Genomic DNA, 72,089 nt, shown 5'->3' with positions numbered 1-72,089 from the left:
ATCTCGTCCTTCAACTGCTTTGAAGCTTTCAGAGTCTAACAAGCTTTAACTGCTGAAACTCAACTTCTCAGAGCAAGAAACCATGAAACTTCATTTATATATGTCTCTAAGAACAAGGATTTATTATAATACAGAACTTTTTTATTTTTGTAATAGCTCTCCACCCATCTTTTGCCACAGAAGAGGGTTGCATTTCTCTAAGTTTTGTTTCTACATTTTCCTTAAAAAGAGGTTTGAATGTTGGGGCACAGGTGGGTGCTGTGGGGGCACAACACTTTCCAGCTGGGACTGGCACTGGCACATAGATCTCAGCAGGGTGGTGGGTTTCGTGGCTTTAAAAATCTAAAACAAGGAGAAATGTAGCTAATGACATGCTAGAAACATTGGCTTAAAATCAGGAACCAGTTACAACTTGTTTGTTAATTCATGTTCTCAGAGGAAAGTCCTTTTATCTGGATAAGCTGTACTTAACTGCTGCACTTCACAGAACTGGGAATCAAGGTCTCCCAGATGGGGAGGCACCAATGTAGGCTCACCTGCTTTCATGTGCTCCTCCTTTGTCTGGTCTGAGCTGTGTGCTCCAGGTGAAGGCCAAGAGTAATGCAAGCATCTGACAATCTACTTCGACATGGAGAGGCTGCATCTCCTTCAGCAGGCTTGCCTCTTCAAAGGTGCAAACTGCTCAGAGCAGTAAAGTCAAAACAAAATAGGCACTATTGAAACTTTGCTTTCCTCTTCCTTTGCTTTCCAATGTGCCTAGATTTTCCAGTTTTGAATAACTTCTTGAAAAAGTGGTCCAGCCCTCAAACCTGAAAGTCAGAAGCACTGATCAGCATCCCTGACAGGCAGAGCAGCAGAAAAACAGTCACTGTGGTGTTATCACAGTCATCTGGACATCATACCCTGTTTGGGTGGAGCATCCCAAGTAGTGAGCTTGGCTTTCTCAACATGTCTCAGTCCTGAGCAAACCATGGTTTGAGAAACTGAATGAGCACCAGAAGAAACAAAACACAAGGAAATGCAAAAGAAGTCCTTAATTTGCTGCAGCGATTTACCAGCCATAAAAGATGTTTCCGTGGTGCTAACATCACACAAAATTAGGAGCAGGAGCTTGATAAGGGTTTAAAATGATGAAGAAGAAATGGTAATTGTTCAAACAGAGCCGCTCTGCCCCGTGGGAGAGCAGGGAGAGCTTTGCTGCTTCTGCTCTTCACTCACTTTTCAGTGTGGTGAAGACCAGAATCACATAAACAGCAAATATTTTTAAGAATGCTTGTCTGAGTCTGCATCCAACCACTTCTCTCTGTCCCAAGGCCTCCTAATTAACATTTTTTTTCCTATGGCTGGAAAGCTGATACTGATGAACTGCTGCTGAGTGGATAATGGCAGATGTATTTGCCTCTGAGCTATTGGCAACCAAATTATGACTTGATCCAAAGTTACTTAAAAGATCACATCAAGATTTTTTCTTACTTGAATATGGATGCAACTACTTGGTTGCAGAAAAATTTAATCAATGAAGGCAGCAGCAGCACAAAATGTGCCATGTGAGATCAGCTTCAATTGTTGTCAGGAAAGAGAGGTTGTGGGAAGCATTGCTTTTACAATATTGTGATTACACCAAATGCAAAATTTCATTTTGGATTTGCCTCAAACCAAACAATTTCTGAATTCTGGACAAATATAAAGGACTTCTTGAATCAAATTAAATATTGTATTAAACTCCCAAATGCTTTTTAATGCTTTCTTTTCATCAGAGCAGGGGGTTGGGCTTACAAGACTAGCATGGAGGGATGGAATGTTGTATTCAGCAGTGTGGCAGAAATAGGAGTAGGATGCAGATAGACTGAGGTCCTGATCTGGGGTAAAAGATAAATTAAAGAAGGAAATTTCAGTCATGTCACATTTCAGAAGCATGTCCTGACTGCTGAGAATGCCTCCCCATCCCATGTAGTTTTGTGACTGGGGTTTGCACAAATTTTCTCAAGCAGCTAGTATTCATCAGAGTTCACAGATAACTAAGTCTTGTTTAAACAGAATTTTTTTTTGCCAAAATCTTATTCCAGGCAAAGACATAATTCAGAATCAATACCAGGTATGTAGCAGAAGTCTGCCTAACTGCACCATACAGAGGTAACAGAACCTGTAAAATGACCCCAGAGGGATGTGATTCATGCTTTCCCTCAGACTTAGGATGTGATTAGCCATTGTCAGTCCTATAGTGTATTCATCTCAGAGCTGCAGAACCTCTTTGTAACAAATGTATTCCTCCAGCTAAAAAGAGACTAAGCTGGCAATTTATTGTGTTGCACTGGAGGTTCAGCCATGTTTGGGGATTTGTAGAGCTTAATCCTCTTAATTTAAAGTTTTATTCAGTGTGGTTGCTTCATTCTGAGCTAATTTTTCAATTGACCCTCAGAAGATGGGGAATCATTTTCAGCCTTTGACAGATTTGATCTCTTATCATTTTTTAACTAGAGATTTGGAGATGTAATTATTTTAATGATTTTTTAATTTGAAAATTATCAATAAGAAGACTAATGAGTTCCTCACAGGGAAAGCTCTGCAATGAAATAACAGAAATGTACAATAAGAACACAGCCTTAGAGCTGGTTTGGGAGGAGCTGTCTATGAGCCAACTCTAAGATCAAGATTGTTGCCATGTTCATTTTTGGAAGCCTCCTCCATTGATTTTTCATTTGTGTATTCATTAGACTGAAAGCCCACAAAGTGCAGTTGATAATTGCCATCAATAGTCTGGGTTTGAATTCTCTTCAGATGAAGCTGATAATTCGGCTAAGTATCTGAATGGTTAAGGCTGCTTAATACCAGCTCACTACATTGCCTTTCATTTCTTCTCTTGAAGGCCTTTGTGAAGTGAAGCAAGGGCACACACACAGATTATCCTCCACTTTTCCTGGTGGTGAGATGCCAGCTTCCCTGTTGATGTCTATCATATTTTTGCTGTGGGGCACTTGGGCACAACAAACTTGTTTTAAAGTAAATTAACAATCTGTTATTTTACAATGATGCAAATTGAAAATAGTTGTATCAGGCAGCAGATTAAAATGGTCTTTCCTGCCCATGATTCAGGCAAGATTTTGACCATTCCTATTCAAGGGCAGGGATGCAGCAGGTATGGCTCTATTGTGAGGGTTCCCATTCTTTTGTTTTGGCTGGAGGTCTCACCACTCCTCCTTTTGTCCTTTCTTCCCCTCTGCTAAATGCTCCAGATGCAACTTCCAGGCTGTAACTAGGCTCTCATCTTCCCCCTGCCATGGTGGTTGAAGAAATAGTTACTGAACACGCAGAGCACCAAAGACTGTTCCTGGTTGAGACTGCTGATAAGCCTGTTGTTAGTGTGTTTTACCATGTAATTATCTGTATTTTCTATTTTTTAAATGACTAGCTGAAAGTTTCACAAAATTAAAATAAAATCGTCTTGCTAATGAAAATCAGAAAGATGTGAGAACTGTGACCTTGATAAACTTCTCCATTTTTAAATGTTTCTGGTACAGCATATTTATGCCCAATTCCAAGGAGTGCCTAGGAAAGGGTGCTACGAAACTGCCAGGCGTCAGCAAACAGATAGCTGAACATTTTGATAGTTTTTCATCCCGAGATCATGAAACACCTCACACTTCAAACTACTCTTGTTTCATGGATTAGAAGAGAAAGGGAACAGCTCTGGGTCCCCCGGTAATGTGCTAAAAATAAGTGAAAACCTTTCCTTTGCATTATTTTGTCATGCTTTGAATCTGTGTGATGGATTTTTTTTCCCCAAACAATGTGATAATTTAGGTAGATTTCTATACTGGAAGCCACAACGCAAAAGGTATGGTGAAATTCACAGACCTTCTTTTGCATAGGAGCTGTCGTGCCTGAACATGTCAATGGTTATTTTTAATGTCTCAGCTCTGAGACAGCACTTGACAAAAGACAACTCCTGCAGCGTGCTCAGCACCCACGCTCCCTGCCCCAGCTGCAGGTGCCAGTGGAGGTGATATTGGTGCAGTGGGGGTGAGGGTGTTGTGACAGCCGGTCTCAGGTCACATGTGGATCCTTGTGGCTCCCCAGTTGTGGCAGCCCCGGTGCTGTGGCCACGGGAGCTGGCTGGAGTAGGGGGATAATTGCAGTTTGGGATGGTTTGCCAGAGGAGATTAAACTGGGGTCTGTCACAGCAGGTTACAAGAACGTGCTTTTGTATTTTCCAGGTTTTCTAATATGTAGAGTTTCAGGCTTGCATCGAGGGGCACATTATAATCAGATTTTTACTTTTTTTTTCCTTCTGAATGGAAATGAAATCTTATAAAGCATTTTATTTTGCTAGCCTGGTTATTCTTCCAGCATGGGTCATTACCAAATCACTGCATCGCTGTCGACATGCCTGAAATATTTAGCTTGCTTTAGTTACATTTCTCTCGAGCCCTGACTGGCTGTGTATGCCAGATAACCGAAGATGCGCCTGGAGCTTTACTTTGAGAGCGGAGGTAAGTCATATTGTGTAGGCTGAGGTGTTCTAGCTTCTGCATACTATTGCTCATGCCTAACAGTCCTTGGAGTCACCTTGCTGCCTTACTCTACAGATTTTTTTAAGTGCTGCAGTGCTGTTTGTTACTAGGTAGAGAGTAAGACTAAAGACTGCTTTGAGGAGGAGATTGTTTCAGCTCTGGAGTGGCAGCATTCAGACACTATTTAGATTGTTCTTCTGGTCTCCTGTCTTCAACTGTAGTCATGCAGAAAGAAGCTGTTTACTTATTTTACATGGCTCCCAAATGTCATTTAAGCATTATTAACAGGAGGGTTACTACCTCCCAAATTTCTAATTAAGGTCTTCCCTTCAGTCTATTAGCAGTGTTTTTGTGGACACATTCTTTAATTAGTTCTGACTTTCTGACTCCAGTGCAGAGCAGTTTTTAACTACTGTCTGCAATGCCCATGAGTGGTGAGTCAACCTATTAAAAATTAAAAATCAATTTTAGTTTCACCAAATGAACCAAGTGCTATTTCATCTTATTTTCATTATCACAGCATCTGAGAGTGCAGGTAGTGGTGAGAGCTTTACAAACAGAGAGCAAAGACAGCCACCTTCACAGGTCCAGGGCAAGGAAGGGATTATACCTCCATGACCCTATCAGACCCTCATCTGAAGGCAAGCAGGGGATGTGTAGTAGAAAGAGATGCAAGACACCGTATACTTGGTAGGACGGGGATGCTGAAGGCCTTAGGTTTTGATGTCTTTCCTGATGTGGGTGCTGACCTGGGCCCACCTGCCAGCAGCTCTAAGGGAAGGAGACTGACCCCACAGATGCTTCCCCTCCTAGTTATGCTGCTCTGCAAAGGCATCTTGTTTTTTCACGGCCCTTTCACGTCTTAGAAACTTTAGGCAGAAAAACCCTCAAGATAATGGCTTATCCTAAACTGAGGCCGTTTAGCTGGGTCCCTATTTACCTTTTGAAATCATACCTATGCTCTCAGAATGTAGACATTCAGCCTGGGCCCAGTGCACACTATGGCTCCTATGCTGGGTGTGACAGGAGTGTGGGGTAACATTACATCAAATCCCAGCTAATGATTACTAGCCACCAAAAACTATTTGCACTCTCCCCTCCACCTCCCACTGATGCCCTTGTACACCTTCAATGAGATAAACTGGCAGAAAACTCCCCTTCTTCTGACTGAGAATTCGAGCAGGGACATGGCTGAGCCTGGGCCAGGGCAAGAAGAGGAACCGGGTCCAGGGGGGGCCACCATCATCCATTCCAGTGGCTGCTAGTATTTCCTCAACTGTAATGAGCAATGTGTGGACACCAGAGTGTCCAGAGGGATTGGAGGGGGAAGGAAACTAATCTGGAACAAGTAAAAAGATGGCTCCCCTAGAATATATGTGAGTATTCACATCTAGATTTGCAGCCCTCAGATAAGGAATATTTTGAGGCACAGAGCTGTGATTGAACCCTTTGTTCACACTGCCATGATTGGATGCACACTGGTACAGAAATCTGCTCAAAGCCACTTGCAAGATCAAGGCTTTTCTTTGTAGCTTGTTTGGACCAAATATGGTCTCTTTTTCTAAAATGCTTCACATCCCTGCAGCCTTTGCAAACAGAGAAAATGATGCTAGCCCACTGAAACATTCCTGTGAAAACTTTGTTGGCTCAGTCTTGGTGCTCACCTTTGTACTCAGGCTTGATTTTCTAAGTGTGTGCATAATTATTAATGTATTCATTAAGAGTATTTCCCATGGTGTCAAACAACCCTAAATAGATATTAGAACAGAGGGTCAATCAAACCACTGTGCATAAAAGGTGACAAAAAAATCTGTGAAGAACAGGTCAAGAGGAGTCTAATTACAGTGTGCATTTTGAAAAAGATTCACTTATCATTTTGGGGATATATTTTTAAATTTAAACACTCGCACTTCTTATTGATTCTGTGTTAACTAGAATTAAGGATAAATTGAGTTTTCACAGTTCCAAATACAAAGATTCTATTGTGCATATAATTTAAAACATACTAGATCATATTAAATGCTCTTTTAAAAATAGGTTAATCCCAAATATTGACATTGTTTGTCAAAATTTCTTATTTGACTAGACAGTTTGCCACAAGTAGAACATAAAAAGTATGCTTCAAACTGTTTTCTGAGCAATGGTAGTATTCCCCAAGTATTTTTGCTTGAAACAAGTATCATCTGAGTGGTAAAAATTACACAGTACCAAATTACGAAGTGCTGGGAAAGAAGGTTCAATTCAAGGACCTTTACTGTAATTTTGGCTGAATGTTTTGTCTAAGATCAGGGCCAGCGAGGAAGGAGGACTTTCAGAGCTCGATTAATAGATTGAAAAAAGGTATAAAGAGAAAGAGTTTAAATGCATTTGACATTGGAGAATATTTTGGATGAAAGAACCTGGAGCTGAGACTGACTGGGTGTAAGAATCAAAAACCTACTGCAAGGATAATTGAATAATGGGACATGTTGCCTTGACAAGTTGTGCAGTCTCCATCCATGGTGGCTTCCAGCATCCAACAGGTCAAAGTAACATGATCTGAAGACAGTGCTAGACTTGTTCTGAACAGTAGGTTGGACTTGAGGCCTCCTGAGGTCCCTTGCTGCCTGAGTGACTTGGTACTTCGGAGTGGATGGGTATATCACAGCCTAAAGTGAAGTGGTCTCCTAGCAAAACCTCCAATCCCAAACACCTGACAAAGTCAGTTTGGAGTTCGTTGAGTTTGACTGCCCGGAACAACCCAGAGCTCATGACCAGGGTAGGGGAGCTTCATCCATAACCAAGCCAGGATCTTTGCATGGCAATGGGAGCATGAGCTGCCCATCTGTAGAACCATGAGCTCTATTGCTACTGTCTCCCTGCCTAAAATAGGCCCAACCCATTTAGGTCAGACCTATAACCTAGGGGGCTGCTCAAGGAAACTATTTCCCTCCCACCAGTGGTGGGGAGAGCCTCTAGAAAAGGTGCAGAAGCAGAAGAGAGGGCTGACAGGGCAGTGTTGGTCTCTGCACGTCCCTGGGAGCAACCTCCCTTGGATGGAGGACCCAGCCCTGGGCTTGGGGTCCCTCGTCCCGGCCATTTTGCCTTGGTTTGCTTTCATGGTCCAGCACCTGCACTGCTGAGGTGCCCTGTAAGATTTATTGGCATGGAAGGACCCACACAGCAGACACAAACTGGGAATCACCCTTGATGGCCGGGTCCTCAAGGACCCTCTGCCTTTCTCAACGCAAAGGGACAATGTCTTCGTGCACTGGCATGTGAACTCAGTGACACATCCATGGTCCAAAGGTGCCTGAAATCACCAATCACCAGGAGGATATTTGGGGACCACTGCCCACTCCCATCCCAAGGTGGTTGCCAGGGATGGGGCTGTTTGGGGCTCTGGTGAGACTCTGTGCAGCTCTTCTGCTTTTTGACACCAGCGAAAAACCATGAGGCTTGCCAGGCATCTGGACCCAGAGGAGCTGTGCTACCTGGTATGTGAGAGGAATGACCCCCAGCATCCCAATGGACACCAGAATCACTGCAGCCAGGACTTGGCTCAGCACACATTAAACAAGCCCTGTGAGGAAGGGGGAAAACCTACTCACTATGTCCTCTGCCACCCACCAGCTGATTGGCTCAGGGTTGCAGCCAGTTACTCAAGCACAGGTTGCAGGAGGCTTTTATTGCATCTCAAAAGAGAAAGCCTAATCTCCTCACATCTCCAGCAGAACATCCCACCTGTTTTGCAAATCCTTTGGTGGTATTAGTCATTTATGACTATTAGCAACGCTTTTCCAGGCCTCCCTTTGCAGCTGGTAACTAGGAGAAAAAAAATTATGCTGTAACAGAAATTCTTTGTGTATCTAAATCACAAACATCAGCATTGTGATATCCTAACAGCTATCATCTTTATTTTTAGGATATTTAATCAGTTTGGATGCTTTTATATATATTTTATTCAGATCACTTTGCCCTAACACACCTCCCAATTCTGGTTGCTATGGCGTAACAATGATTTCTCTTTTAGCTAAAAATAAACCTTCAGCAACAAATGTATAAGCCATTAAAAAACAAAAACAAATTAAACCAAACAAAAAGAAAACAAACTGTGATGAAAACAAAGCACCTCCCTATGCACCAATTCATGTTACCCCCTACAGCTGCTTCTTTGGCATCACTTGTACAAGGATGGACACTCCCTGCCTCCCCTTTCGTATTTACTCGCTTTTATATTCTGCTTGAAAGGCAGTCAAATACCTAAAACATTGCAAACTTTCAAAATGGCATTAAAATCAAGTGCCATAAGAGACACTGCCTGTCCTCAATGAGGTAGAACTGCCTGTCCTCAAAGCCTCTGTAGCTCCTGGGCTCTGTTGGGAGATATCTTTTCTTTCTTTGTAATGAGAGAAAAACCTCCCTCCCCAAAGAGGCTGATGGCAGAGAAAGCTGGGGCATAAGCTGCTTGTTTCCCCAGTGTGGAGGCCAGGCCCAACCCCTTACCTGCCCAGCAACCTGCCACCTTGGCAGGGTGGCAGGGGTTGGAGGAAGTCCTACTGCAGTCTGGTACAAGGCGCTCCATCCCTCCTGGTGAAAAATTCTCTCCTTTGCAGCTATATGTTTTGCTCAAAAATAAAGTGGTATGCCACATATTAAACAACAAAATTGAATTAATAAAACTGAAAGACAAATGAGTCACGTATGAGCATCTCCACATGATTTGCAAGTGCTGATTTAGAGGTGCAGCAGGATACAGCCATGCTACAGCTCACAAAAAATAATGTTGGTAGGTTCAGGGAGGTGTTTTCTTTCACTTTTGATTACAAAACCCTTTGTTTTTCTTATAATCGTACTGTGGGTCCTGTGCAAAAGGAAGAGGGCAAGTCTGGCCAAGTTTGTCCTGCCCTGCCCTCATGCCCATATGACTTGGTAACCTCTGCACAGAGCCTTGGAAAGAAATGCTTCAGCTACGCAGATCCTAACACGCCTGTACAAGGGTGTGGAGGAGAACATACAGCTTGTTCTGCTCCTTCCTACAAAAACAGCTGTTGGCCAGCCCCAGTGAACACAGGGCAAAATGATAACGTGGATGTTTCTGAAGTTCAGTTAGAGAAATGAGATTGAAGCAAAGAAACAAGCACTCTCTCTGAGTTTGTGGAAGATGATTGGGCTCTTTCCCAAACTGTCCATATTTGCCGAGTCCCTACATTTGCTGGTTCTCATGCTCCTATTTTAGACAGCCTGTGAGACTGATGCTTGTCTGTTTTAGTAAACACAGTAGCTAGATAAAGGAGGGAGAGGAGCAACTCCTGCCCCCAGGGACATGCATCCTGCCTGGCTCCTGTCCATGCAGCAAAGCTACTTGTCTTTGATGTCATCAGCACTCTGCTGATAACAATATACATACATATAAAACATACCGATAATGTTGTTGTCCTCTTTTGAAGCTGCTATAATAGCAGAAAGGTTGGTGACTTTGTGAGTGCTTTCTCATCAACCTGGTTCCTCAGCTGCCATGGTGACAGCCAGCAGGTTAATTCTGATGGTTCCACAGTTAAAGCCCGGCAGGTCTGGGGCAAGGAAAGCGCTGTCCTCCAAGGCATGTGTGTCAAAGCTGGGAAGTTCAGCGGGTGTTCCTCAGTCCACAGCAGAGGCATATGCTTTTAACACATTTGAGATGGTTGCCCAGTCCCTGTCCAACAAAACTAGATGGAGCATGGGAGTTTTCTGTAATTGGTAGCTCTTTTAATCCATGAGATGCCCTGGGGCTCACCACTGGTGTGAGATGCTAGCACAGTGGCTAACCAACCCAGCGGGCTCATCAGCTGAACTCCTTGTTTTACCTGTTTCTAATGTCAGCATTTTAATAAACCTGCGAGAAGAGCAAAGCATTGTGAGAATACAGATGGCTTGAAATCCCATCCCAAATTTGTACCTATGTCCACACAACACAGGCCATCACTCTCCTGCTTTTCTTCCCAAAACATGACTCCAGGCTTGGAGCTTGCATTTGGGTAACAGAACAAGGCTATGCTTTGTAGATGGATGGATCAACATCTCAGGCACAACACACCACTGCTGGGCCAGCATCCCAGTTCTGACCTGGGAACCTGCAGGTCTGGAAGGGCTCTCCAGAGGCACATTTGATGCTCCTTCCTCCCCTTACTCTTGAGCTTTGATGAACAGACAGGCTTCATACCATCCCTATCTTCACTACTGACAGCAGCCACAGCAAAGAAAACAACCTCCTTACCACTACGGAGGGGCTTTTAGAACATTTCTTTTCCATAGTTGCACTGTCCAGCCTCCTCTGTCTTATATCTTACCAGCACAGGTTTGAAGGAATGGAAGAGCACCACAGGTGTTTTCCACATGTGCTGTGCTGCTGAGCTCATGGTGGAGGGAGCCATGAGCTGAGCAAGGATGACAGGGAAGATGGAGTGAGCAAGCGCTTGTAGAGCCTTTCTGTGCTTCCTGCGCTGAACCCATGTCAGTGTCCCACCTCTTGGAGGGATGTGGTCTTCCACTCATTCTCTTCCTCCTCTGGAGTGTGGTAAAGAGTGAGAAGATGGTGAGTCTGTCTGCAGTTTCCAGGACATGGCAGGGGGTCTGTGGCTGCTTTTCCCCCAGGACCTGGCTCTTGTGGAGGGTGCACATCAGCCCACCAGCAGGGAAATTTCAGGAAGAGCCGCTTAACCTTAAAATTCCTTTTGGGAAAGACAACGAAGAAAAGCAGATCCCATACTCACCAAAGTTGTCTGTGCTGGGCTTACAGAAACACTCCTCTGCTGCTCCACTCGAGTTTCTGGTTTCCTTTAGAGCTCACATTTTTTTCCATTCTGCTGCAGGAGGTCAGGTCAGTTTTAGAGAGCTTTAAAATCCCCATTGTGGTGTTTAATAATTTTTCCAGAGCATATTCCCTGTGTTCTATTCTACTCCTCTCTTTGTTCATTACATCCATATTTCCTTCTGGACATGTGACTCCTATCAGTTACAGAAGCCCCTTCCCTCATGAAATTGTTTTCCTGCTCCTCGGACATCATCTGGGAATGGAAGAGAACTTCACAAAGACTGTGTTCTGGTCTCTGTTCATATGGGCAGCATGTGCTCCTGCCCCCTCTGCAGAAGAGGCACTTCCAGATGACAGACAAGTATTTTAACATCACCATTAACTGAGAGTCTGGCTTGCTCCTGGGCACATCAAACATCTGCACAGTTGTGCCTTTTGGCACCTGGCTGCATGAATCACCAAACCACATCTGCAAGTCACCTCACTGCATGGCACTGCTGCCAAATACTTGCCTGAGGGGTGCATGGCAGCTGGGGGAGGGAAAGGTGAAGGGTTTTTCATAGGTGTGTTCCATCAGGACTGCATGTTCAAAGGATGACATTTCCCCCTTGGTCAGCATGGGACCAGTTGAGAGCTGAGGACACTGTTTGGAGGGGGCTGGACATCCCCCTAGGACAATCAGTGTCTGCCAAGTGGACACCATACCTATGTGAAATATCAAATTTTGGGCTATTGTCCAGTGGCCTGAAATACTCACTGAGTTTTATCTGATTGCCTATGCTGTTCTTCTTGCTCTGGTTTCACTCAAAGGCCTGTATTTCTGTTGGATGCTGTAAGGGAGATGCTTTCTTTAGCTTAGCACCATCCTTTGTAAAATCATGCCTGGAATAGGGATCTAATGAGGTCAGACAAAATACAAGTATATTCATCGTGAGACTTAGATGTCTATGACTCACCCTGGCCATTCATGACACAGCCCTTGCTAAGGGTGTGACTGTGCTTAAAACTACAGGTGCCCTGTATTGTACCTATATACCTATACCTATGTATAGGTAAATATAAGCATACTCGTGTGTGTGTGTGTGTGTGTGTGTGTGTGTGTATACATACATATAAAAAGTGTGTAAATCTGTATTTATATTAAAAATACGTATGAAACTAAAACAAATATATATGTAGTTAGACTTTGATAGCACTACAATCAAATGGATTATAACTCACCTTCGAAAGTACACATTGCTATTTGCTGGTACTGTGAGTAGTTTGACTATTGGTTAGGTCTTTTTGTGTGTGCACATAGCTGCTGAATTAAGAAAATTAGCTTATTTCTCTGTGTAAAAGTATAAGTAAAAAATATGTAATAGAGGATGTTCTGAACTTGCACTCACTCCTCAGCCAGTTCAGAAATCTAGGTGAGAGCATCCAGCATGTTAGGGAGGGCTCTTAGCCATGGTTCATTAGTGCTTACCTATCCCAAGAAGTATGATGCACCTGGGTCCTGTCATCAGGACATGAGAGTGGGCACAACTCCCCCAGAGCCTGCACTGAGGGCTGTTTTTCCACCTCATATACTGCTGTGGGCCAAAGCAGACCTTCTTTACCCAGCCTGCTCACAGGCAATAGAAGTGTCCCAACTCCTCTGGTGGGATTCCAAATTTCCAGCTTGTGACAGATTCCAAGATTTTTGACATTGTTTGCATTCCAGATCAAAGCCAGATTGAAATTTCCCCATAGACCATGTTCCTGGTGGAAAAAGAATCTCTTCGGAATCAGAAAAAAACCTGATTTCAGTTTAATACTGGGATCTTTTTCATCGGAAAAATATTCTGGAACAATTATTTAGAAAATATATATCAGAAAATGTCTGTTTCTTTACATGTGCCCATATTAAAAGAAAATATGTTAGGAGGTAACACCATAAGCTGCTCCAAATGTTTGTTTCCCTCCATTTAAAACAAACAAACAAATGAAAAACCAACAACCACCCCCCACCCCGGTATGTCCTAAGAGGATATTCTGGATTTATCAAAATGCTCCTGGGCATAAAATACCCAAGCAGAATGACCCTCACTTGGTTTCAGTTCCTTGAAGCCTCTGTAGGGGCTTGCTCCTTGCTCCAGTGGCACATTCTGGTTGTCCCCGTGGTAGCCATGGGAGCTTCAGCAAGGAAAAAGTGACTGCAGCCTCTCAGCCAAGTCCCACCTCAATCCACAGCTGCTCTTGCAGCTGCAAGGGAGGTAAATGATGCCCCTGATGCTCTCTGGGATGCTGGAGCTGGCCAAGCACAGAGGTGGGAGACAATTTTTAGAGGTCAAAAGTTAACAGAATATTTCTTATAACACAGACACCTTGACGATAAGCACACAGTTTTGGCAAGTAGTTCTGGAAAGTGCATGCATACTCCTCTGAGCTCCTTGAGCTTCGGTGTAAAAGGGGCTCTGCTGTTAAATTAAAGTAGCAAAAGCACAAAAAGTCTTGAAGAACTTGCGCAGTGACTCTGAGAAGTGCTTTGTCTGGAGCAAGGGAAGGAAGTGAAGAGATATGGGAAAGCAATTCCTTTGAGAGCCTCCTTCTGAGTAGGGCTGTCCATATCTGCACAAGGAAATGGTGTATGTGTGCTTATGGAGGTGGAGATGTCTGCACGGGGTTGTGTTTTTTTGTTCTAAGTTAATGGGTCTGTCCAGAAAAAAGCGGGTTTGGTAAAACAACCACAGCAATACTTTCAAGCTTTTTCCTACTTCTTTTCCTTGATCTTACTCTAACTTGTCCTTATTGGTATAATTAATGCAGAACTAAATCTTTAATTGTCTACATACATATTGGCCACAGTACTGCTGTCCACGGGGGGCATTATGGCATAGCTAGGACAGAGTCATAGAGCTCAGAGATAATTGACTAATGTAGCAGCAGAATATTGCACAGCTCATTTTGGTCTGCAATTTGTTGAGCAAGGGCCAAAGTATTTTGGCACTAAAATACAATTTGATGTGAGACAGTTGAAAGGATCAGCCCACAAAACTGTTATGACATACTGATAGTCTCCATACATCTATGTCATCTGTAAATACCATTTTCAGCCAAGACTTTCTTGTGAATAGTTATAAGACTTGGTAAATTTTCTGTTCAGACTGGGACTTTCTTGGGCAATGGCAGAAAAAAACCTGAAAATGCCTCCTGGCATTCTGTGTAGCACTGGTGGGATTTGGGATCTGGGGATCCGAGCAATGGACACTTTGCAGGAAGAGTGCAGTTTGTCATTATTTCACTACCTGCCCTTACCCCATCACTCCTGCTTGCCACCTCCCAGCACAGATGTCCGTGTGGCCTCCCAGTGACATGGGTCTCATAGGAGACCAACCAGGGAAAGCGTTTATAAAGCTGCTGTATTGGTTTTGCATGGCCATGTTTTGGTAGCAGGGGGGCTAGAGGAGCGGCTTCTGTGAGAAGTTGCTAGAAGCTTCCTCCATGTCTGTCACAGCCAATGTCAGGCGGCTCCAAGATGGATGTGCTACCAAGGCTGAGCCAATTGGAGGTAGTGCTAATGTCATCAGTAGGACAGGGGTGGGCAAGATCCTGGGAGGGGACAGAACTAGTCCATCTGACCCAAATTAACCAAAGGGATATTCCATACCATAGGATGCCAGCTCAGACATAAAAGCTAAGAACAGGAGGAGCAAGGGGGTCATTCATTATTTACAGTGTTTGCCTTCTGGAGCAACTGCTACATGTGCTGAAGCCCTGATTACTGGGAAATGGCTGAACATCCCTTGCTGATGGGAAGTGAAGAATAAACCTTCTTTTTCTCTCTTTACTTGTGCATGCGCAAACTTTCACTTTTGCTTTTTAAAATTGCTTTATCTCAACCATCAAGGTGTTTTCCATCTTATTCCCTCTCCCCTGTCCAGCCGGGAAGGGGAGTGATAAAATAGCTTGGTGGGCACCTGGCCTTCAGCCAAGGTCAACCCAACACAGCTAAAAAAGTTAAGTTAAGCAAAATTTCCATGTTAAAAGAGTAAGCCTCTTTTAATGCTGTCTGCCAGTGGCCTCTAAAAAAGAAAAAGGAAAAATCACTCTTTCGAGTGGAAGGAAGGAAAGAGTTGCTAAAATTTATGTTAGGCTTGTGTGCAAAATCCATAGATTTTTCATGCTGGCAAATGAAGACTGGATATATCAACAAAGGTGTTAGAAATTGATTTACTGAGACTACAAATAAAGAAAGAATTGTAGAGCAGGGCATGAGCTTGAGATTGTACAGTTGCCTGCTTGCTACAGATGCAGGTCCAGGGTCCAAGTACCTTTGCTCTTCAAAAACAGAAATTATCTTTTAGATGGTTGTTTTCACAGAGTTTGAAGTAATGCCTGTGCATTCACCCACTAGTTCAAGACACTCATGAGGTTTCTGATCAAATTGCATTGTTTTTTTGGATGCTGTTTTTTCTAGGCCCAGAGTTACTGGAGTAAGGGCACTGCTTGTTTTCACAAGGTGACGTACCTGCAACACACTAAAGGTGGTCAAGGTGGCCTCAGTCTCTAGGTGGTCTCAGTTACTAGTCTCGTGCCCCTCAGTTACTGGTCTCCAGCAATGCCAGGCTGCCTCCCTGCAGCAAGGTATGTGCTACCACCACCCTCCTGCCTTGCCACTGAGGCTTAGGAGTCCAAGGACAGCAAGTTCGCTCCTGTATTTACAAGTAACCTGTAGCTATCCCACAGGTCTATCGCTAGTGAGCCAGAAAGCCTGCCTGCCTGACCTTTGGTCGGCTTGTGCTACATTTTAGCCTCATTTTCTGTCATGTCTTCAATTATTCGTTTTCTCAAAATTTGTTTTATAGGGTTGTAAACCAATGAAGTAGGATTAATGAGTGTGTAAACAGCTTGGATCACACTCTCCTTTCTGTTTCTCTTACTAGCTGGGTTCCTGTGTTATGGTATCTGTCTCTGATTTGATAGATCAGAAATCCTTACTATCAGACTGCCAATTTCATGGGCCAGTTCCCTCAGCACTGGGGATGGAGATTATCTGGTCTTTTTAGCTGGAATATATTAAACTGAGTATAGCTTCCATCTGTAGTGGGGTAATTTCCATTTCTCTGAACATTTCCATTAGTCATCCTGGCTCTGACCCTGCAGTCTAGATAATTATTCTTATTGAATTTCAGTGCCATGCTAGTCTCTTATTTTTTGAGACCTAAATAAATTGTTACTCCTTTAATCTGAGCAGGAAGCTGAATGTCAGGATCTCATAGATAATTTCATTTAGGAATGTAAATCAACAGGAGGAACCAAGTGGCTCTGAAGAAGTTTTATTTGTTTGCTTGCAAGGAGTTGTAAAGTCCAGATCAAAACACTCTGAGGGGTTCCCGGCTGCCTGTCCCAAGCCCATATGGATGGTGCTGGAGCTGCCAAGCCCAGGCTGGGCTTCCCACAGAGCTGGGGCTACTGTCACTCTGGCCACCCTATCCCACCAGCAGCCAACTGCAATGCCTCCAGTCAAGCACACAAGCTTCCACACAACATTTTGTTAATCTTTGAGAAAATTTTGTCATTAGCGGCTTCTTTTAAGCCCCTTATTTGAAAGGTTAAGCTGCTGATTTCCACATGGGTTAGGCAATCCAATAACCAGTTTTTGTATGATTCCTTCTTTATGAAAGAGTAGGATATTTCTTCTTGCCTCCGTTGTACACAGTATTTTCACATTGCCAAACACTCCTAGCAGGATGCAATAGCTACAGAGGTCTCTGCTACTTTTTTCTTCTTTGCAAGGTCTAACCAGACCCCAGCTGGGGTTATTTCTCACATGTTATGGGGTTATGGCGTTATGATCTCACAGTTTGATCTCAAATGTGTGATTTCTTTCTTTTCCTTTCCATTTTTTCTTTCTTGGTCTCCGCTCATAAGAGCGTTTATGAGACAGTTAGATGTGCCCTGGAGTCTTTCCATGCCCCTTGCCCTTCCTGTCTGGGGTACCATTTGCTGGTGTCCTTTGGTGGGTTGTCCAGAACAGAGTGCAGAGGGACAGCAGTGGTGTTGGTGATGCCTTCTCCAGCAGCCATGTGCCATTCCTCAACCCCTGCTACCTGCCACAGCCAAGCCAGGCTCACCAGCCTCTCACTTTCTGCTGAGAACTCTTCACTGTGACATCTCCCTGGTCCAGGGCCATGATGCAACCATACAACCCCCTGCATCAGTGTGATGGGAGAGGTGCTACACAGCAGGAGCAAGAGACATGGCAAGATACAACAGCCATGACACAGAAAGTCAAAGACCCTTTTTCCATAATTTTATAGTTTGCATTTGTAATCTTTCCATTAATTTAACCCAAATCCGTCCACTTGATCCAAGGTCATCTTCTAGAGTTTTTCTGTTCTATATGGATAACAAAGTAGGTTGAGATAATATCACCCTTGTTTGGCTTGATGACAAGTAAGCTTCTGCATCCAAGAATACCTGGGGTTGCTATTAGTAGAACTATTTTCCAGCTAGTAACTCTGGGTTCTAGGTCTTTCAAAGATGTGATTCTCAAGAGCACCTATTTCTGATGAAACTGCAAAGTATTCCCCCACTTCTAAAGCTGCTACTAGGAATGTGTGGCAGAGCACACCGAGCCCCTTTCACAGTACCTAGTTCCTCAATCATCTCTTCCAAAATTAGCTGATAATATCCCATGTTTTCTCTTTATGTTGGTTGCTCTGTTTCCTTAACAGGTGACAGATAGGTCATTTGTTCTTTCCTCCTGTCTGTTTGTCTGTCTTTCTATCCATCTATTATCTTTTATCTACATGTCATGGTCGTTGCTCTTGCTCCACCACTATCTGTACATTTTCTTCCCTCTGATCACTCAGTGACCTGCTCCCCGACAAGTTTGCAAACACTGCAGTTGTGTGTTTCTGATCTTATCCATAATGTACCTATATCGAGCCCAGCCCTTCACCCTCTGTGCTTCAGACTGTCTGAAAGCTTTTTTTCAACATCAGGGTTTTCCTTCTGTCCTTCCTTTTCTTATTCCTTGGTCCATAGATATCTCTGCTTTTAAATTACTTTTCTCTGTCTCTGTAGTAAAATCAAGTACTTTCTGAGTACTTTCTGAGTCTCACACAACCTCTCCTCCCCTTAATCTTTTTTTTTAAAACTCTTCTACTTCTAGGCTTGTCAGCATTTATCCCACCAGACTGGTAGCTTAGGCATATGGGAGAAATGAAGCCTTTTTGCCAAGAGAAGTCCTGTTGCTGGAAACGTCTGTTATTACATCAAGAATGTGATGATGTTATGTTCATGCTGTGCTGCAATGGGCTTTCTTTGTCCTGGATCCCTGAGTCCTTCTCAACATTATTATCAAAAACTTAAAAGAATTTGCTGATTATTTGGTGCAAGTTAATCAAGCTGAAAAGTAGATTAACTGCATTAATTCACTTTCATTTAGCTTTTATTGGAGTTTACTTCTTCAGCAGTTATTTGCTGAATTTGGAGTTTGCTTACTTCATCTTGTGAACAAACCTTTGTGTATTATCCACCTCTGTAGGTGCCCATTGCTTTTATCTTTTAAGGTTATCAAGGCAGGAGTAGATGTACAAGACATCATCTTAGCTTCTCTGCCCTGCCCCCTGGCCCCCTGGCTGTGTCTGGAAATGCTGAGATAGAAGTGACTCCTGTTGGAATCACATGGACAGTTGCACCTCTTGGGTTTGCCAGACACAACCTGGCAGGAAAGAAGTGCTCCAAGGAGAGCAGTAGCAAATCCAATTGGTGTGATGATGTCAAAACAAGCCTTCAGGCCAAAAGGCTTTCGCAGACATAGTTTGAGCTCTTTGAGTAGTCATCATACCCCCTACAGCTGACTGTAGTCCCCACTTGCTGGGATTTTCACCATGACAGCAGGACCCTACCACAAGACATGTGAACACTTATCATGCTGCTGTGGTGTCCCTTCATTATGCTAAAATCCCTGGGGATGTTGCACTGAAACGGAGTGGGAGCACTCACACAATCCTTTATAAGGCCGCCTGTGTGGCTGCCCATGAAGGGGACATAATGAACATCTGGGGTGGGATTACCTCTCAAAAGTGGTCACCTAAATATACACATCTAAATATAGGTGACTAAAGATGAACGAGATACAAACATCCCACTGCAGTTAATGGAGCTTGAAGAGTCACTCAGATAATCAGATTTAGGTATCTACTGGAAGGTGAGAGGAATAAATTTAGGAGTCCAATGACTGAAGCTGAATCTCACCTTCGATGACTGATAAAATCTTCATCATCTCCAAAGGTTTCCTAAATCACTATGCCAGTAAACCCAGGCAATTGGTAAACAAGTGAAGGCTTTTCTGCAAGGTCAATCACAGATCCAGCCAAAACTAATGGTTATCCCCTCATCACATGCTTTCTGCATCCATCCTTGGACTGGAGAAGCTACTCCACTCCTCATCTCATGTCTCTTGTGCTAGAGCTGGAAGGAGACCAGTGACAGCTTCTCTCGTGGCCCACATGTTGTGCCACAGCAGGGGCAGGTCAGCAAAACAGTTGGGTGGTAGACAAAGTGGCTGGGAAATATTTCCTTTTTATTAGTTGTGCAGTTCAGTATTTGGAGAGAGCGCATGTGTTGGTCTGAGAATGGTATCCACGTCAACATGTGGCCCCACCCCTTCCTCTCTTAGTCAGGGCAGAATGGCTTACTGCTGCTGCTGCTCCTTTTGTCCAGTTAAACTGCAAGGGAGGTACATTCTCTTTGCCATTACTGCCACCTCTGATCTCTGTTTCAAAACTAACTTTCTGAAAGTCAGGGGGGAAAACATTTCCCTTCCTGCCCAGCACAGGTATGTTTGGCTTGTTGAGGCAAAGGGTTGCAGTGTCTGTCTTTCTGCACCACAGCAGCAGCAAATATGTCTCACAGGAACATTCAGGCATTTATTTGCTCTAAGATATGAACACAGAGACTTTTATTTCCACAGCCTAACCTGTTTAACCTTGTTTGTATACTAACAAATCCCATTTAAGTGCTGTTCTTTTTATTTAAGTTGCTGTTGCACAACAGCAAAAAAAAAGTTCATCAGGAGAAAAGACTCTCTGTTCATGCCAGAACTTACTGAAGAAAAATAGGTTTGGGTCTAGATTTCATTTTTTTCATTTCAAAGAGGCCCAAACCATTCACAGAGCTCCTCAGTTTTTTCACTGATTCTGCAGCTGATGCCCTCTGGGTGATGCTGTCTGGGAACAGAGAGCTTCCCATCCATTTCTTGACCACCTGGCAGTGATGCAGCAGCAGCACTGGGGAAGGATGGCAGTGGGTAGCAGGTCGGTCTTCCCAGGCATGTTGATCCATCTGGCAGGTTGTCCTGAGGCCACATGGGGACAAGGATAACCAGGAGTGGCCTGTGCACCAGCCAGCTCATGCTGCTGCACTGGGTGCCAAGCAGGGCCATGTGCAATGCATCCCTGTGGGAAACAACCATCCTGAGGGGAAGTACATGGCTGGCATGTTACCATTTGCATGTGTATATTAAACAGCACTGATTGCAAATTAACAATCTTTTAGCCTACATTAGAGTATTGTCATTGAATGACTGTGCCTAGCATGAAAATTGCCATTGATGGCAGGGCAATTTAAGAATGAAAATAAGTGCCCTTTAAAGCAGGATAGGCATAGATAGATCTTCTGCAAGCTGATGGCTTTCCTAGGGTAGTCCAACCCGGGCAGACAACTATGCTGAGCAAATACGAATCAAAATGCTTCCAGCAGACCCTGAGGAAAACAAAGAAACACTCAGGATTTCTTAACTGAGCACAGACTCTTGGCAGCATGTTCCAAGCACTGGTATGATCAGTCCCAGAACCATGCAGCACTGAGATGGGGTGTCCCAACAGTAGGAGCCAGGATTTGCCCCTGGGTGATGGAGGTTGTTGTCTAAGTCATGGTGCTTCAGCCAGCTCTGTGCCATGAAACCACTCTGGGCACCTGAGGTTGTGCTTCTGGGGGATTTTGACAGGCTGGGACCAAGACCTGGTCTGCACCCTACATGGGCACCAAGTATTTCAGGGAGACCTGTGGCTCTGTGCAGAGTGCCTTTAGCAAAGGGGTTTGGGAACAGTATGTCCCTCAGAGTGCACATCGTGCTCATGCAAGGCAAAAAAAGGGGGTGGAGGGTGGAAGCAGGGGAGAAAGGAAACAGCTGCCTCATGCATGAAAAGATTTGCCAAATTCCCATGGTTAGATTTAATAGCTGGGTGCTGCAAGCCCAGGAGAACAATGTAATTTATGTCATTACTGCTAAAAGGCTCGTTTGATGGCAAGGGCTTAATTTGAGTTGTCTGAAACGTTTAACAAAGGGGAAAGTGAAAACAAACATGAACACTGTATTAAAAATGTTGAGGATTTGGGGGAAACTGCCAGGCACATTTTTCCAGTGGTACAAAATTCTCTTCTGAAAAGCCGCTCATTTTGCCAATGTTAACTCTAAGACATGAAGCTGGAGTTAGAGGCAGAAGGAAATAGGTTTTGCTTTAACTTCGCAAGTCGCTGGAACAGTAGTTAGGTCACCCTGTTGTGCTTGAATAGCAGAAGAAGTGGTGTGCTTTTTTTCCTTCAGTATTAATTTTCTTTTCTTGAAAAATTACTTCTTAAGCATCTTTTTAAAGTATTTTGGGGATGGGAATGGAAGGAGGCAGAATAGGTCCAAAGGGAGGAGGTCTAGGTGTTTGTGCTAAACCCACCTTTTCTATGAGTACATTGAATACAACACTTCTGTTCTCACAGGAGCAAAAGCAATGAGTGCAGCTAACCCTGCTGCTTTGCCTGTTTCTGTACACAGTGCTATTTTTAATGTATCATCTCACACAGCATTGAGTGGAGAGTGGCGGGAACTCAAGTTAAAAAAATCTGCTGCTTCACGAAGGCACCACCACGCCACCCTCTTAATTCTGTCTGGTATGAGGCCATATGGTGCTGGGTACCGCCGGTCCTCTCCCCACGCCTCGCCAAATGCCACTGTGCACTGCAGGGGAAAGCGCAGTTCACAGGCTGTAAATTCATGGGTTATTTCGGTGATGTGTTGAAGTGGGCCTGGGTGCCTTCCTTGACTGTCTGCTCATCCTCTGTTGCCCAAACACACTGAAGGACTCAGGCAGCCTCGGAGTGAAAACTGAGGCAGCATCAACCTCTGATTTACCGTTTGGGCTAAAGGACTTCTCTGGGGTTCTTTTGCCCTGAGCAGACCCCTGGCATCAGCTGCCATCCTAGGCAACGTCCTCCTGCAGCATTGCTTAGGGTAGTAGTGCTGATACCAGGAATTCACCGCACAACCTGCAGAGAGCTGTGCCTGCCTGTATTTGCCCACTGGTTGGACATTGGCACTGGTTGGACCACTGAGAACAGGCCAGGTGCTGAAAACCCCTTCCCTGAAGAGACAGGTGTTCCTTACACCAGTCCCCACTCCCACCATAAAAGCCTTCTCCCTTGTGCAAACACAGACAACCATCCGAGGGGATATTTGAGGTGATGGTCAGCTCACCTTTGTCCAGCAGGGCTGATCTTTGCTTGCTGTTAATGGCAGCTAACTGGATAGCAACGATTTTGCAACAGAATTGCTGCCAGGCCATTCAGATTATCTGCTTCAGCGCTTTGAGAGACAGCTGGTAAAGCAAATAGTAACAATCCAGAGAAATTATCTTTATTTGCCTGTAAGCACAGCAGTATAACGTGAGGCTCAAATGAGCCTCTTTTGGCACGCAAGGTCAGCGTTGCCTTTTGCATATGGCATACATCAGAATAAGTCCCAGCCCCGCACAGCATCTCTTTACCAAGAAGCTGCATTTCAAGATTAGATGCATTTTGTTGCTCTTGTCAGAGATCAGCTTACAGAAAGGGCTGGCAGTGAAATCTGGTTTCATGTGTGCAAATACTTGAATACTTTTAGATGAGTTTTAAGAATACATCATTATACTTTTTCTTGCTCTAAGAGTTGTTGTACACACAGGAGATGGCCACCAATTTCCCATCAGCTTTAGTGGGACAAGATGCAGGATATGCATCCCAAAAAATCCTGATTTTCATCATGCTGAACATCCCATTGCTCCTCTCTTACCCCTTTATGCAGTTAATGTTACATGGCAGTTTCTTATAGTGTAAAATATGCCTTTTGTTGAGCAAGCTGGACCCACAGACTCTGAAGATCTCTAATTTAAGGGTTTGACATTGTTTTTCTGTGCCTGTCTTTGCACAGGTGTGTGCTTTGTCATCCCATTCTCCTCTGACTCTGAAGCCAGGGAAACAGTGCCAGGCAGCGGTGCAGCTGTTGGGCCGTAAGCATCTCAGGCACTTTGCAATGCATGATTACACAGGACTTCCACAGTGGTGAGGCATTTGTGTCAGGACCCCAGGAAACTTCTGCCCTCTGTCTCAGCTGCCACTGCCTGTGGGTCCCCACCTGAGCTTTGCTGAGGATGCCGCAGGGCTGCAAGGGCTGGGTGAGGACGGGCATATTGCACACAGCCAGCACTGAGCCAACCTGCTTGCAAGAAACAGCTCTTTTAGTTGAAGGACCTGCTGTCTCTCCTCTGGCTGGCTCTTCCGTGGAGGTTTCCAACAAGGAGATGGCTTCAGTGCTGCTGCCAGCTTGGAGCGGGTGCTGTGCAGAGATCTGACTCAGACATGCAGGTTGCCAGATACCCACCAGCTGGCAGAGTATTTTAATCATTAATAATAGCAGGATTAAGTGCAGAGCATCAACTATGTTTCCAGAATGAGCCAGGGTTCTCAGCCTTACTGACTCTTGCTTCTTCTTACAGGATCCAGATCCAGCATGGATGGTGCTTCTGGAAGGACCTTCACCCTCCTTCAGGTTCTGTTCATCATGTTCATACCATACCTGCACTGTCAGTGCCACTGGGTGAGGAGGTCACCAGAAAGGGCAGACATTCCTGGCATCAACATATAATGAACATATGACTGACTCCACTGGACCATCCCATCCAAGGCAGACTATTTGATGGACTTTTTCTTTTCCCCTATTTCCAGCAGTGGCTAATGAAATTTCAAGACATTGGTTTGAGCAGCTCTGGAGTACTATGGCTGCTGCTGTGCTTTTATTCTTTCCCATCACTATGCATTTAAGTGTTGTATCAATTTCAGCATTACCAATTCCCCAAATGTGGTTATCATGTGCACTAAGTCCACTGCCTTGTATTTGTGCTATCTTCAGATGTTTTCCCTTCTGGTGTTGTATGAGAAGGTGCATGGACTCTGCTGGATCTACATTCCCTGTACTACTCACTAGTTGCCACATCTTCACTTCTTAGTCTTATTGTATTAGTCTCATCTCTATCTTGAACAATTCTCTTTTTTACACTGCTGACTGCAGAAGTTTTGTGTATTGATAATTCTTCTTGTTCTTGTCTCTGGCTCACTTTGCTGTTTCTAATGTATGCTGTGAAATGGCATGCTAATAACGCTCCGCAATATTTCAAGTGGGGGTACAATAATTTTCTAAAAAAGCTCAATAGTTTGTCAGTTTTCAGATTTGCTATCTATTTCGAGTCCAGGTTACTGAACACAATGAAATGCAATGATACCTGGATCAAGGTAACTTGAGTTAGTCTAGGACATATAGTCCTAATGAAAATTTTCAAATCTTTCCTTTCCACATGCATCTCGAAAAGGATTTCCACTCACTGCTGTGCTATGTATCTAGTTTTCCCAGCTAGCACCAGAGCCTCCCAGTTTTCCCTGGTATTTATGAAGCTAGTTGTATATCTTGCTACCAAACAGTTCTGCCTCTGCACTGATGTTCCAGATCATTAACAACTCTATTAATCACTGTTGCCAGTTTGGAAGGAGAGTAGACCCAATTCCTCACCTCTTGTTGCACTAAAATTAATCATTTTTCCTTTGTCCTTTGTCTCCTGCCTGTTTCAGTTGATAATCAGAAACATCTTTTGCCCACTCTTGCCATTTTGGTACTTGCCTTGAGTACCTTTACTAAGCGAGTAGGCATGACAAGTTTGACAGTACCATCAAGCACTTCTGCCAGATAGTTTTTGCTGACCAAATCCCAGAGAAGCTATTAGGACTGAAGAGGGCCCCAGCAGGGCATGGTGCCCATCTCTGAGCAGAGTGGGGAGTTGTAGGAAGATAAACTTAGTAGATTTCTGTGGTGTAAATAGGATGGCATTTCATGGAAGCACTTGAGTGTAGCCCCCATTCAGTACTAGCAGTACTATTTCCTATGTTTACAGCTGGGCAAACAGTCCAACAGCCAGCCTTGAAGACATGGAATTACTTAAACTGTTTTCATGAATGTTCAGGGTAGCTAAAGGTGAGAAATGCTTGATACTACCCATCCCACAGCCATAGAAGAGGCTCGTGGAGAGGAGGGCAGCCTGCACAGGCATACAGCACATTTGTTACTACCAGCAGGAAAGCTTGCAAAACAGTGAATTTCAAATGCCTGCAGGACAGGCACTGGAAGTGAATTTCAGATTTGTATCAAGCACTGGCAAAAGGAAGTTGCTTCCAAAAGCCACACTCAATCAGGGAATAGATACACCTCAGGACTTTGCATCCCATCAACAGTGCCTCAGTGCCGAGAATCTCAATTAGCATAAAACTTATCACCTGTCTAAAGGAGAAAGTGACAGAGTCTGTGAGGTCCTCAATAAAAACAGCTTTTGGCTCAAAAATATGCAGAGAAAAAGAGTGCAGTGAAGTAAAGAGCCCAGCTACTGTCACCCTCATAAGGCCGTCCTCGATTACTGCATTTGAGGAAGGTCAGGCAGGGAGGCCATGCTTTGCTTCTTCCAGTTTCTAATAATTATTGCCTGCCTGACAGGTGGTGAGCATAGGTTTTGCATGCGGCCTCGGAGGGGCTTGAACTCGCTCTCTCCCTTGAAAAGCGAATGTCTTTCTTCACTGATGAAGAGGAAGAAAGCAAGGACACATGGGCATGCTTTGCAAAATGAGCATATGGCATGGGATGCAGGTACAAGAGCCTCCTTGACTGTAGCCTTCATTTAACAGGTTACAAACAAAATTCCACTTGGCAGCCAAGGAAGAATGCTAGCATGTGTCCCACAAAAGAGACCAAGCGCCGGTGCAGATGGAGGCGCAGAGGGCTGGTTACCAGCCTTTTTCCACTAGCAGGGACAAGTGCCCCTTGGTTGCAGCTCAGCAAACAGACAGTCTCAGGGAGGAGGCCCTGCTCCCAGGCCTCTGCTCCACAATTACTCTGATCAGCAGAGGTGGCCAGCAGCCTCCACAGGGGCACTGGTTCTGCTGTGGTGATGGCCCACCCAAGCCATCTGGGACCCCACAATTCCTTGGGTGTTTCCTCCCCTTTATCACTTGATCTTCTTCGCTCAGGCCAGGGCCAAACTCTTCCTCTGGAGGGTCAGCCAGCTCCCACTAGCCCTCATTTGACAGTGTCCAAACTCCCTGACAGCTTCATCTGGGAAGACGCTTTTGTGTCTGCCTTCCTTCTCCTTGCCCAACTCTAAGGTGTGTAGGTCTGAAAAAATATTGAATTTCCTTTTTTTTTCTCTCCCCTCGGAGGCCATTTCAGAAAACTAATTTTACTAGGAGATGTCAGCTGTCCTCAGACTGAAAATGTAGAGGTTTTTCAAAATTGTTTTTAGCAGCTCTAAGAAAGCATTTCCCTATAGGTACATGTCAGCAGAGACTGCCTCTTCGAATCACCTCAAAAGGATCCTTCAGAGCAGCTTTCAGACACAGGCAATTTTGATAGTGAGAACAGGCATTTCAGCTATCACTTTTGCTTTCCTCTTTAGGAAAGAATGAACATCTAGCTTTTTTTTTCCCCCCATGGATTTTGTTGGATTGCCGTTTACGTGGGGAAATTTCACATACTGATTTCTCTCCTGGAGCTCTTTGCATATTGCTCTCTCTCCAGCTGCAAATCCCTCTATCAGTAAAAGCAGTTGCTATTATTACAAACTTTTCTCCTTGTTTCTCCTGGGTTTTGCATGACAACAGAAGTCTATCTGTGGAATCACTGTTTCTTTGTTCCGGTCAGGGTACCCCATGAACTCACTCATAAACTGGAGTGCACCACACTCTTTGCTTAAATAACTGGTTGTAGGAAGATCTGTCTCTCTTGGTGGGGTCTGAAGAGTCCCCAGGGGGGCTTGTTATTCACTACCACGTTGCCAAACAGACCGGTCAGCTTGCTTTTATATATTTGGCCTCCAAGATTAGGTTCACAAAGCATTGTTCTGTTTTTTCCTTCTCTCCCAACAGTTGAGGATCCGGAAAAGCATTCAGCATCTAGAATCAATATGTGTAGAAGAGAATAGTTCCCTCCTCACTTCCTTGTTTTCCGTCCACCAAGCCAGAATGCACAGATACCCCACAGAAAGCATCTTGTATTCCCTCTGACGATTACAGTTTTGAGCAGAAACATGCTATTGCAAAAAAATGTACCCTTCTCAGTTTGTAACAGCTCTTTTAAATAATTCCTGCCAATTTACTAAGCCTGACCTCATGTTTCCCTCACATCACAAAGGCCAGCTCTATTCAGGCTGTCCCTTTCCAGGAGATTCCCCATTCGAGCTCTTGAAATGCTTTTTGTGTCTTTGGCCAGCACTAAAAGGACTAGAGCAGAGTTTATATCTACCCAGACTATTTCTATAAGCACAAGATCTACAGAGTCACTTCTTACTACATCAGGATTTTTAAACACAGGAAAAGAAAGATTGAAGCTCCAAGTTCCTTTAATAAACAAAAATAATGCAAACTTAATTTCCTCTCTTGTTGCTTTACATTCTGTATATGCTGATGCACTTAGAAGCAGAGTGGTTTCAGAACTAATGGTCTTTCACCTTTTTTTTAGTTTCAGGGTTTAATTTTTATTTTCATTTATTGTTACTACAGAGTAGTAACTTTTAGTGACAGGAGTCTGGGGATCTGTTGTGCTATGGTGCATTCCTTAGAATGAATAACAGTCTCTACGACTTCCTTTCTACAAGTGTGAAATGAGGATATAATGCATATATTTCGCTCATTGCCTGAGAGCATGATATATTTATAGACTATAAATTCAACAAAGAGAAGACAAAAAAATCTGTTATTTCACTGCAAGAGACTGTTAGACCATTAAAACAAAAGGCTGCTGGTAAAGCTTACATGTACATTTGGATAAATTACTAGTAAAGGGTCTGTTAAGCATCAGCAGAGGAAAGGATTTCTTATTCCCAGCATTGAATGTGGCACACATTCAAAGGTGTCTCCCTGCTTCAACCCAGAAAAGCTGTGAACAGGTCATTTGAGATCCTCCAACTCTGCAGTCTCAAGTTTAACTCAACTTCAAGGCACTCAGCTGAGGAAAACCCAAGTGCTAATCTTTTCCAAAGTATTTTTAAATTGTTGTGCAGAAAACAGAAGTCAGTCTTAGCTGGAAACTAATTTTGCTTTACCTGATTATCAACTGTTACCTTCTTCAAAGCATTCAACAGACAGTTTTACTGACTTTTAAGATAGGCCTTCAAAAGCCTTCTTTACCATCAGTTTCGGACTGGTCCTGGCAGAACATTTTAAATGTTAGTGTACTGTAATCGCTATATGACATCGCTTTTGTTTGATTTTAATTTGGCTTTTCTGTAGGAAATCTTTCAGTTTCCATGACTATTCAGAAAACTACAGGAAAAGGTCCTGCACTGTGCTCTCATCTTGTTGCTTCAATCCGTATTAGAAGACATAACATTGAGTGTTTTGCCGGTGACAGCAGTAAGTTGTGCTTCCTGAAAAATGGACAGGGAAGAAAAACCCTATCCTTTGAAGAACCTCAGGTGTGTTGGCAGACAGACATTCAGAGAAAGGGAAAACATCCTATGTGCCCTGATGCAAGGTGTCTCAATCACTTCCTGTACCTTCAGTGACTTGTGGGTGGCCAAGTCCTCTCTTCATGCCCTGAAAATCTCTGAGGAGAGAATTCACTTCTGCATCTTGCTTCATTTGTCACTCTGGAGAGTGTAGCACTAAATCTGATGAGAAACTTGTTTAAACGTCTTAAAATGGCTCTTTGTGGTCTCTTTGCAAACACGTGTTTCTTCTTCCCAACACCCCCCACAGCAACTGTTATCTCCCATGCAGGAATGTCCTGGGAAGGTGTCCTGAGGTGTTTCCCATTGGTCCTTGTTAACCCCTTCCTGTGATTGGGTGTTCCTGTAAGCCCCTTGAGACTTCTAATTGGTTAACCTGTGATTCTCCCTAACCCTATAAAAGTAACATTCCCAACAATAAACTCTCTCTTGCCTCCTCTCCACGCCGGTGTGCTGTCTCTGTACCAGCCATGGGACCACGTGGGTGCTGGGGGGAGGGGAGGGCACCTGTCCCCTCCAGGTTCAGGGCCTGAAACCCCTGAAGAAATCCCTGGAGTTCCCTTTCCCCATCCCTCAAGACATCGGAATGGTTCTTCAGATGGAGATGGAACTAGAACTGGGCTCCCCCACATTGTGGGTGGGGAAAGGGATCCAGAACGGGAAAGGGATCCAGAGGAGAGGGTCCCCTGAGACTGTGACATAAAGTTTCCAGCACCAAGCACTTCAGCTCTGGCTTGGAGGCAGGGCAGGCATTCCAAGGGCCAAGGCCGAGCCACCCAGCGAGGTGGCCTGGTCTGCAGCTCCCCTGCAGATAGCAGAACATGGGTTTTGTTTAAGACTGTTTTTAGGGTGGTGTGCAGAAGGCATATCCTGGAGAAAGCCAGCTAGCAATGTGACCACGGTGTAGTACAGTGGGCATTTCCCAGCACTGAAAACCCACACAAGCAGGACCTTGCAGTCTGGGGCATCAAGCTGCTTTGCTCTTGGTGTCACTCAGAGATATTAACGCATCTGAATATCCTAACAAACCTGACAGCACAGATGCTGAATTGCCCTGCCGATACACCTTTGGCAGTATATTTATCTTAGCAAGTCCACAGTTGCTTCAGGAATCAGGCAATGGCCAGAGCTTTTCTGGAGTCTGTCCACTCAAAGCCAAGGCAATGGGAGGTCTGCTCTAAGGGGATTAGAGGGGATCTCTGCTTAATTAGTCTAAGAGGGCTGATCTCCAAGATTATTTCTTACACAGAGCAAAAAGAGCTACCAAATGGTCTTAGGGTCAGTCAATTACAGCACATATCGGGTGATGTGGCAGAAAACTCCACCAGTTAAGACTTTTGATCCAGAAGAAATCCAGTAGCAGAGATAGCTGGGACCATACTGACACACCACTGGTCGGGGGAAACGCAGGCCATAGCCCTCTCACAGGGTGGCAGAGCAGTGACCTCTGAAATCACAGCGGCCCGATTAGCCCAGCTTATCTGGAAATGTCCTCCGAGGTGGCTCCACAAGGGAGAGCAAGTGTTCAGCATGCCCTGGTTGTGCCGTTCCCAACCAACACGTGGAAGAGAAGGATGGCACTCAACATTTTCTCTGTGATGGACAGAAACGAAGGGTTGTTTTTTAAGGAAAATGCAGATTTAGGAGCAATTATATCCTCAGTTAAAGTAGCTGTGTATTTCTAAATATACTAAGTCCCAGCTGTGGTCTGCAGGGAAGCTTTCCTAAAGAAGGTGAATCTAGCAGCTGCTGCAATGCTAATCCAGCTTTCTTGGTGCTCACAGGACCATTGCAGGAATGTGCTGCTCATCACTAAGCACCCACACTATGTGGCAGACACTGTTCATTCAAGGACTTCCTTACAGGGAGACTTGCATGTGTAGAGAACAGTGAACTTTCTTTTTTCTTGAACTTTTCTTATCATTACTACTACCAAGCCATAGGTGACCACCTACTTCCATCATCATCTTTTTATACTTGATCAGAGAACTTTATGGATTATTTTGATACTGCCAGCCAATCTCACTGAGCAATCAGAATTCTCCCCCTCACCAAATCTTCCCTTTTCCCTTCTTTTAATTTGCATTTATAGGTTTCTGGACAATAAAGGTGACAAATAGTAGCTGAAAATTTTTTTGTTGGAGTTACCAAGACAATGAAATCTGAATAGGGTTTGTATTTTTTTCATCTTGTTTGCTTGGTTTTTACTGTTTGGTATTTTTTGTTAATTTGTTTTTTTTTTAAACTTTTGACAAACATGCCACAATTTGGAAAAAATGAAAAAATTTAATGAGGAAGCAGCATTACAAGCTTTTTGAAAGTGTGGTGCACATAAACTATTGGAAAACTACCACTTACAAATAAGCAACCTAGGTTTATAGTTTCAGTGATACATAGGTTCTGTACCTTTCAGAATGTCTCCCGAGACCAGGGGATAAGCGGCTTCTGCCATGAACTATTGACTGAAGAACACGGAGTGGCTGCTATGTGCAAAATGAATACAAGATTTAAAAAAAAAAAGGTGGGGGGATAAAGGGGGGAAAATCTCTTGTCTTACATGAAACAAGTTGTTTTCCACATAGAAAAAAGTTGAACATGAGAACATGATTCTCACCCAATGGCAGAGGTGACTTGCCTAGGGCGAGGAGCCATGTACCTTGATGAGCAATAAATCTTTCCTGTCACCATTCTTCCTCCATACTGACAAACACAGTTTTTTACCAATGTACATTTCTGGACAAACCACAGAGCTCTGAAACTGGGGATGCCTTCACCTAATGGGGAGAAAGCAATGTTTATTGCTCTTCAGATTACTTGTAACCATGAAAAATGACAAGGAAAATGAGCATTTTGCTTTAGATCTAAAGCAGAGATGAGAGCCCCCTCTCTGCAGTCATGACAAAGAACTTGTCTCCAGGTGGATGTTGCATTCCTGGATTAAGAGCCACCTGATGGGTTAACTGTCACTTTAAATGCAGAGATTAGGAATTATCTCAGTAAACTATCATGCATGTCATGCACAGCATTCCCTGGTTGAAAAGGGGAAGAAGTAGACAACACACTGTAAATTCACACCCACACTTCATGATCTCTGACTGCTTGAATAAGCACATTCCCAGAAATAACCACGAATACCACCTTCATCAAGAAAGACTGACTGAGTTCACCTAATAAAGAGGTGCCAATTCTTATGAAGACTTCTGGAAAGCCTTGAATCTTCACAGCCATGTCTTCTGAAAATGAGGCAGAACTAGAAGAGTTTTCGGTTATCTCCCTTCATCTTAAAACACAAAGCTATGTTAAATCAGTAGTGCATGTGACTTTAAGGGCTGCCATCCCCAAAATGAATTTACAATAGCTGCACGAAGGAGAAATGTAAGCTTTACCTAAGAAATAGTTAGAGAAATAAACAGGCATGGAAGGAATCCTACCTTGTTACAACAGCACCAGGTACAAGTATTGATGTTTCATGAAGAATTTGAGAAGCACATTAATTCACATTGCACTGAGTGTTCTCATCCATTTACTATCAATAGGACACTTATGTGTCATTCATTTTAATTTGCAGAATCCCATCTTCTTTGGGTTAATCAATTATTTCCTGTAATTACAATCTCACACAGTAAATATTATAAAGGTTAACTTATTATTGCCTTACTTAGAGGGAGAAACACTTCAAAGCAAAATCACACTAACACTTTTGGAAACTTTTTCTTGTGTCACTGCGTCGGTCACAAGCCATCAGGCAAGTTATGAGGTTCCTGCATTCTGACCAGTGCTTCACCATTGGTGTTAATTAAGCCTCCTCTGAATTTGCTCCTAGAAGACTGTCAGCAGAGCTGATGTCTTTCTTAAGCAAGAAACATTAAGATGTACAGTTGGAAATCTTCCCTGTTGAACAGTCTCGTTCCTACTCTTGCCCACTCTGTTTCTTAGCTCTTAGCCAGTGTGTACAGACAAGGACTGTACCTTGCACCCAGCAGTTACTACATATGAAATACAAAGAGCAGAAAGCATATCCAGTGGCAGCTGAAGAGTCTGGATGCAGACTTCTATCCCACTTCATACTGGGCAAACCATTTTTTCAGAGGCTTATAATTTTGCCAAGTTTAGACCCATGTCCTGAGATTGTAGGCTTTTTGGGCAATTTCCCAGTAGTTCAAACCAGAATCGTGTCGGGTCTTAACAGAATGTTTTCAAGAATTCAGCACATGCAGAATGGTGCATCCTCCATTGTTTTATCCTTAGACACAGCTGAACCATTAAAAAATAGAGAACAACCAACCACCCCCAAATCTGGGACAGATAGATCATCCTGAGAAAACTGGAGCTCTACTAATTAGTTTGGAAGGCAGCAGAAAAACCTGATCACCTTGTCTCATAGTGGAAAGTGCCAGGCGACCTTGATTATTCCATCTGCAAGAACAAAGAGTGAACAGTAAAATGAAGCCTATGTAATAACCAAAAGACCTGTGATCTAGAGTATATTCTTGGCTGTAGAATGAAAGCATTTTTTGTTTTTCTAAACTGGAAAGCTAAGGTGCCATGTCTCAAGTATGTGGGGATGATGTTTGGGGTTAATGTCTTTTGGTTACTAAATTGTACAAGGATTCTGAAAGAAGAAAAAAATCTAAGTGTTCAGAATCTTTCCTTACAACATCTTGAGAAGCAGCTTAGTATTTAACTAAACAAAATGTCTTGTAGAAGGCTACTCTTCAGATTCAGTTCTCTGATCAACCTAATAAGCACTTTTGTGCAAGAATACTCCTAATCTCGGTCTGTGATAAATACTGTGCTTCTACCATTCAATGTAACACTCAGTCTACCTACATATTTGTCTTCAACAGTCTTTCAGATTCATATTTTCACTTCTTTAACCTAGATCCATCCCCATTCTCCTCCACTTTGGCCAGTTAACCACCTCATTTTCCATTCTTCAGTGAGACTCCTATGTGGCTGTCTGGCCTTGCAAACACTCCTAAGAAGAGGAGGTAGGTCTCTCAGCTGTTATCCAGTTGCCTACATATGTGGTCACTGCACTGTGAAGAGTTTGAAATAAATTCTCAGTGCTCCACAAACTATTTCATATTCCAGTCAGACCATAAACTGTGTGCTTGAAAGTACACAGAAAAACAGTTCTAGCAGAGTGGGATGAAGATTTGCTGTTAGCAGTTCCAGTATTACACAGTGCCTGGTTCACATCAACACGGCTTTTTCTTCCACCCACTTGCCATCCAGCCTGTACATGCAACCCACAGCCTAGAGAAGAGAAAGCTCTGGGGAGCCTTCTGGCAGCCTTCCAGTACCTGAAAGCGGCCTATAAGAGGGTTGGAGAGGGACCTTTTACAAGGGCTTGTAGTGATAGGACAAGGGGAATGGCTTCAAATTGAAAAGGGGCAGGTTTAGATTAGTTTCTAAGGAAATTCTTCACTGTGAGGGTGGTAAGACACTGGAACAGATTGCCCAGAGAAGTTGTGGATGCCCTATCCCTGGCAGTGTTCAAGGCCAGGCTGGATGCGACTTAGAGCAACCTGGTCTAGTGGAAGGTGTACCTGACTAAGGCAGGGGGGCTGCAATTAGATGACCTTTAACGTTCCTTTCTACCTTAGCCATTCTATGAATCTGTGATTCTAACTCAATACTTTTCACCTCCACTGTGAGAAGAAAAACATGTTGTGTTGAACATCAGACAACAAAAGCTCAAATAATTAACAACCGGAGTCAAAATCCAGATGTGTTAACTGACCTCAGTATGAAGAAAAGAAACCTGTAGTTCCAAATGTCTGCAAATTCTGTCAATTAGCACAAAAACACTAGAAAAGTTCTTTCTACAGGTTTTATGGCAAAACAGGAATTAGGTTTAAGGCAACTGACTAGGGCAGTAGTGCAATCAAACAGAGTCATTGGAAGTTGGAAATCTCTTTGTTAAAAGAGAATGACCAAGATGGTGCCTGCAAAAGGAAGACATGACTACATAATGAGTACACTTGTGTGAGCCAGATAGAGCAATAAACAGAGTTTCCAGCAATTTCAGAATCATTCTTCCTCTCTCAGAAAAAAAGATGCTGTTTTAATGGAGAAGAAAGCACGAGGCAGCAGCTAAACAGCAAGAGAGAATACTTCCGAAGGTAACTTGGGATAGAAGATGTACTCCAGTGATTCCCTGGTCAAGCAACAGAGGTAGTGACCAAAGATTGGTTATCCAGTAAGACTGATACTTGTGGAGGATTCATAACAAGATATTTATATCCAACCAAAATATTTTACAAAGCTTTCTCAGAGTTAAAAAGCTTCCTGCAGTAGCTAGAAAGAAAAAAGGAAGGGGGGAGGGTGCAGGACAGAGAAAGCATTTGCTAGGAGTAAAAAATTAAAAGTTTTCTAGCTGTTCAGTTATTTGAAAAGAACATGTCACACACTGGCATTTTTTTCAACTGTTCAGAAAAGCTCAGTGAATTCCTGTTGTCCATCTATGGGTATCACCTTAGACAAAACAAAAGGATATTATTAAATTCATGGGATTGGAAGAATCCATCAGCAAAAGTCCCCCTGGAACTGATTTACAGAATGAATGGGCAAATCAAAACCATAAAATTAGCAGCATGTGTCAGCCTTCTATATGATCCATAGAACTACAACTTTTTAAGGTGTGCCAGCCCCAGGTTTCTTGCTCCTTAAGGCATGCATGACATGAAAACAGTAGACTACCAAGCACCCATCATTACTGAAAACAGAGTATTTGAGCAATACTGGCATGACTAAAATGCAACTGCTGATCAGTGCCAATTAGCTAGAATAATCCTGTTAGCATTAGCTCAACTGTTCATTTATAAATCTCTGCAACTCTAATTGTATTTGGAGTTCTTTCTAACACTAACTCCTTTTGTGTGGTGCTGAAAGCATTCAAAACACTCATCAATTGAACAGCTGATATAACAAACAATCCCTTTTTAACCCTTTGTAGCCTCAATGTTATAAAAGTAATTCTGCATATTAACTATATAATATACTGACCAAGTTTTTAATTCAGTAATTTTATTTTATATATAATAAATATAAAAAAATTGTTATATTTTACAATAACAATTCTATTCTCTTGCCATAACAAGAGCTGTATCTTATCAAATACTGAATGTTGTCAACTTATATCACTCTAAGAAAAGTGAATAAAAACCTGCCTGCATTGCTATTGTTCTTTATCAAGTTCATAAATCACAACATGCATCCATCCATAAAAGCTGAAGTATATTTGATTTTTATTTACTGCCATTTAATTTGTATGAGAAGAGCACTTTAGCAGGAAATACTTAGCTGAACTGAATATAATTGACAGTGTTGTTTCAAATCACTGGGTAGCCCTCATCAGCCCTGGATGAACTTTTTGATCAAATCAAAGTGGACAATAAAAAAATGCAAGGGAGATTTCATTAAATAAATTTATTTGTTAAAATAATTTAACTCCAAATACAACTGCTGAGTTTGCATTGAGTTCTATGTACAATTCTTGTTTTATTTGAAACATCAAGGTTTAAACAACTGACATTATTACAAAACAAACTGTTGCCCCATTTTAAGTTGCCAGTTGTATTAGAGCTCAACAATTAACTGCGAAATACATTAATTCATCCCTAGGAAACTCCAAATCAACAGCATTAAGTCTGACTCCAGAACCCACTTCAGTCTTTCTTCAAACCCTGATCAAGAATTAACAGATGCACAACAATGCAGATAAAAGCCTCCTGCAGTTGTCAAACATTTGCTTTTGTTGCAGAGTTTCACAATTAAAGCCTAACCAGTGCTTTGAGGGCACACTGGTAATAAAAAAAAATAAAAAATCAAAAACAAACATGCACAAAACCCCCCAACCAAATGGCTGACATCTTTAGGCAACATTCTATACAGGAAAGCAAATACCAGTAGTTTTCCCACAGAAAAGTAATGGCAACTGTAGCACTGGGGTTAGGGAGAGGCTAGAACCAGAACAGAAAATGTCATCAAATTTTTTTTTCATACTCTGAAGGGCTGGGCAGAGGGACAGACACAACAGAAAAAACAAACAAAATCCAATGCAAATTATTTTTAATACTCTTGATCTAATTCTGGTTTGTTTGCTTTTACTAGTTTTTATGTGTATTTTTAAGGGAAAGAGGAAACAGTTGCTCTCACTATCGTAGCTTAAAAGAATAAAAGTTGCAACTTTTATTTTTTAAAAAAAAAACAACAACAAAACTGGAGAAATGCTGTTTTTGTAGAAAAACACAAAGTTCTACAAGAACAGCCAAAGGAAAAGTGGGTCTTTGGAACAAATCATAATATTTTAAGGCATGTTATAAGAAACTTTCAAATACTATAATTGATAATCCTATCAGGGTACAAATGAAACAGTGACCCAAGACCAATGAATCCTGCAGAGTGGCCACACAGCCGCCATGTGGCTCACTTTCCTCCCTTTCTGCTCCCCCTATAATTTGAAAAATCTGTTGAGTGCAACTGTCATTGATTCAAGCTCCACTACCTTCACATTAGTGGAAATACAAATAGTGCATAACTACTTCCTCAGAACTATACAATGAAAAACAACACTTACGCTTTCCTCCCCCCCAGCCAAGTTGCATGGTAGCTTACATATAGCCTATGCTTTTGAAAATGTTAGAATGTGATGAAGAAATGAGACTGGGAGATATTTTCTTTAATATTTTCTGTTAAAAATTTACTGTGCAATTTTTCCTATATTTAAAACCTATCAGCTTTAAATTATGAAATTCATATTAGGCTGTTCATACTATACTTCATGCCATTTTCTTGGCTGATGAACAATCTGTGAGGTAAGACTTTTAACATCTCTGTAAATAACATTGCATAACATGCACTTCCAACTCAGTTTCAAGTTTGGCTTTGGTTTGTTTTCTGTGGGTTTTGTTTTTTGAGTGCTTATGCTGTGGATCTCACACTGACAAGCTGTTTTACAGATAGGTTGTGCTGCTCAGTAAACTGTTTCCCAATCTAGATTACTTTAAACATTGAAATATCATTAATCCAACATCTCACATCTTGATTAAGCATGGTGGCTAACACAATTGGCAGACGGGGGGTGGTAAGAGAACATTCATACCATCTAGTTTAGGCATGTAAGTTGTGTGACTCGGAGGACCAAAGTTAAAAGCCTAAGTTTGCTATATAGTGAATGGAAAGAGGTAGGTGCCTCTAGGAGGGCGATTCAGAGCACCCAAAATGGGCATTCAGATGCCAGAAATAAATGGTGTGCCTATCTCCCTAAGAGAATAAAGTACAGTAACAAAAGCTCTGCAAGGTAGATGGGAAACGGGCTACATTTATGTTCTAGTAAGGCTTAATGTTTTGCGACATCTAATGCCCTTTGATACATTGGTTGTGGAAACGTCTTGAAAGATTAAGGGCAGAGTTGGCCAGTTCTCTTCCATTAATATTATTTCCTTTAGTTATCATCCACTGAACTATAATTCAAAATGTTAAGGATATTTATGTATGAAAATCTGCAAAGCTTTGGACTCCAGTGTCCTTTGTAGCAGATGAGAGGGTTTTTAGGAAGTTCTGCAGATGGCGGCAAAACTCTCGAACCTAACTCCAATTACAGCATTTGTAAGGGTCATATACACACACACATACACGCTCAACACACACACACACACACACACCAGCACCCCTGATTTCACTCATTTTAACACAAGGAACTACACTGTTACTGCACAAGATTGAAAACTAATAAACGCATGGTGTTATTTAGACCACAGGCTCAGTGACTGTATTTTTATGGCCAATTTTACCTATAGAAGATCCAGCTCAAGACAATCTCTCCAGCATTTAAAATCTAAACATTGCGATTGAAAACTTTTCTATACTTTGATTGTAAGACTTCGAAATAGGTATTTCTGTGCCATTAGTCATGCAAATGATAAATACTTCACTGCTATGAAACTAGCAAGTCAGAGCTCGAGCATCCTTTCAAAATAAAATATTTGCTCCCACCATTTAACACTCCAATAATTGGGGCAACCTTTGAATAGTGTGTCAGGCAATTAAAGAGCCATTTCCACACTCACCTAAGGAATTACAACTGTAACTATTTCACCTCTGAACCAAATGATTTCACATGGTTATTCAATTTAAGTTTTCAACATTAAAGCTATCAAATAGCAAACTGGATTTCCAAAGGTTAGTTTGGGATCACACCAGAGAACGTAGCCCTTAAAGGCAAGAAAAACTGTTGTCTTTAACAAACTTAAAAATGCAGGATGTTCATACTGTCCCACGAGGTTTCTGCAGAAGGGAACATATGGATGAAACATGGCTTAATTTTCCTTACAAGATGGTACTAGTTAATCTATTAAAGTGTTCCTTGTTAGTAAGGCTCAGCAAATTTTTTTTTCATCACAGTTGCTTCCTCCTGGTTCAGTAAAGTGAAAATAAAGATGCTTCCTGCTTTGTAAACAGAGGGTTTGTTTGGCTTTTTGTAGACCAAAACCTGAAGTGAACCTCCATTTTTGAGCAGCAAAATGAAAGATTTAAAACATTCCAATGCCAGACTGTTTCTTCACCCATCTTTTTTTTCCAGATCTCGCCTCTCATTTCACACACTGATTCAATGTTTTCTATTTCAAGATGTGGGATAAAGTGTAGAAATAATAGCATTGATTTTGAAAAAAATCCAAACTATATGGGTCTCTGGTAGCCTTTTCCTCCAACACTGTCACAAGTTCTGGTAAAATCAACATATTTGACTGAACAAACTTGGCCACATGTGATAGCACACGTCTTGAAGCACGGTAACTAGACACCGAAAGACTTGGCTCTCCTTTTCACGCTTATGCTAGTTGTGAACGGTCTTCAGAGATATCCTCTCAGCTGCTTCCATTTCCCATTTCCAAAAGTTTTCCAGCTTCTTCGGAAATAGTTGCTATTGTTGCTGTCAGATACAACAACACACGTATGTTCGACTGGAATGACCCTGTAGATCAACTGACTGTGCCATAAAATTGCAGGTGCTCAAAGGGAAAAAACGGGTGAGATGTGGTCATTTAACCCAATTATATTCAGAGTCAGTGATTGACTTTCAATGCTCAGCTCTGAGTTAATGTTGCTACTTCACTACAGATGTATTTCAAGTGACCCACAAACCAGGAAGTGAAGTAGACAGTTTTACCACCTTACAAAATTTCTGCAAATTAAGTCCAAGTTAGGTCATTCTTAGTGCTATTGTATATTACATGCAGAACAGCATGGATCATCTTTGTCTGGCTGTGCTGCATAGTTCATTTGTCTAACAATTTCCGCAAAGAGCTCATCCACCATTGTTTTACTTTTAGCAGAGGTCTCCATAAAGGGGCAGCCCCATTCTTCAGCTAAGGCTCTGCCTTCACTTAATGATACTTCTCTTTCACTTTCCAGGTCCACTTTATTACCAACCAGAATTACTGGCACCTTCTCATACCTAAAATTTAAAAACAGAAACAACAGCAATAATTATATTTTAAAAAATGGCAACATTCTTACAGTAAAAATCTATTTGCAAACAGTACAGACCCAACAGGAAAGAGACATTTGGATGATCTTAAAATTTTACATTTGAAAAAAATGCATATTTCGCATTCTAGAGATTCGTTGCGCATCTCTTTCCCCTCAGAGCTTCAAGAGTTCTATGAAATGCTTTCTCCTCTGAATTTTCCTTCTCACCAGGAAATCTGCCAGGAATACTTCCACACTACAAAAATAAGGAATATAATATTATTTTCTGTGTTTGCAATCATAGTGTGTAAGAACAGGATGGAAGTCAAACCCTCCCTTCAATATTACATCATCCTTTTCCATGAACAGGTATGTTGTATCTCCTGTTTGTGATAAGGATGCATCACTCTCCTTTCAAGGGTACATTTTTCTTTGGTCAATACATACGGAACTTTCTGATTAGCAATAAAAAGGGAGAAAACCAAAGGGTCAGTAAATTAATTCCAAATTTCAGGAAATGTAGTCCCCTTCAAGTACTGTATACACACAAAAGTATTGTTATATAAAACCACGTATTAGACAATACAGAATGTATATCTCTCCCTTGCAGCATTCACATCATTATGCCAGTTAAACAATTTGAAAAAAAAAAAAAAGAATTAAGTTCCATGCAATACTGTCACAGTTCTGCTTCATAATCAACTTGGACAGCACAACAGATCTTATAGCTATGAAGGAACTCATTACTTTGCACCTCCTTGTGAGGTGATCCTTGCCAAATTTTTAAAAAAAATTAAAATGCCTTTTTTTTTTCCTCTCCTCACATGCATAAATCCTTCTTCAGACATCAAACTAGCTAAGTATTCCATCAGGTTTTAAATTTACATATTTGCCATAGAGAAAAGAAGAGAGAAGAAAACACTATGCCTATTTCCAAAATGCTATTACATGAGTTTTCTCATGAAAGCAACAAGGACTGAGAGAAAAACCGATTATGACTTTTAGCACTTAAACCAGATGAAGATCTAAGAGAAGCAAGATGCTTCCTTCTTAATTTAAACCCAATTTTCTACTTCATATTATCTTAGTAGTACTGCATTGAGTCAAATCACCTGAGTAAGACTGAGCTGTGGACAGACAAAAGTTATAGCGGACACCTGCAGCAGCTGAAGATGACACCATCCTTAAAGCCACCCATTACATCTCCTTCATCCCTCCCACCTGTCCCCCTTGCCTCCTAGGCAAGGCAGCAGAGCAGTGCTGGTGCATCTGCCTCAGCTGGTTGAGGGAAACAACCTGTTTCCCTTTCTTTCAAGACTGCACTGGAACAGGCTGAGCAGTGGGAACTGTGCGCTCCCACAGAGTCAGAAAGGATAAAAGGGCAACTGCATCTCAAACCACCTCAGCAACTCTTATATCACCAGAGCAGTGCCAAAACTTCATCCAGCTGTCGTAAGATGCAGTTGAAATTCTAAACTTTGTTATGCCTCTTTGCTAACTAAGGGAATGTAATTTAATCCACAGTCTAGGGCTGTGGTCAGTAATTGCAGAGAATTCCCCTCACTTTCACCATTTATCCTGGGCTCATTTACCATCTGAAGAGACACAATCCATTTCTCAGTCTGTGGATATGCAGTATTTAGCACAATGATACCTTTGGAACTCTAGCAAGAGCTAAGCTGCCATTAATTAAGTACCAAAATACACACAAGCATCTTGAAATCTGTCCTCCCGCGTTTAAACACAAGATAGCATAGTCTTTAATTACATAAGATGGATGGCATTCAACAGATAAAAAGAAATATTGAATTACTGTCTTATCTTTATTGTTCAGATGCATGTGTCCTATTGTATTTGCTGTACAGCACAAAAACCCCTTCAGTGACAGTGAAATCAGGTACACCTTCACTTCATTGCTTGCTATCTGAGGACCTCACACTTCCTCTCACTCCTCACTAGCTTGTGCTTGCATTCTGTATCTTCTCAATTCTTCCCCCTGGTAAAACTGTGAAATTCAAAGCAGCCACTTGAGAAACACACAGTAAAGAAGCAGATGAACCAGAATTAAAACACAAGATCACCTCTTGTAATTCTGTGAGATCGCTCCAATTTATTGAGAAATATATGAGGAAGCACACACACACACACACACACACACTGCAGAGTTATAGGCAGTTCCACTGAAGTATTCAAGTGCTTAAAAAGGTTTAGGAACCCTAGAAAAGCTGGGCAACTAAATACCTGAGAGTCTGTATACTATGAGTACTCAGCATCTGGGAAATGGAGCAGTGGAGACACTGAAGTTTCATACTGCAGAACAGAAACAAGAACTGATGAGGTGACAGGAAAGATGTGAAAAGCCTAATTTAATTTATTTGCACAGGACCATCTAGGAACTATTAGGTGAAACAGACAGAAGCAATTTTCTGTATTGCTTTTTCCTGCTTTTGCCTCTTGCATTTACCATATTCACTACCTACCTTCACGACCTAAAATGAGAACCTACAGTCAATAGCTTTATTCACGTTATAATTCAGACTCGTTCAATAACCAATAACTTTACAACATTAAATTGTGTAAGAAAAGTGTTTCTGCAAAACTCTCATTATGTGTTCTTATCAAAAATAAAGTTGCTCTTGCAGAATACTTCCATGTGCTACCTAGATTTTGAGTAGTCAGCTTTACATTTTATATATATATATATATTACATGTGACATATATAGCGTGTCATATATATTTATATATATATATTTATGCCTGTATATAATATTTATATACACAATCAAGAGTCATGCAATTTGTCTTTCTACATGGAAAAATCAGTGTCTAGAATCTAGAATACAGCAGTATCTAGAATACAGCAAATAATGGGAAAACTGTCCATAGATACTGAGCAGAAGACTAGCTCCAGTATGGGCTTATGAGCTTCAGCTCAATACGTCCTGCCGGACCCAAGCTGAGTATGGGAGAGTCAGATCAGACATCTGTGCATTATATTCTCCAAGTACCAAGATGATGATGAACTGACTGTGTGTTAGACAGTGCCATAGGTGAACTAGAAGGTCTTACACAATCTATGTGGTTCCATGTAATGGTTCCAGCCCTTCATTCAGAAGGGCTGTCTTCATTCAGACTCCCTAAGTGGACTGTACTTCCCAGTTTTTGAGTTCAGGTAACACCTCAAGGAAAACCTAGCTCTTGACTAAATCAAGCTCTACAAGCTCTGAAGTCCAAGCTAGGTCTCCATGCTTTGCCTCCCAACACTGCCAGAATTTCCTGCCTTAGTATACCAGGCTATTTTTTTCTGACGAGTATGGGTGAGTTCCCTGGCTCAATGCTCTCCTTACCACAGATGCTGATCTCAACAGAGGTGACTCCTGCCTGCATTAGGAGGCTCCACTCCCTATTCACAAGAGCTTTGACTGCCCCATGCCACACAGGCACCACTGAGGTGGTGTGCAACAACACAGGCCCACTAAGGAAAAGGGTGATTTCTCAGATATGCTGGAATTACGTGATTCTAATGAAATTTGACGCAAAGAAGAACATCTTTTCTTCACAGGCTTTTCACCCTGTTGAATTTCAGTGACCCAAAAGGAAAACAGCTTCTCTACAAAGGAAAAAAAAAAAAAAAAAAGCCATCTTGTGATGCCCAAGCAGCAATGCAGAAACCTTTTGTACAACCACAGAAATCAAACTCAGGAATTCACAAATCCTTCCAAAAGATTCTAGTAGGATCTAACCTAATTACAAATACTTTTAGCAGAGCAAAAGAGGCTAAAACCCCACCACCTATACTGAAGTCCTGAAAAGCCAGACTTCTGCTCCCATCACAGGATCTGTGAGAGGGCAGCTCAGACCGTGGTGGGAGCTGGGCAGAAGTTTTGCCTTCTGGTGCAGCCAATATCCCCCTGCCTGTCCCTTTGGCAATGGAAAAGTGGAACAGTTCTGCTCCTTATTCCTGGAGCAGGAAAATCCGATTTTCTCAGTATGGCTGAAAAGCTTTGAGCAGCACTGATCAATCCTAAAGAAAAGCATGAGGGCCATCTGAAAAAAAGAATTGCTGCCACTTTTGTCAGTATCAGAGCAGCACAGTATGTATTCTAGGGCAAACATCATAGCAGAGCCTGTAAGAAATACTCAAATGTAGTATGGGAAGGCTTGACTTTTCAAGACCTTTTCAGAAACAAATTTTTGCAAGATCAATTACATGTTTGCAGCACACATTTAAAGAACAAGGCACTTCACCCTGTTTAAATGATCTCACTATCTTTTGCTCCAATATGACAGATACTGAACAGTGATGACTCCTGAAGAGATAACATGACTGTAGTCATTTATAGCCCTATGAAAGACACTGGTGCAGAGTCAAATGCCATCATATCTAGGATATCACTACTAGCAAGGTACATTGCTCCATAAAAGACAATCAGAACGTATTTCTCAGTCTGAGATAACTATTCAATGCTAAAAGCCACTCATCCATCTTTAATGAGCATCTGGGACTAACAGGCCACAGTAAATCCCTCTGTTTTCCTGAGGATGGGCACCATAGCCACATGAAATCAATAAATACACAGCTATGCACTACTGACCACACAGCCTTACATGCCACATAGCAATAGTTTCTATATTTTATCTTATCTCACACGGCATACACATCATCTACATTTCTGTTTAGATTAGTATGTACACTTTGAATAACAGCTTAAAATATTTAGGAAGCTTTAAGATGACCAGTATATAAATGATCTTCAGAGATTTTTACCTCCCATTTTTTCTACCTCCAATCATACTCAGAAAGAGAAAAACACAGGTAGTACCTAACATCACATCTGAATATCTTTTATAAGGTACTTCTCAGATTTCTGGCTAGAGTTGTCATAGGATAAAGACAAAAACAAAGACAATGTGCAGTGAAAATATAATAAATGAAGACTAAAAGAGCAAGAATTAGAAAAACTCCAAAACACACACCAAGGCTAATAAACTGATCTGATTGCCTTAGACAGTGCTAGAGATTGCCCAATATCCAATATATGTATGTGTGTGTGTGCATGAAGCATGTTGTACTAGTCAGTATAGATGATGTTAAAAAGTTTAAACAGGTTCCTGCTTTCTAATTTCACATTCTGGAAGTATTGTATCTTTTCTAGAATTTTTCCAGAGCTTCATACCAGATCCAAATATGTTCAACCAAATGCAAAAACATTCTGCATAATAAAAACAAATTAAGAGAAAACCATATATTCTTAGAGACTATTTCTTATAAGTAGCTTAAGTCCTGTTGAAGTTTTTGGAAAGATGTATGATTACAGCTTTATATAATAAATACTGGGATCACTAAAATGCAAAAGGTATCTATTCATGACAACTATTCCTAATCATCAAAAGGAGTCTCCACCACTAAACCACCATTATCATCTTCTACATGCAGAGTGTCTTCCTCTTTTTTTTTTTTTTAATGCATTTCTGGCACTTCTGATAGTTTTTCAAGAAGGAAAATAGTTTAAGGGATAAAGATATTAGTGATTACAATGATGCTACAATTATGCAAATAACATCAGAAAGTCAGTAAAAATCATTATTCTGCATTCTAGACTTATAAAAAATTTATGGTATGAATCCTGCCAAAATACAACACAAAAGAATTCTGGGCGATATGAAATAAAGTATCAGAGATGACAGTTAAATCTCCTGGGTTGTTTAAAAATTCACACATAAATATAACTAAATATCCTTTTGTAATATAATTCGCAAACTTTGATTGCCTGCAGTAATATCTCTCATAACTTGAACTAGCAGTTTCCTCTTCTAGAGGAAGAACATATTCCAAGCGTAACTATCAAGACTTTTTATCTCTTTCACATAATTACTTGGTATTTAATGCAGAATCCTCAATAGTTAAAACTCACATCAGCTACAGAGGATAAAAAAATACACACCGTGTTCCCCAGCCTAATTCCGAGCCTCTCAAACACCAGGATTAGAGGAAGCAATACCACAGAACTGTCAAGGAGAAAACAAGCTTAACCCTTTATTGAAAGCTACCAGTTCTTGAACCAAAGAAGCAAGAAAAACATATACATACTTCTAAAATTATTACTACCTTGCCTTAAGAAATTCAGACAGAGAAGACATTTGATTTTTTCCAAACCCTGATTCTTTCTATTCTTGTAGCTTTAAAAAATGTTACCATTAGAGGCTCAGTCTGCAGAGCTATATCTGTTTCCATGGACTCCTGCAAATATACATGAATGAAGACGTGCCTATGCCTGTATACATGTATAGAATGTGACAGAGATAGATACACAAATCTAAAAATAAGTAGGTTTCTGCAAAGTTTGACCACTTTTCCCTCTAACCAAAATTATTACAGCTTCTCAGGTAAGTCCATACAGAACAGCTGTAAAACCCTCACCATTCTGATGCAAACAAGTCATTCCAGTTTACTAATTAATTACATTAATTATTTAGTTTTGTAAGCTATATTGTGTAATGATTTAATTTCTTAAGCAACAACTCACAACTAAAAAAGTAGTCTCAAAATAATTTTTATAAATGAGTAGATGTTTAAGAGTTTATTGGAATTCCCATTGCAATTAGGTGGCTGAGTCATGAATTAGATTGCTATAAAGAACAGTGTATGACCTAATTGCAGGACTGGAATCTAACATTTTATTCTAGGCTTTGACACGAACTCCTTACGTAGCCTTTGGGAAAACAAACTCTTCAGATGGATAGACTGGGGTATAATGTCACAATAATTGTACTTACTCATAGAACAGCAAATTAAATAATAATCATAAAACAACCTGGAGGATAATATTAGAATAATAAATAACACCACACCATATCACTTTTGAGGAAGCTTCAGAAACTATCTTTGTTCTTGTATATGAAACTTTCTGGAGATAATCACCTCAGCTTTAATAAAATACTTCAAAGTCAATTCAGCTCTGTGGTTGTTATAGCTGGCTTACACTTTCCAGTTTGCTTTAAGGTCTAGAAAAAGTCTCGGCCAGCGCAGTTTGGTTCACCTTTGGTACTGTGCTTGTAAGAAACTAGAGTAAATAGTTCTCTTCCAAGCAAAAGCCCAAGAAACAACAACAAACCTCAATATAATGAAGCACTATAAATATTTGCTTCCCCACTGTTACAATTAGCAGTTTTCAATCAAGGCAGTTGCACACATTGTTTCTAGGCAGCTTACAGATAAGACCTTCCAAGGGACAAGAGCTATGGATGGTACAACACAATACACATACTCAAAGGCCACCTAGTAAACCTACATTCCCTTGCTGAAACAGAGGCAACAGGATGATGCACATAATTTCTGTATGAAGGACACGAAAGAACTTTACAAGGTCATTTCCAATCACTTCAGAGAGAAATTCTTATCTATAGAGGGTTTTCCACATCTAAGATTTCATAGGGAAACTAGAACAACAATAAACTCCTTCAGTCTGCTTCTGCAAGTCATTATAGATACAGTCTATTTTCAGCTCTGCCTCCAGCTTAAAAGGTAAAATGGCAAGAATACCTGAAAATTCAAAGGCCTGGCAACATGTCCTATGAGAGAAGGGTTCACTATTCACTAAAGTCCTAAAAAGAATCCCATATCATTAAGATGTTAGGGAGACATTTTCTCATTAAGTTTGCAGAACTCCATGAATGTTTAAACTACGTCCCATGACACTATCAGTTCCCCTGGAAGTACGGCTCTGGCACAGGTGACAGGCAAACAGCACTCTGAGCGCTGGGGATGAGAACAAGGAGCCAATGACATAAGTAGGTGCAGTTCTCATCTACTGCCATTTCAGATGCTCAAAAGCCTTCACAAACAAGGTTAATTTTCACCTTAAACAGGACGCTTCTCCCTAGTATCTATCATTAAAATTCATAGCTAACACTGAAGTCTATTATCAAGACTGAAAAGACTCTAAGGGATATATAAAATCTACCTGCTTAGCTGCAGGTTTGCTGTCAGCATATCCAAACAAGATTTTAATCCTTGAGTTCCCTCTCTATGCCAATCAAAATTCTAGTCTTACACAACTGAGCATCAACATCATCTTCTTGAAATCCTGAAATACTTGCCACATTTAGCAACTCAGAAACACTAGAATTTTCAAATAAGAATTTTCTGTTCTTTGGTGTAGCTTAAGAAGCAATAACATACAAGGCAAAGGTTTTACCTGACTTTTTCCATCATGACTAGTTCTCTCATTTCTAAAAGCAACAGGAAAATCAGAATGTTCTAAAAATCTGAGATTCTCACAGGCACACTGATTTTACTTAGCTCCAATCTCTCTACTCAGTTTGCATTGAAAGAAGTCTCCTTGTCAAGAAAACTATGAACAGATTATGAGGCATGCTATAGTTGCTTACATGTAAAAAAGTTCTTGCTCAAAATTTCCAGACACTAAAGCTGAGCATCTAATTCCTTTTTTTTTAAATTGCTGCTACTAGCTGTAGGAATGGCTCAACATCTTGAAAATTACGCCTCACATTTCAGTATTTAAACTTTGCATCCATAATTGAAAATTATTCTTAATAACCATATTAGTTTTCTTACCTTAAATATTTTTAGGCCATATCCATGCTAATATACTAATGTTTACTCCAATACAATGAGCATGACTGGGTATGTCAAGGCTTTCAGTACGTACCAAATGTACAACATACGGAAGATTCTAAAATTAAATCTTCTACTTGTATTTTGAAATCTTAAGGACAGTCGCTTTAAATGACCATTTTTTTCAGACACAACCACTTATAATTTAATTTTATCCTCTGATATCTTACAGAAAACACTTTAAACATCAAGCAAGAGGAGTGCTGACATGTGACTTAAGAGACGCGGGTTCAGTTTGACACCCTGTTACAGACATCCTGTGCAATTTCTAGCAAGTACCTTGAACTCTGTAGCTCCACTCTCCATCTGAAGAAAACAGTTGTCAGCTTTAACCTCTGATGGCACATAAACACTTCTGAGTTCTTCCATCCTTAGTGATGGAGGCAACCTGAACTTCTTGAAGGATGCATTAGCAGTTTTGCTTTTTCTTCGAGTGAAAAAGGATCTTGCATCCCAGCTATTCTCAGCAATACACTATGTAACACCACAAAACTTTGGGTTCTACTTACAAGTATCGAGAACAGATATGTTAGGGCAGATTGTGTGCCAACATAAGCCTGTCAGTAGAAAGAATAAAGCTATTGGATAAGCTGTGCCTTGAAACAAGAACACCAGCTTGGGGGGCAAAGTCGAGGTTGTTACCTCACTTCAACACCGCTGGCTTGACCAGAAACTGCAAAGGCTCACAATATCTTAAAACATATGCTGTCATTGAGGGATTTCTCCTCCTCCTCACTTTTCCGTACAAAACTTCTACAAGGTCAAAGCCTGCCTACTCTGGTGATTATGGGACTGAATAGGTCCCCTTACAAAGGCAATGAAAAACGTAGATACCTATTAAAAGCAACGTAAGCCTCTTGCACACAATACAAATCTATGGATTCTAATTGTTTCATAGTTTTGAATTATTACATTGTTGTGTTCAAAAAAACTTAAGAGTGACCCTAACATGCATTACCATTTATCTATCAATACATGCTTTCTCACAAGAAATTTCTCTCACAAGCATCTCTCTTGACATGCAAATGCTTAGATGAACTACTGTAATATTTTAAAATATGCTGTAAACTTCCTGTAGAAGCAAGCATTGACAAAGGTGGGGGAAGAGAAAGAAAGTGACCGAACAGATTTCTACCAATTCAGATATATCAAATTTTATGTCTGTAGCTGGGTTAAAGAAAAATCCTTCAGATTAGATGTTGTTAATATTCCATTTGAAAAAACTTAAACAGCATCCAGCCCTTTTATAAAGCAGAGTCTGTAAAGTAATGTATGAAAACAATGGTAGGTCTAGTTTCTTGTAGAGTCTATCAATGCTTCTATCTAAAGCTCTAGTTTTATCTTCTGCCTACAATTCTTCCCCTCACCATTCTCCAGTCCATAATTAGGGTTAAGCATGTGCCAGTTTCTTCCACAACTAGAGCACTGACAGCATGTCATTCCCACCAATAATTCTGACAGAACTTAATCATTATTTAGATTTCTAATTAATTCCAGATATTGAACCAGGCAGGAAGGGACCCTGGCAGGTCTCCAGTCCCACCCACTCCTCAGAGCAAGGTCAGCCAGGAGATCTCTACCAGAGCAAGGTCAGCCAGGAGATCTCTACCAGCTTGCTCAGGGCCATGCACAGTTCAGTCTTGAAAACTTCCAAGGACAAGCCTTCCACTATCTCTTTGGGAACTTGTCCTCATGTTAAATTTAGTTCAACTTTGTTATAGACCTCAAAACTTACTGGTAGGTAATGGAAGAAGATGACAGAAGCAGACAACTGAGTTGCATAAGGGTTGTTTACATAGAAAATGGGCAGAGAAACAAATGCCAAAGTTATATAAATATTTATAGCTATTCGTTTATGTAGAGGAAGCGATAATCATACTTACAGACCTCAAGATAGACATATATCTTAGAATTTTGAAAGCGAAGTGAACTAACCAGATTTTACAGAATTAACTAAAGCTCAAGCATAAGTTAATGACAACTTCAAACTCTTTATCCTTGTTTGTTTAAACTATAGAAAGTGAAACTTTTTAGTATAGTAAAAACTTTGGCTAGTAAAACTAGCCAATTGCATATGCTTTTTAAAAGGGTCAGAAGACTACAGTCCTGCGAGATATTGTTTCACTCTTCAAAGCCAACACACTCTTATATTACTTTAACCAATTTATAATCACTGATAAAAATTCCACTGCAAAACTTGTTTAAAATATTCCAATAGTTTAATACATTTTTACAGTCTTCAAGAATAGGCCTAACAATTAATTCAAAACCTTCTTAGTAGCATCACCTGCTTCCAAAGGATTAGAGTTCAGGAATGACTGTGTCATGCTGTCCAATCAGAACCAGAAAGAAATAGTTTCTACTCCATGTCAAGCTAAGAACCTTCTTACCTCAAGAAGTCTGTGCTCCTGACTTTCAGCACTACCCAGATTTGGCCTCTGAAAACAAATGCAAGCCTAGATCAAAAAATTCACCTCTGACAATTTGACTGCCATTATCTGGTCTGCAGAATCAAGCTTTATGTATGGATATAAACTTCATTTCCATAGTGGCTTTTATTTATTTGCTTTTTAAAGAATTTGACCTTTTCCATTGAACCTAGCTTCAGGTAACTAAAACTCAAGAAAAACTAAAACAAAAATAAGGAGACTAAGAGGTAAACAACCTGGCCTAAATTTCTGCTCTTTCATCAGTCCCCATGTAGAACATAAGGCAGGTAGATACCAGAATTTATATGATATTGCATAGCCTGAAAAGAACTCGTGTTCGAAGCAGACTTCTTTGTTGCCCTAGAAACTAAAGAAGAATACAGCTTAGTGTCCTTCAAGCTAATAAAAACATCCTACAATGCATATAACAAAACTTTGCAAAAAATTCTCAGTTGAGACAGATTTGCCTCACAGTAATTAGGTTACAGCTCTGGGTATTTTTCAGAGGATGGACTATTTTACTAAGCAAGTGACCACACTGATACAGTGAACCAATTAGGAGAAAATAATATAAATGCTATAATTTTCTCTTTTACTTCAGAAATAGTATTCTGATTTCAAATCCTTTTGACTATAATCAAGCCCTCTTCTACCAAAATAAAAATTGTCACCAACAAAGAAAGAACAGATGTGAATCCAAAGGCCTTGACTAGCATCATTAGCAGATGCTCTGAAAGCCCCCTCACTATCCTTCTGGACAAAATGTTCAGCCCACAGTTGGATAAACATATCATGTGGTGTGTGAGCAATTGGCTCGTGGGTCGAGCACAGAGGGTAACAGTGAATGGGGCAATGTCAGACTGGTGACCTGCCACTAGTGGGGTTCCACAGGGCTCCATCGTAGGCCCTGTGCTCTTCAACATCCTCATAAATGACTTGGACACAGGACTGGAAGGGATACTAAGCAAATTCGCAGATGACAAAACTGGGAGGAGCTGTTGACTCCCTCGAAGGCAGGGAGGCCCTGCAGGGAGACCTTAACAAATTAGAGGACTGGACAATCACCAACCATATGAAGTTCAACAAGGGAAAGTGCAGGATTCTGCACCTGGGATGGGGCAACCGTGGATGTACAGACAGACTGGGGAATGAGATGCTGGAAAGCAGTGCCATGGAAAGGGACTTGCGGGTCCTGGTTGATGGCAAGTGGAATATGAGTCAGCAGTGCCCTGGCAGCCAGGAGGGCCAATCATGTCCTGGGGGGCATCAGGCAAAGCATCGCCAGCCAGTCAAGGGAGGGGATTGTCCCGCTCTGCTCTGCACTGGTGCAGCCTCACCTTGAATATTGTGTGCAGTTTTGGGCACTGCAATATAAGAAAGATATACAGCTCTTAGAGAGTGTCCAAAGAAGGGCAATGAAGGTGGTGAAGGGCCTTGAGGGGAAGCCGTGTGAGGAGCAGCTGAGGGCACTTGGTCTGTTCAGCCTGGAGAAGAAGAGAGTGAGGGGAGAGCTCATTGCAGTTACAACTTCCTTGTGAGGGGAAGAGGAGGGGCAGGCACTGATCTCTTCTCTGTGGTGACCAGTGACAGGACCCAAGGGAGCAGCCTGAAGTTGTGTCAGGGGAGGTTTAGGTTAGATATTAGAAAAAGGTTCTTCACCAAGAGCATGGCTGGGCACTGGAAGAGGCTTCCCAGGGAAGTGTCACAGCACCAAGCCTGACAGAGTTCAAGAAGCGTTTGGATGGTACTCTCAGGAACATGGTGTGACTCTTGGGGATGGTCCTGCGCAGGGCCAGGGGTTAGACTCGATGATCCTTGTGGGTCCCTTCCAACTTGGCATATTCTGTGATTCTGTAACCACATCTTAAAAACATACAACAAGAAGGCTTTACATAATGCTCACTCCTCCTGAGTTTCTCCCAGAACATTTGATTTTCAACTTGGTAAAGAAAAACATTCTTGACTTCAGAAAGTTGGTGGTCCTTATCTTACAGAATAATTTATCTAATTACTATGTGCCTGGTATAAATAATTGGAATGTTTGAATAAACAGAGCACTAAGAAGGTTTTCTTCTCCACAGGTATAAGATGTCACCTTCATCTTTAACAACTCAACTTTCTAATTCTAGAAAGTTAATTCAAAAAGAGTACATCAGCTTGTTAAGTGAAACTCTTTCCATATCTGAAGATGAATAGACTGAAATAAGGGCTTCAGAAGTCATGTTTGGATTTTTTTGGTTGTTTGATTTGTTACTTGTTTGTTCTTATTAAAAGAAATTTTGGTTCGTCTTCAAATATAAAATACCGCCTCCCAGCATACTACCTCTGTGTGGCAAATATAAAGAATAATTTACTTCTAACCTCTCTTCTGTGTTGAACATAAACTCCAGAAATCATTTTTTTAGGAGCTGTTTCATTCTTTCTACAATAGGACAGGTACCAATTAGAGAAAAACAAGACGATTTCATTCTAAATCAGTGTTGTGGATACATTCTAATAACCAGAATTTTCTGAATAAGAACTTGTTTATAAAATGACATTAAATACAGGATACCTAGGAAAACAGTAAAATCTAAACATTTTACTTCTCCTTACATGTGTGTACGTATATCTCAAGTCTAACATTGGATTAAATACCAAAACGAAGCCAGGTAGAATGAGGAGCTCAGATATACTTATCACATCAGATGTCGAGCTATTTATATTTTAACTACTGTATAAATGTTAATTTCCTCAGGTCTAGTCTAGGTTAAAAAAAGCTCCCTTTTCCCAGAAGACTTTTACTAACCTGCCTGACAGCCATTTTGTTGTCCATGAAGACACCTCGTGGCACTCGGTCAACCCTGGAGACTGTTTTATCCTGTACACGTTAACCCCATCAGCTATCAGGCCGTGCCTGCACCAGCAAGGTCAGCCTCTGGGACTCCATCACCAGGCTGCTGCATCTCTGGGGATTTGGGCACTTGGCTGCTTTGGCCAGTGCCAAAGCTGTGTCAGCAGCAGTGTGGGTGCACCAGGGTCAGAGCCTAAGGCTCTGGGCTGTCAGCATCCCTTGGGCACTGGAGCGCCTCCGCACCGGCATTTTGCCAATGGCTGTGTGCTGGCTGATGGCCTGTGTCACCCAAAGAGATGGTTACTCAGCTGAATTCATGGAGAGGACAGGCCCCAGTGGCTGACAGAAAGAGCAACTCGTGCGTGCATGCGTGAGAGAGAGGGAAAAAGAATGAAACAAGAGGCTATGTCTCTTACTGACATAATTTTTTTTTTCAGAGGGAGAAAACACCAACAGGTCAGACCAACCTAAGTAACTTCTTTAAAATGTTGCAAATTCCCCCATGGACACCAATTTCAATACTGCTTAAATTAGGTAAGAAACAATTAGGGTGGATTTATACTGGTTTAACCAAACTTGTTCAGAAGTAACTTGGTGACAAAATTTTCACATGTGGGCAAAGACTATTTTAAATGATTTTGAATAGAAGATGACCGCAGAACCTGGTAAAATCTGCATTTTGGTTTTTTTCTTTTTTTATCCTGACTCCTGACCCCATAAGCTAAAAGAATGAAAACCCTCTCTGCACATATACGCATATATTCTTGTATATGAATGTACATTTTAACTGTCTCTCTGAGCAAAAACTTATTTTTAAAAAACTATGTAATTTGTTTTATTCTGAGAGACAAAATACTACCTCAATATTTCCATGACTGCTTGTCACATTCTAGGTACAGAAAGGATGATAATTTGTATACTTAACCCTCAAAAGTAACAGTAATCATGGTAAGAAAATATTTGAAAAAGTTGGATTCCTTTTAAGAAAGAGACTATGTTTAAAGGTACCACACACCCTAGTGTCCATTACACTTTCTTCATTGAATCACTAATTGGTAACTAGAATTTCCTGAAAATAGTCCACTAATTATTTTTTCCACATTAAGTTATCCTATGCAGAAAGGCCATTCCAATTAATATGAAGGCATGTGCGGGGGTGTGAAACCCAGACTGTTCCCAGTCCTTTTAATCTAACCACATTTCTTGCTGACAGACAGAAAGTCTTTCAAAGGAAGGCGTTTTGATCATCTCTGGGAGAAGAATGTAGACTTCAATTACCAGTCCAATTATCCCAGCTAGGAAGGCAATACAATTGCTTAATTTTAGAGTAATAAGGGACTTCCAAGGTGTGCCTTCTCAGCTTTCATCCAAGACTGAGCTTTCCATTGTCCCTCTCTGGCAGATGAAGCTACCATGATGGCAGTCACTATTTCTGACTAAAAACCATCTGAAGGAGAATTCAACATTCACTAAGTTACTTGATTTCTTTCTTGAATATGCCCATCTCATTTAAATAAAGGATGCGCTTTTTTGTATATTTTTTTTGCCAAATATAGTTTATGAGAACAACATATAGAAAGAAACGGCATTATTCTGCAATAAATAGCAAATCATACTGAATGACCAAGTTCTTGAGAAGCCACAGAAAGAAAACTCTTTATTTTTTTCAAAAAAATCATTCTTCTTTCCCATGTTAAGTCTACAAGGTAGCATTTCTTCCCAGAGGCAAAACCTTTGTAACCAGAGGTTTTGTTCTTTTCTTCTCAGTGTCCCCCTATCAAGCTTAGGGATTCACCTGTAAACCCTGCAATACATGCCACCCTCCTTCCCTCTTTCTTCATGTTCCAAAGCAATTTGGACTTTTTAAGTTCAAGTACCCTGACTCTAGCTTTCCATATATTTTGTTTTCCCTTTCAGAACACAGTTACAAGTACCCTGACTCTAGCTTTCCATATATTTTGTTTTCCCTTTCAGAACACAGTTACAAGTACCCTGACTCTAGCTTTCCATATATTTTGTTTTCCCTTTCAGAACACAGTTACATTGTAAACTTTGGTAGCTAAAACCTGAATTATGTGGATTTGTTCAATCAAAGAGTTACAAAAGCATTAAGACGAAGCAGTCCCGGTAAACATTCACATAACGTGTCCTGTCTACAAACCATTACAGCTGTCCAGTAGTTGAGCTCTTGGCAATCACAAATGTAATCAAAAGTGTAAGTCAAAAAGATTAAAAGACCAGTAGCTCCAGTCCATCAGGAGGCTATCCAAGGATGGGATTTGCTCACCATGGTTTCTGAAAACCACCCTTGCACAGATGAGGAACAAGTCCAGCAATCCTCCAATTAAGTGGTCAGTGCAGAATCTGAGGCAAAGGTCCTGGTGGCAGCAGGACCATTTCCACAATAATGCCAGACCTTTAAGTAAAAACTGGTACTCAGAGTGGTAATAGGAACAGCATTCCTTGCCAACAGTTGTCAGATTGATCTGATGGATGGCACGTATCTGACTTTGGTTGCTATGAAAGCTGGTTACAGAGAGCACTCAAAAGAGTTACAAGACGCTTGACTAAAAACTGTTGGATGGTAAACAGACTCATCAGAAATTTGCAGCAGCTACATAAGACTGATACTTCAGTAAATAACGGAGGTTACACAATCCCACATGGAACAACTATGTTGTCTATGGTGCCTGACTACAGGCAAGACCATTAGATATCCAGTCATCCAGTCCAAAATTATCAGCTGATCCATAATGTTATCTTTAAAGGCAGGAGAGGATTTTTCAACCCTAATCCCATCAAAACATAGCCACCCATTCACCACATCAACCAGTAGCCTAGCTTCTCCACAGTTTGAATGAAATTTAGGAATATTTGAATGGAGTGAAATTCTAGAATGTGACACCATGCCTAAATTTTCTGGAACATCGAGAGCCAAAGAGCAGAAGGCTATTGATTCTCTCACATGGCCAACCTCTAACAGCTACTGGAGAAACAGATGGTATGAAAATAGACTGCTGAGCATCTGCAGCATCTAATGTTAAGTGAGGCTGCAGACAACCAAACTAAGGATAGACAGAAGAGATGCCTATGAAGGAAAACTACTCAAAGTTTCTTCCTGTTCGATATTTAACATTAAAACTACATGGACTCTCAACAGGCTATCTTGATCTCATCTGCTCCTCCAGTTTCTTCCTAGGAAAGAGTCTGCCATCCCTCAGACAGCTATTTGTATAAGGATAGCCACCTAAGCAGATTCTACTCCAAATAAAATGTTACGAACAGTAATATAATATAATGTGTGCATAGAACTCTTTTTTTAGAGAAGGAAGCTATCTGAAGTACAAGAATTGTTATAAGCTCATGCTGTGGATGACATGATCATCAAGTCTGTGGTCTACTCAAGATTCTGTACAAAAAAGATCCATACAAAGACATTCAGAAATTCACTGCTCAAAATATACAGAATGAAACTGATGTGAAGAAGCAGGAAGTAAAGAGAAAAATTCATTTTTGATGACAAATATTTCTGGGTCTGAAAGCAAAACTGAGGTAGCTAAATATTCTGGGACTCCAAAATAATTTAGAGGCCCATGAAATTTCTTACCTACCCACTTAAATTCTTGAAAGTCTGCACCCACTTGAAGCTTTTTTGTCAAAACAAGGTAGCAAGCAGTCTGACAGCCTACAGCTGTGCAAGCCCAGCTGAGCCATCTACTGGAACCAAAACACACCTAAGCTCTCTGGGGACTTACAGATGAGGCATGGAAGCAGCCAAGTCCCTCGAGAGGCCTAATTCACCAAACACTGTTCCATGAGTCTACTAACACAACAATAGTAAGATAGTCAACAAAAACAGAACAGATATCACTTCCACAGAAAGCCATGAGAATAAAAGCAAATAGTGGCAAATGCTGTTTCTCACATTTAATGTAGCAGTACAGCAACTACAGCCCTGATCACTGAGGTGACAGACCTGCACCATACAACTTCTTTGGTCATAGGAGTTTCACATCTGTTTTTTCCAGCAGACTGTTCTAACCACTAAGCTACAAGTGAGGTTGAGAAAATATTCTTCAATCTTCCTGTTGAAGATAAGCCACTATGAAGGTACATACAAATACATGAAAGCAAATTCACAAATCCCAGGGGAGCAACAGAAAAAGATCAGATGTACAAGCTGAAGAAAGATACCAGGGATTGAAACCTGGTGATTTCTCAGAACTGCTTATTCACTTTAGATTAAGAAGTCACTGCAAAAATGCAAAATTGATATTCCATACAGTTAGTGGTCACCAGAAGACTCCCCTAGACCAAGTGACCACAATATTTCAGGAAAGATCAGATGTTGCTCCACGATGACATACTGACTTGCATTTTTCTCCCATTCTTTCAGAATTTAAGTGTTTTGACCAGTGAGTGGGCCTGTGTCTCAAGAGTAGAGATTCTGCATACAAGTTGATTTTTTGAGTAGTTTGCTGCAACAGGAATACACACCTCAAAGCAAAGCAGATTCCTAAAGAAATAACACAGAAAAGAAACACTAAGCTATTTTGCAAGACTCATTCCTCATTTATTTCTCAATGAAATGCAAGAAAAGAGAAGGTTGGCATTGGGGAAAAAAAAATTGAAAAAAGGCATCTCTTCCAGAGCACTGGAAGATCGATGCCAGGATTGTCTGCCTGCATCCTGCACACTTGGTACAAAAACAAAACCAACCTTTCCTACCCCCAAAACCTTCACTGCTTACTGAGGAGGTTATCTGTTAAAGAACCCAAGAAAATCACACAGATTTACGTGGTACCACAATCACAATTCCCCATTGCCTTTCCCCCAAACCTAACACCACACCCAAACGGACAAAAGCAATGGGATAATTCATTCCACGTTATTGCCTGAATTTCGATAGTGGATTGCAGCATTAACCCTGCAGAATGTGAGTCATTCTTCTGTCTTACAGGCATTGTAGGGAGTAACCTGCATGTCAGCTACTAAGAATCTAACTGCATCTGAGACTAAGCAGCAAGATGGGGAGCCTGGATTTGATCAGAGACTGAGAAACACTCAGACCAGTTAGATTTTTCCTTTGTGAGGGTGGAGGGGTTGGAGGGGTATGAAAGGCATCTGATAAAATGCTCCAGAAGAAATAGTTCAACATGATTATCTCTTCTAACCTCCAAATCATTTTCAAAAAAAGAAATTGTATTCCTGAAGTTAACCCCCCCCCAAAAAAACTAAAACACAAAACACCACTGTGTGACTGGTCTTCAGCAGAATTATTACAGTAGAAGGGGGTCAAATTCTGAACCTGGATATATAAGACTACTACTAGGAAAACCCATTAATACATCAAGTCCTTTTGGCAGTAGAAAGTAACCCACACACTGAAAACATACCTTCTTAAAAACAGGTATGTACAAGTAGTAGTATATAAATAAGGGTTGCTGTCACATAGTTCAAAAAAATACACACATTCAGGATTCTGTATCATTAAATACAGAGGTGGGTGAATAAAAAACAGATTTTTTTTTCCCCCACTCTTTCATAAATTCTGGGGAAAATGGTATAAAACCCCAACATTTTGTATTCAGTGTTTTGTTCTAACAAAAATCAAGGAGTTTCTAAAATTTGTAAATGAAATTAAAAACATGGTAAGGAAAATTCAAAAGAAAACAAATTCTTGAAAGACTTAGTTTTATGCATTTCTAAATAGGTCTAATAAAGCTCATGGTTTTTTCAAAAGAGAAAAGCATTCCAATTATTTGCACATTTACAAAATGTTTCAAGTAACATTTTGTACATCACTTAAAAAGATGTCATAGAAGTGCTGGAAACTGCAACCAGATCTAATCAGATTAAGCAGGTTGATCAGTCCTAGCTTATACTTCAAACAGTAAAATATATTAGAATTAAGAGGGCAAATAATTCAAACATTCTCCTACCCAAACTTACTCATCAGTCAGCAAGCATGCATATAGGGCCAGCAGTGATCTCTGTGGCTATTTCTTGAAAGTGCCTTTTCTTGCAATTAAACAGAAAACCAGGACCAAAGGTCTTCTTCACAACATTCAAGCACTTTAGTTCAGCATCCTTATCCAATTCATTTCTAGTTCAAATTAAACTGTAGTTGAGTTGAAACTCGCATGGGAATCTCAAACACTATTAATCTTTTAGTTAAGTTGGCTACCCGTTACCCCAAATAACAATGGGAAGTCCCCAAACCATTCCGTAAAGTAAGAGCTGTATTTTATTTTACCCCAGACCACTACTCTATGCTATTACATTCTAATATCTTAAAAATGCTTCAATGTCTGCCTCATTACCCCGACTTTTGCAGAAGATAATATTTTTTAAGTTGTTAAAGCACTATCTACAAGACAAAAGTGGTATTTCAGAACAAGCTAATCAACTCCAAAAACACACACTGCTTTTTTTTGTCCTTCACCTACTCTAGGGCTAATCAAGACAAGAATTAAAATATTGTCACCATTGCATTTTTAAAGAGTACAGCATCAAGTAACTGAATGAGTCCCATGACATTAATGTTGAGAAAGGATAACGTGCTCATAACACACCTTTAATTCTCTTGTCTAGACTAGGATTTAAGACAACAAAATGCATCCAACCCATTGACAAAGAAAGTGTTCGAGTTGCACTCATCATTGTAAACTGTACCTAAATTATAGTGTTTGCCTTAGTGCAGCAAAAACTGAATACTAGTCCTGTACTAGAAACCTCTGGAACACAAAACAAGAACAAAACAAAACAAACCCAAAACAAAAAAACAGAGCAGCAGAAAGTTAGTGAATAAGAGAACATACAGAAGCAGATAGCTATAGCTCTTGTTACCTTAACAATCATGTAAATCTTTGTACAAGTCACTACGTGTCAGGATAATTTAGCGCTGCAGTCCCAATTGCTTCCCTATTCTCTCTCAAAATGTTATCACATACCACCTACACAATTTACACGGAGGAAAAAAAAAAGTTTGAGCAACACTTGCAATATTTCAGAAATTAAATAACCAGTAACCCCAGGTTTATTCTTAGGTGCAAAAAAATAAAAACCTGACACGCAATTATTAAGAAGAAAACTAGAAAAGGGATGGATTTAATGATTTTTTTGGTGAGATCTACCCACTCAGATATTCCACATTTTCATCCAAAAGCATTCAATAGCCAAAGAATGTCTATTTTTGAAATTTCAGTCTAAAAAGTATCTCTGCTAACAGGAGTTTTAACTAAACATAACATTATCCAGAATGTTTTATATTTGACCAAACAACTAAATTTGCTTCTATCCACACACTATCCAACTGAATAACTATTTTGAAATAAAAGATGAAAGTTACTCCCGTGTTAGCTATAAAAAACAGTATTTAAAGAATTACTGTCCTCTAAGCAAAACAGAAATTCAGAAGCAAAACCAGAAATTCTAACAAGCAACGATTTTGTAAAATAAGATTTTCCAAATATTCATTGAAAAAATCTATGCCAAAACAACTTAATGAAGAGCAAGACAGAACACATTCAACTCCAAGCATTAATGCTATATTATTGAACTAAGCTATGAAAGCCATTAAAGTCACTGTTATATCTGGTCTTTAACACATTAAATAGCATTTTTACAGCACAGGCACAATCAAGCAATACTGCACAACCAAAAACATATTTAAGAAGTCTTGCCACATACTGTTCTACTATTTGACAATTGCAACTATCCATATTTATTCACATAACTCTACAACAACATAAGCTACAGCAGCAATTAAGACCCAAAACCAGAATTTGATGCAAAATAATACAGGCATCATTTTAAAAAAAAAAAAAGCTACACTCTAAACTAGCACAATCTAAACTAAACACACATATAAAAAGGAGCTTGCCTACCTGGCTTTTTCAATAAAAGTCCAAAGAACACCTAAAAAGTAGGAGGGGATAAAAAGATTTATTTTCAGTGTCCACATATGGAAACTATCATGTCACTTTACCTTACTAAGAAAAATAAGTAAAACTTGGAAAGGAATACCTATACAATTATCTGGGGGGGGGGGGGGGGGGAACGTGCAAAAAAATCCCAGAGAAGACTCTGGCTACAAGCACTGTCTCCAATTTTCATGGTTTCCACTGAAAAGAAACCCAAAGTATTATGAATATTTCAGATTATCAAGAAAGTGAGAGTGGGAGAGTGCGTGGGGGGAAAGAGTCAAAAAATCTCTTCAAGTATGTAATTTAATTCAAATGCTACTACAGGAAAACATTAAAGGTTATATGTTCCAAAGATGCACAAGCACATTGAAATATCTAAGACTAAGCCAAGCATCTTTAAAATAACCTTCTATAGCTTAAAATTGCACACTGTCCGAGACATTTTTAGAGGATTGTCCATATATGAATTGTAGAATGTATGTAGAAACCTATAATTTTATTGATAGAATCAGTTCATTAATTTAAATTTAAAACAAAAGTAGATTCACCAAAAAAAAAAAAAAAAAATCTAAACTCAATACAACACTTCTTCCTGTCTCTAGTTATTTTGAAAACACCAGAGCATAAATCTAAGTCGCATTCTTTCTATTACAGACACTTTCTAGGGCACAGTCTATGTATCAGTTCCCCAATAAGACACAAGAGGTGGCCAGACAGCTGAAGGTTATACAGTCAATGAGGTACGACTGACTACTTGTGTTTACCACCTCTTTATGCGTGACTGATGCTTAAAATATTTGCATTTTGTTCTTATAAATTGATAAGGTTCTCACCTCAGAAACAGCCATTAATAGGTGTCCCTTAACAAAAAAAAAAAAAAAAGAGAGACCTGTAGAGCTTTTCTATTATACTTAAATATTTTAACACCACGGCCAAAGTCTGCACCATGTCAGAATTTCATCCAGTTTCCTGCATTTTCTCAGAAATATGTCCAAGTGTTTGTTGAGATTTAAAATCTGTTACTCTGTTCTTCCAATGAAGTCCTAAATTTCATCTGATGGGTGCACAAGAGTGGCTGGCAGCTTGGCCAAGCATCCTATAGAGAATTGGGCCATGGTTATTACCTTTTTCATGTAAAGATGAGTACTGTACTCGAAACAATACACTACATCAAGATTATTGCAAGAAAAAGAACACTTGCTTTTAAAAAGACTTCAGGATTGAAGTCTGCCCTTATTTCTACCACTTCCACACAGCTACCACCTACGAAAGTCCCCAGACATTTGTCAAGCTTTACATACAGTACACTACTGAAGAAATAGAATTTTCTAAGTTTCACTTCTACTGAATATTTCAGTGTTTCTTCCTGGAAGGCTGGAGCCATGTTTGTGGTTGAATGCGTTATAGCAGTGCCTATGAAGAATTCTCTAGTCAGTTCTCAAAATTAGAAAATATTTTCTTAAAATAAAGATGCAAAATACATAGAATTTCAGAAAATCGGAAAATTCAACCTTGTTTAAAGAGGACTCATGTTCTTTGAATAAAAACCATTCTTAGTTTTCATACTACTAAGAAAGCAATATTTTCAACTAGAATTTTAAGCAATTTGTAATTTCAAGTATAGTCTTCCAGACTTAATCCCCATTAAGTCACTAAATGCATCAATTACCACTGACTGAAGATTATGATTTCACAATTAATAAATTTCAATACTTTGAAATGTTTTAAATTGCCACACAGAATCCCTAGACTGGGAGGCAGACTGTCATCCTGATAATAAACTCCACCACAAAGAACATTCTTAACTCAAAGAAACTCAATGTTTCTGTGATATTTCATAGCAATATACTTAGATAATTTAGTCTGCATTTTCAGCCAATCTAAATAAATAAATTTTCTAGTCTTTGTCTTCTAGAGAAAAAGCAACAGATTAGTGAAAAGGGTTTTTTTTTCACTACTTGAAATAAAATAGTATTTTTGAGAAATGCTTTAAGTAGGCTCTGTTAGTCTCTAAAACATGAACATGACAGTCCTGTCTTTAAAGCACTGGTCAGACATCTAGAGAAACTACCGCAAGTGAAGAACTCTGAGTTAACTTTGAGTTCTTTCTATTTCTGTGCTCTAGTTTTCTTCTTAAATAGAAATAATAATACTTCTCTATTTCATGGGGTTCAACTTAAAAAGAAAAAAAAGTAAATGCCTGTAGGACAAGCTGAGTAATTACATTATTGAAGGCTACACAAGCAACTGGAATAGATACCCAGTGAGGTTTAAATTTAGCTTTATAATAGAAAAACATTGCAAAGTCATGTTCAAAATTAAAATTCAGTATCTGGCAAATATCAGCAGATTCTCTTCAGAAAGCTTTCTAATCACAGAAGAGACGAACAGAAAAATGTTAGAAGTTACCCAACTCCTTTTTCCACAAACAAAAATAAAATTTACACTGCTTAATCTGCATACTCACTACTTACTTCTGAACCTTGATATCTAACTAGGGTGTACCACTTCCAATCTGCTTCTTTTCACAGTTTCTGTTCTTCCTTCACTGCAGACCTTCACTGGCACAGGCCCACTCATCCAATTTAGCCTCGCTCTCACAAATAAAAGGTTTCTCCAGAAAACAGCTCATTCTGAAACTATAGGGAGTTCTGTCTGCAGCATAAACGAGACAGCTCTTTGCTGCCAAGCTTGTAAATCTAAGAAAGGTCCCAGAGCTGCAGCACCTACCAGTGTACAGGTAACACACATTGTGTATTACCTCACCAGGAGGAAATAAGGCAGTAGTTAAATACAGAAAGTAAGTAGGCTTCAAAGCTACCACATAAAAATATTACACTAATGTACACTCCATCTTCCCAGTAGTACAAATCCTCAGCATACGGAAGAATCAGAAGAAACAATACTTAATGGACATATTTGGCACAAGAAGGGTCCAGAACCTGGTATTAGGTGCCTGAAATGGGGTTGGAACAATGCATTTCAGATAAGCACCCAATTGTACAGTGAATAAGACCTCCCAAACTGTTTGCTTAGCTATCATCATTAGGGATAACAGCATCAAAGAAGCATGGAGGCACTCCCAAGTTCCTAAATATGTACTTATATATATAAAGGTATATACTTATACGCACATACACCTTTGGCCTCATTCTGCACAACCCACCGACCTGCATTAGGACACAATCCCTCTGTCCCCCTACCTTGTGATTACACTCCTTATCCAGCAACACAAGGTATCCACAGCTTCACTCACCTAGGGCACCACCAGCTTCCTGTCCCCCATATACCGATACTAACGCACAAGTTCCAGACAAGCAGGGCCAGTTGCAGGCACTGCAAGAACAGCTGATTGCAGAAGTGATTGCTTTGTACAGCACAAGCAACTGCCAAGCCACTCCTTGGGTAGGTACTGCTCTAAGACACAGCATCTGCAGGAAGAAGAGAGGCAGCTGTGATTTTGCACCACTGTGATTCTTCATCCAACAGCAGCAGCACTCTGCGTAGCAGGAAACTCTGTCCCAGAGTACAGTGTGCACTTCTGAAATCTTTCCCTCCTCCTCATCTTCTGTCTAGGCAGAGCTGCTGGGGGTGCACCTATCCACTCAGAACTGACACGGCTCCCTTACTGATGGTTAAAGCACTCAGACTCGCTCTTAGAAAGATCTAGACAAAAATGTTTTACTTACTTTGAAAAGAGGAATATTGTTTACATTTAAAACATTTCCCATGAAAGAATTTTAATTACCTGTTTAAAAGCTATGGAGGTATCCTCCACTCTTGATAAAGCTGTGCACCACGACTGAAAGGGATGCAAGGCCTACATACACTACACAAGGAAGCTCAACTTTATAGTTTTGCCATTAGGAGTGTTCTCTGCAAGCTGGGAGACCTGGATTTCAGACCTGTCTCTAAGCCTATTTATGCACTAATATTAAACAGCCATTTAATGAGAACAGAAACTATAGTGGCAAGAGTGATCTCAATCTCTTCTAACCACTACGCTTCAGAGCTAAGTGAAGGTCCACTTGTTTCCCCTCTTTCATTCATAAACATGTCATTCATTCCTCTAAGGTCACTCAGCTTCATCAGGTGGAGAAAAGGACTCACTTAGCTTGGCTGGCCTGGTATGTGGTGGTTAGGCAAGGGAAGTAGAAGACTCAAGCGTGCATCTCTTAACCTGAAGAGGGACTTTCACCTGGCTTTTCTTCTTCTTCTTTTTACTTCTTGGGAGAGTAATTAAAATTACTCTCTAATTATGTATTAACACAGGGATTCTTTCATCCAAAAATAAAACAAAATAGCAAGGACAACATGTAAAATGCAGAAATCCCTACCAGTTAGAGACTTGGCCAATTGGTTTTCAAGTACAATGAAAGTTCAGAGATCTTTAGATCATGGGTTTGTATCAAGAATAGCATATAAGTTGTCATTTTCAGGTACATCTCATCGAAAATCCCCAAGTAAACAGGACTATAATTAGATGATTAGGACAATGGATTAAATGCATTTGTGCAACCATAAATTACAATTTGGGAGTCCTTGTACAAATACATATTTTATCTGTAAATACGCATTTTTCAAGTTTAACTGGTAAAAAGTATGCAAGCTTAAGTCTATAGCACAGTAGGTCTTACATTGCCTGTGAACTTAACTTTCCAAACGTAACACCACAACCCACAAATATAAGGGAAGTTAACAAGTAAAAATCTGGTACCCTTGCTGAAACTACATCTTTTTAATACACCATACTCCTTTCAACTTTATGGTGAACTTGCCACTGGCTACCGCATGAGAGGAGCCCCGAAGAAAAGATACAAGGACTCCCTGAAACAACATCTCAGCCTTGGCCATATTGACCAACATAACTGGTCTACTCTGGCCTCCAATCGGGAGGCCTGGAGACACACCATCTATAACGCTGCTGATACCTTTGAGAACACACGCAGGATCACTCTCGAGGAGAAAAGACAACGCAGAAAGAACAGTGTCTTGCAGAATATACCACCTAAGGAGTCTTTCTGCTGTGCCTTTTGCAATTGGACATGTCTATCTTGTATTGGCCTTATTAGCCACCAGCGTGCTTGTAACAAATGTGGATAGAGCCTTCCCAAATCTTCATTCGCGAAGCCTAGCCATGACTCCTTTCAACTACAACTCAACTAAAATTATCTGGATTTGCTAAAACTTCCAGGATTTCAGGGGCTTTTAAATTATGTTGCATAAGTGAAATTTAGGATTACAATGTTGCTCATATGTTTCACAAAGTAACTAACCAAAAGCCTAAAGCTGAAGTGTTGAGTGAAAGAGCTGCAGAAGGAAAATAAGAGCAGCATTTAGACCCACTCTCATCAGTGCTGAGTCAATGTAACTATGGAAGTAAAACTTGCTTTCTATTCTGCTTCACCTATCTACAGCTTGTCAGCTGGGGTCTGAATGCAGATGCTCCACTGCAAGGTACAATGCAAGCTGCAAAAGCTACACATATATATTCAGAGACTAAATGAATTTATATTGCTGACTCAATATAGGAAAACCAAAAGCATTTATTAATGAATAAAGTCTACCCTAATACTTAAATAAAAAATGTTCTTCTGTAAGGTATGTGCAGTGTAAGGACAGCAACGATATTGAAAATGGATTTTTCAAAATGAATTCAAAATAACTCCATTACATTGGTCTTTAGAAATCTCCTAACTGAAAAAGTTTGGACATACATTAAGAAATACCCACTATGAAAAAGTTGCAAGTCTTTAAAAATAGCAGTGCTTTGCTTCCTCCCTCCCCTTTCCCCTACTCACTCTCCTCCCCAATTTCAAAATACATCTTCCCCAGGCCTTGGTCTGGAATGGCAGTTTCTGTGAACAGACCATACCCGACCATACAATTAGCCATTATCATCATCATCATCATCCCCTTTTATGCTCTACTCTACATTAAGATGCAAATCCAACGGCTGTGGTCCAACTAAGTTATTTACAAGGGCTTCCCTTTCAGATGTCCAAGCCAAAGCTACAACCAGTTCTGCGATATAATTACAACCTCTCTCCACGGGCAATAACAGATCTCTGTCTGCGACGATCTGGCCAGCGGCATTTTCTCATCTATGCTATGGTTCAAACGGTTGCTATGATTTCAAATGGTGCATTTACCCTTATTTTAGCACGATCGGCTGCATTTCAGCCGCTGACATCTGACTGATTGATGTACATCTAAACAACGCAGCGATCAGAAAAACAAACTGGCAGTAGGCACCAGTGTTTCACCACCGTGGGTTTGCTCCTAATAGAGCGGCTGGCAACGAGACCGTGGGAAATTTAAGGGAAACACCAGCATACATGAGGCCTAAAGCTCACAGCCGGCACTTCCACCGAGAAAGAGGCTGGCGCCCTGCACTTTTAAGAGTGGGAAGTTCATGGAAATACCTATGCAGGTATGCGAACAGGCAGATCTCTTGTCTGCCGCACGAAAGCATCCAGGTACTCCCCTTACACATCGGCCACGGCACGTCCCCCAAGAAAGTGCACCCGAGGGCTGACCCGACACAACATTCGGGGAACTGCTTTTCCGCCCCCCCAGTTCCAGCCTCTGCCCAGCTTCTCCGCCGCATTTCACAGGGGAGCACTCCGAACTCCCCGCACACGCGAACGGGGGGAGGGCAAACGGCGGAAGCTGCCGGAGCCCCGGCCCCTGCTCCCGCTCTGCCGCCCCCGGGCCGGCGCCCGCCCACGGGGAGCCTGGGGCTGCGGGCGCGGCACCGGAGGGGGCGGCGGGATGGGGGCTCGTCCTGCCGCCCGGGGGAAGGCAGGAGGGAGGCGGGCAAAGGAAGGGAGCCGCGGGGCAAGCACCTGAGCGGGCGTGGGCAGCCCTCAGGCCGGAGATCCGGGCACCGGGGCGGGGGAGGAGGGGACGGAGGGGGGGGCGGGCGGCCAGCAGGCCCCGGCGGGGCGGGCCGGGCCGCAGGTGGGCGTCGGGCGCGGCCGCCGGAGGAGCGGCCGCCGGGCAAGTCACCTCTTGACGCGGATGATCTGGTCGCGCATGGGTCGGATGTCCTGGAAGCTCTGCTGGTTGACCAGGCTGTAGACGAGGATGAAGCCCTGCCCGTTCTTGATGTAGAGGTCCCGCATGGAAGCGAACTGCTCGGTGCCCGCCGTGTCCAGGATCTCCAGGACGGAGGGGGAGGCGTCCACCTCGATCTCCTTGCGGTAGAAGTCCTCGATGGTGGGGTCGTACTTCTCGATGAAGGTGCCGGTCACGAACTGCACCGTGAGCGCCGACTTCCCCACCCCGCCCGAGCCCAGCACCACCACCTTGTACTCGCGCATCCTCCTGTCAGCGCGGACCGCCCGCCCGACTCGCACCTGCCGACGGCCCCTCCTCACCCCCCCGCCATCGGCCGCCCCGCCCTGTGCCCGCCGCCGCCGCAGCCGCCTCCGCTCCGCTCCCGCCCGGCGGATGCTCCCGGCCGCCGCGGCGGCTCCTGGGCGGCGCTGCCGGCGGCGGGGCCGCGTTCACGGGCTGCGGCGGGGCCGCGTTCACGGGCTGCGGCGCGGCCGGGGTGGGGCGGCGGCCCCGCCTCCTCCTTCCCGTGTCGCCACGGCAACAGCCAACGGGGCGGGACGGGGGGGAAGAAAGAGCGGGGAGGAGGAGGAGGAGGCGGTGGGCGGGCACTGCCTCGTCACGTGGCGCGTGGGCCCCGAGCTCCCCCCGGGCGCGGCAGTCGCACGTGATGCCGGTGGCGGTGGTGCTGGTGCTGTCTGTGTCCTGTCCCTTCCCCTCCCCTCCCGTCCCGTCCCGTCCCGTCCCGTCCCTCGTCCGGCACTGTCGCCCTGGAGACACGGCGACCGGCGACCGGCGACCCGCCCCTCGTACTCGGCCCGGCTCCGCCGCCGCGCGGGCCTCTCCAACCGGGGAGGGCCAACCGGCGGTCACGCGCGGGGGCGGGACGAGCCAATGGCAGCGCGGGCTGGCGCTCCCACGGTTCCGCTTCCCTGTGTGCTGGGGGAGGGAGGCGGCTGCGGCGCGGTAAGTTCGTGCAGTTTTCGACCTGGCGGCTGTCCGGACGTGCCCGCGGCCACCGTGTGAATCCTGCTCGTAGGTATAAAAAGCAAATGGGATCCATAAAATCCACTGCAGCGATCCAGTGCGCCTTGGATCATGTGGACGCACTGCGGTCGGCACGCTGGGCTGTGCCTGCAAGGGATGGCCAGAGGTGTTTGTTGCTAGTAGGTGTCTTCCTTCTCGTCCCCTTCTGACAGAGAGAGGGGCACAGGAGAGGTGGTGGTACAGTTTGGGAAAAGCGCTCAATCAAAACAGTAAGGAAAATGAAAATGGTTGATGAGATGGCATTCACAGTTCCTCATGGGAACCAGTATCGCTCTGGAAAGATGCTCACACTTGTACGATTGTCTTTCTGCTATGAGACAGATCCTTAACTTTTTTTATTGTTTTTTTCTCGAACATCACTGCTTGGAATGATTTGATACAGGGAGTAAAGACTTGCTTTCCATTAAAGGCTTAAGGGTCAGCCAGAGCGGTTAGTCAGCTATTCAGATGCTTTACGAAAGCTGTTGGAAAACGAGCTCACTCCTGGTGCTGCATTTCTGACTGTGCTGTTCTTCCCTTTGTGCTGTCATATCTTCATCTGAAGTAAGGCCCATGGTATCGGCCTGCTTTCCAGGCAAGTCTAGTTCTGCTTCCTTGTTGGCTTGTTTTCATGTTTCCAAATCTAACAGTGGCAAATATATTTCTGGCTTTTTTTGAGCACATTTGACCTCTATCCAAGTCTTTTGGTTAAATGCTTGCCATGTGCAGTATTTTAAGCTTTCCTATGTTTTGCTTGGGCATTCTGTTTGGCTTTTCTTCTGTCTATTTTTGATTTTTGATTATTTTTTTCTTAACTGCAAAGCTTTAAAACAAATATATGTTAGTAGGATGCCCATAGCTTAGGTCTGTCTAGAAGAAAGAAGATTATTTGCTGGCTTCTTGCAATGCCTGTGCAGTTAAAAACCACCAAAGCAAACTGGAAAGCACACACGTCTGAGCGATTTAAGTATATTCAGTACCAAGGAGGTACACAGAATTTGTACAAGACTGTCAGAAACCCTTTGTAAACGCTGCAGAGCCTGGCCAGTCTAGTCAGAATTGAGTAATAGTTTCAATGAATAATCTAATTTCTCTTGGTGACTCGAGACCTTCAAGTAATGGAAATGAGCCTACAAGAACATGTAATAGCACAAAATGCAAGATACTGCATGTATGGATTAATAACTATTTGTAGTGTAAGTCCAGGAACCCTCCGTCAGAGTAATGGGAAAATACCTGGGTTTATTAGTCAACAGTGAAAGGAAGCTGCCAGTTTAATGTGGTTGTGAAAAACAAATGTAACTGTGGTATCCATACAGTCAAGCTTCTGGATTACTGGTGAGACATTACTGTGTCCAATAATGATAAATCATGTCCAAGAAAGAGGAACTTGTACAGAAATACATCTGGGTGGGTTACTGGAAATGAACAAAGCTTATCTACAAGAGTATGCTGGGAGTATTTGTCTGATTAACCTAGGAAAAGCAAATGCAAGAGAGGGTTATGAACAACCAGTAAGGCAGGGTGGAGTCAAGCTCAAGCGAGTAGGCATTTAAGTTAATGAACAACATTGATAGAAGAGCACGGATCTA

General features: G+C 41.6%; 1 protein-coding gene across 3 annotated transcripts; it reads right to left on the bottom strand.

Annotated features, from left to right (window-relative positions):
- Positions 1-36,524: 36,524 nt before the first annotated feature.
- On the bottom strand, positions 36,525-69,850 carry RAP2A (RAP2A, member of RAS oncogene family). 3 transcript variants are annotated; one of them, XR_005563782.1, is made up of 4 exons: positions 69,424-69,850; positions 65,669-65,843; positions 62,374-62,404; positions 40,510-40,569 (listed from the first exon to the last, which is right to left on the bottom strand). XR_005563782.1 is itself a non-coding variant. In XM_039382014.1 (3 exons), the coding sequence occupies exons 1-2, from the start codon at positions 69,735-69,737 to the stop codon at positions 65,708-65,710; spliced, it is 450 nt and encodes a 149-aa protein (XP_039237948.1). In that variant the 5' UTR covers positions 69,738-69,850; the 3' UTR covers positions 40,487-40,569; positions 65,669-65,707. The 3 variants fall into 3 exon arrangements, 2 of the variants coding, with proteins under 2 accessions (XP_027596837.1, XP_039237948.1); XM_039382014.1 differs by lacking the exon at positions 62,374-62,404 and having other exon boundaries at positions 40,487-40,569; XM_027741036.2 differs by lacking the exons at positions 62,374-62,404; positions 65,669-65,843 and having other exon boundaries at positions 36,525-40,569.
- Between the last annotated feature and the right edge of the window lie 2,239 nt (positions 69,851-72,089).

Source organism: Pipra filicauda, unplaced genomic scaffold (genome assembly GCF_003945595.2).
Source record: "Pipra filicauda isolate LSUMZ 115617 unplaced genomic scaffold, ASM394559v2 scaffold24_size8852520_pilon, whole genome shotgun sequence".
In the NCBI taxonomy this organism is placed as follows: Eukaryota; Metazoa; Chordata; class Aves; order Passeriformes; family Pipridae; genus Pipra; species Pipra filicauda.
Note: the sequence above shows the minus strand (reverse complement) of the source record. Positions and strands in the feature narration are given on the sequence as shown.

What these genes read in the sequence shown, in the direction of transcription:
- RAP2A (XM_027741036.2), bottom strand. Translation starts at nt 69,737, where the DNA reads ATGCGCGAGTACAAGGTGGTGGTGCTGGGCTCGGGCGGGGTGGGGAAG. An exon ending in CAGATCATCCGCGTCAAGAG is followed by an intron (nt 40,570 to 69,423) that starts GTGACTTGCCCG and finishes TTTAAATTTTAG; the next exon opens with GTATGAGAAGGTGCCAGTAA.